This window comes from Wolffia australiana, chromosome 5 (assembly GCF_029677425.1).
Source record: "Wolffia australiana isolate 7733 chromosome 5, ASM2967742v1".
In the NCBI taxonomy this organism is placed as follows: domain Eukaryota; kingdom Viridiplantae; phylum Streptophyta; class Magnoliopsida; order Alismatales; family Araceae; genus Wolffia; species Wolffia australiana.
Genome location: NC_135839.1, coordinates 17,015,068 through 17,070,871, shown reverse-complemented (window position 1 = coordinate 17,070,871; position 55,804 = coordinate 17,015,068). Strand labels below are relative to the sequence as shown.

Here is a 55,804-nt window from a genome sequence, read left to right as displayed (position 1 = left end):
AGGTCGACTTCTTGACCCCGCCAATCGATCGCGCACCTGGATTCGCGACACTCGCCGTAGCGCACATCAATCGTCCCGCCAACGACGCCCCACACCCACGCACTCCGGCCACTGAAGCACAGGACATCTCATTGCCAGGGCTGCTCAACGCCCGGAACGTCCAGATCTTCTCGTCCAGTGGGCCGGTCAACACCCGGAATCGTCCAGTCTCGTCATGAATCAGAATTGCCCGCAGCCTCTTCACGCACTACGGTGCCGAAGTACGCCTGAACTCTTTGGTGTCGGCGTATTCTTCGTCCAGTATTCCGCGAGAATTCTCCACCGCCAACAGATTTGATTTGATTTGGAATTCCCAAAATCTCTCTCCTTCGTGAGTTTTCCTCGTGACATGAATTCGTGTATTGGATTTGGTGCTTCGGCATCGTCGCGGTGGTTGAAGACAGTACTCCCGCCCTCGACGAGGAACAGGGCTGCACCACCAGCATTTCATCGGTTTTAAGCTCCGAATTCGATCATGTGGATTTCTGTGGTCTGTTTTATCCATCCTACCAAACCCGTCAGCACCCTCCTTGCGTCGTTGTCCCATCCCTCCTCAGTCGCCCTTGTTCACCCTAGCTGTCCTGCATCAAGTAGATTCTTATCTCATTAGGATCACTGCAATTTATGAGTGCATGTAAGATTCTCCTCCTTTTTGTTTGCTCTCCTCAAACATCCAGCACACAAAGACCAATCTTGATGGATCTCAAAACACATTTTCTTTCAATCCTCCTCTTTTTGGTTGCCATTCTAGCAAATAAAATTGTAACACATGGTGGTGATTTAATTTAAGATCGAAAAACATTAAACAAATTCTACTAAATAAAATATATGTCATAAAATGAAATAAGACAGAGACACTGACTTCGAAAACTAACATATAAATGTATGGTGAAAAAAATGAATAGAAATGTATAGGGGTAAGTATTATGGTGCCACCTACCTGAATGACCTGAGTCAGAATCAAATGACAAATGAATGTATGAGGAATTGCTTGACAAGGCTTGGATATATCAGGATGTCCAAGTGACTATAAGGGAAGAATTTGCCATGGTCATTACTGATACAAGTTTTTCTTGCATACTCTTTTGAATATTCTTCTAAATATCACTACGATTTTCATCTACAAAGGAAATCCCCCTCCCTATTGAAATTTCTAAAACGAAACAACCAAAGGGGAAAACATAACATTACAAAAGAAGGAACATGTTAAAGCACTACTGGATATCAGATTGGCAAAAAAATAGGAATGTAAAGGACATATTTTTCATAGGATATGCATGATCATATGCAATATACATTGACCAGGTTTTAAGTAAAGGAGAAAGGTGATTAATGCATGTGACATATGGTTCAATGCACCCAAGTAACAGGTTCCATAAAATGGGGCGATGACATCAAAATGTTTAATTATATCTTATTTATTCATCTATTAATTTATGACCTGCTATCATATATTATTTATGATTAAAAAAGGTACGTGAATTATCTAGTGAGTGTTAATTTATTCAATTTATTGATTTATGAGACTAACCGCACATCATTCCCTTTGATCAATTGGATTAGTGTTATTATTTTCTTATATTTGTATTAATATTTTTGATCCAGGAAACAAGATATTAAATCATATATTTAAATGGGAAATAAGGAGAAGCCTAAGACACATCCTGGACTACAAGAAAAGGTTAATACTCAGGGAGCAGTGAAAATTCAAATTAAACTCATATCATAGGCCAAGTCAAAGAGAGTATGTTTTGTGGAGCAACAACATAAATCAACTTTGGAAGTTTCTTCCCTATGACAGGATGGATGATTTATGTGGATCACAGATGAATTCAACACATCCCCTCTAAATTCCTAACGTCAAACTTAAGAGTTGAGAATATTGTAGCTCTTCTATTTAAACTCCTCTCCCCCCTTTCTATCCTACTGTGAAATCTGTCTTAACACATTGTTAGTGGCCTGAGTGCATCAGTCTTATTGGCTGCACTATTTCTTAAGGGTGTCACTGATGTAACACGATGTTCGGGATCGAATGGTTCGTGTGACACCACAGGGGACGGATGACTATGCATGATGAAATGAGATAAAAAATGATAGAACGTGAAATAAATTCAAGAGAAGTATGACACACTCCAGTGATCTGGGCATAAGCACTATAGATGACACGAGGGGTACGGACTGTTGAGGACATCAGTCCCCATGACACCCAGCTTCTCAAAGCGTCACCATCTCGCCACTTGAAGACGTCATCACCTGCTCACGAGCAGCTAGTACAGGTGGCATCATTATCTGCCGCCAAGCACCACTGCCATCTCCCGCCATGATAACTAATGTCCTTTCACAAAAGGCGGACTTCATTTGAATTATTTTATCTCAATGTATAAACTGTTATACATACACCGCTATAAATAGCGCAGTGTATATCATATTCATTATGGAAGTCAAAAGATGATATGCTTGTGAGAAATCTTCTCATTCTGAATCTATATTCTTCTTCTTCAAGCAACACTTCTGTCTCAAGCACTCTCACGATATTGCATACATTTCTGCTTTCAACAGCTTCAAAATGGTATCAGAGCACACTCCGACGAGCCCTGAAGACGTGTCCTCTGATGAAGGAGTCATTCAATGTCAAAGGCGACGAAGAACTCGATCGCCCACTAAAGCCTCAGTGACCCACATTCCACAGATAGGAATCAAGCTAAACTGGACCAACTTCCCGGTGTGGTAGTGCTGTGTGCAAGCTGCCATCATGGCCCAAGGGCTGCGTAAGCACTTAACTCATGAAAGACCTTCGTCTGAACCTATGTTTTCAGATCCAGAAAGCAATTGGTGGAAGAAAGATATGACCGTCATGGCCATCTTAATGTCAACGATAAGCGACGATGTTCTCCTAGTTATTCAAGACTGCGTCACTGCTCTTGACGCATGGAAAACTCTCAAGGATGAACTCTCCTCCAGCTCAGAGGCACGAGTCATGGAGTTGACGAACAAGTTGCATAACATCTGAAGAGGTACGCATACAATTGATGAATTCGTTCAAGAAATACGCAATATTGCTACATCCCTAGGTGCCATAGGCTGCACAGTACACAAACGAACACTGAAATTTATTTTGCTTCGAGGTTTGGGACACAAGTATCAAGCTTTTAGAACTAGCATGAATACACACTCTAGCTTCCTTTCGTTTGATTCTATTGTTTCCATGCTTCGAGCTGAAGAGAACTTAACCACTGTTGGTGACGAAGAACAAACTGAAGAACAGTTTCCTCCCAAAGCAAATCAAACTCAAGCCGAGTAGTCATCAAGGCAAAATAGGGGCAGAGGAAATCGAGGATGGGGACGGCATGGTAGAAATCAGGCCACCAGAAATGGCCCCAAATGTCAAATATGTGGGAAGATTGGCCATCGTGTGGATATCTGCTACGACCGCTTCGGACCAAGAAACTCCCCAAAATTGCTCACCAAATCCGAACACAAAGTTCAACTATCCACTGGTGCAGGCTTATTTCATGGACCTTGGAGGACCTTCCTCTACCCCATCAGTGCCGACCGCCAACGTCACCCACTACGTCACTGCAGATCCACAGATCATGAATCCATCCACTCCTTATGCCAGCACAGAAAAACTCTACATAGGAGACGGAACAGGTTTGTCCATCAAAGCCACTGGTAAATCTAGTTTATTTACACATGCAATCTATACAACTTCACAATGTTTTATACATTCCGAAAATTCCAAAAAATCTGCTTTCTGTTTGACAACTTAATCTTGATAATAATGTTTATGTTGAGTTTCACCCTCACACCTGTTTTGTCAAGGATCGACAGACAAGGGAAACACTCCTCAAGGGTGACGTACGAGATGGACTATATCATCTGACTCCTCAAGGGTGACATACGAGATGGACTATATCATCTGACCGCAAGTTTTTGCTGTGCAGGCATCCTACGAGCTATGGCACCAGCGACTTGGTCATCCTGCTTTTAAGATTTTGAACAACATAGTTATGGGTTTTGGGGTTCCATTTACTGATTTGTCCAGACATAACATATGTGAATCATGTGCTATGTCCAAAGCAAAACAGTTACCTTTTTAACAATCTGATCATTTTTTATCCAAGCCTTTGGAGCTAATTTATTCGGATCTTTGGGGACCGGCTCCGGTTATTTCACATTTCAATTTCTCCTATTATGTCACTTTCATCGACGATTTCTGTTGCTACACCTGGTTATTTCCCCTAAAGAGGAAAAACAATTTGTTGGAAACATTCATTGTTTTTCAAAAGACAGTTGAATGACAATTCAACTACAAACTCAAAGCTCTCCAATCCGACGGGGGGGGGGGAATACCAGTCTCTGCATCTCCATCTACGTCTGGAGGGCATTCAGCATAGAGTATCCTGTCCACACACTCCTCTGCAGAACAGAGTCACAGAAAGGAAGCATCGGCATGTCATCGAGACAGCACTGTTGCTTATGCATCACGCGGCCATACCACAACGCTACTGGGATGAAGTTGCAGCCATCGTCGTCTATCTCATCAACCGACTACCCATGGCTCAACAACAGCTTCGATCACCATTTGGGTACTCCATTCTCAACCCCCCAATTATAATTTTCTCAAAAGTTTTGGGTATCTCTATTACCCAAATCTCAGGCCATAAACCAACTCAAAGTTAAGTTCTCATTCCGAAAGGTGCGTGTTCCTTGGGTACAGTTCTCGCCATCTTGGGTACAGATGTCTTAACTTAGGCACAAATAAAATAGTAATATCCGGGGATGTCATTTTTCATGAAAACATATTTCCATTCAAGTCTCACGATTCCTCTACATTACCATTATCAAATTTACCTACACTTGTACATGTTCCTCCGTCTTTAGAAAACCATCATCCACCAGATGGTCTCTGTACGTCAGAATCTACTGTGGATCCATAGACTCCAATCGTCCAATCACCCATCGACACTCCGGCAACGCTCACTCCTTCTAGACCTTCAACCAACTTACCTTCCTCGACCCCACCTATACGCTTCAAAAACATAGCCGAGTTATGCTCTCCGTCAACCAGATACCCCATTCACTCCTGTTACTTCTCCACAAATTGCCTCTAGAACCATCTAGTGTAGTTGCCGCACTTAATAATCCTCTATGGCATAAAGCCATGTCCGAAGAGTATGCAGTTCTCTTAAACAACTCTACATGGGACCTTGTACCCCCACCTCCAAACGTAAAGATTGTGGGGTGTAAGTGGATTTTTCGCACCAAACTCTGCTTGGATGGGTCACTTGATCGGTGTAAAGCCCGACTACTTGCCCATGGGTTCAGTCAAACCCCAGGATTGGACTATAACGAAACGTATTGTCCAGTTCTCAAAATGAGCTCATTAAGAACACTTTTGTTCTAGCTGCCAGTCATCACTAGCACATTCATCAACTAGATATCTCTAACGCTTTTCTTCATGGTGATTTGGCCAAGACCATCTACATGCGACAACCACCCGGCTTCACCTCTTCAAAGCTCCCCAACCACGTCTGCCAACTACGCAAGTCTCTCTATGGCCTCAAACAAGCTCCACAAGCCTGGTTCGCAAAGCTAAGTTCTTTCTTTATTAACCAAAAATTCACTGGTTCTCGCACAGATCCTTCTCTATTTTTCAAATTTTCTAATCAAACTCCCTTATACATACTCATTTATGTAGGCAATATGTTACTTCTCAGTCGAGATCAACAACTCATCTCTCAAACCATTCACAACCTCAGCACGCAATTTGCAGTTTGCGACCTCGGACCAGCCCAAAGCTTCATCGGGATCCACCTGAGTCGCGTCCGCATAGGTCTGTCTCTTTCTTAAGAACAATATGCCATAAAAATTTTACATTTGGCAAAAATGGCTGAGTGTAAACCAGTCAGCACTCCCTGTTCCACCACTGATCCTCTAAAAACAGGTGGATCATCATATCTAAATGAAGATGATGTATTATATTGGAAAATAGTGGGCAGCCTTCAATACTTAACTCTTACGCGCCCGGACATCGCCTTTCCAGTGAACAAATCATGCCAATACATGCACAACCCTAACCCTCGTAACTAGGTCTTTCTCAAACATCTTCTAAGATACCTTAAAGGTACATATGATTTCTCACTTCGATTTTACGCTAAAACGCCACAAACATTGCACGTTTTCAGTGATGCAGATTGGGCAGGCGATCCTAGAGATCGCAAGTCCACCAGTGGTTTTTTAATTTACTTAGGAAAAAATCTCATCAGTTGGGGGTCTAAGAAACAAACTACCATTGCTGGCTCCAGCACTGAAGCGAAATACAAAGCCGTCGCCAATGCCACTATCGAACGCATCTCGATAAGATCCCTTCTTCAAGAACTTCACATTCCAACTCAGCCATGTCCCGTACTCTGGTGTGACAATAGTGGGGCCACATATCTCAGTAAAAATCTGGTTTTTCATGCTCTGACTGAACACATTGAAATCAATTTTCACTTTCTTTGTGATTATGTCTCACAAGGCTTAATGCAGGTTTCGTTATTGTCCACACAAGATCAACTGGCTGACCTCCTAACCGAACCCCTCGCTAAGAAACATTTTTTACTTCTCAGGAACAAGCTCAATCTTCACTCCAGCTTGAGCTTGGGGGGGACTGTTGAGGACATCAGTCCCCACGACACCCTACTTCTCAAAGCGTCACCATCTTGCCACTTGAAGACATCATCACCTGCTTACGAGCAGCTAGTACAGGGGGCATCATTATCTGCCACCAAGCGCCACCGCCATCTCCCCCCATGATAACTAACGTCCTTTCACAAACGGCGGACTTCATTTGAATTATTTTATCTCAATGTATAAACTGTTATACATACACCGCTATGAATAGCGTAGTGTATACCGTATTCATTACGGAATTTAAAACAACTCTTCTCATTCTGTATCTATCTTCTTCTTTTTCAAGCAACACTTCTGTCTCAAGCGCTCTCACGAGATTTTACAGTTTCAACTGCTTCAACAGGGACAAGGTCAGGCTCCCAATGACCCGGGTGTTCGGTTCGAGGCAGATAGTTTAGAAGACATTCACCATTCGTGAGTGTCCACAACGTCACCGGGAGCGAATCTGATCCATCACCGACGAGGATAAATTCTATCACTCGAGGACAAGGCTATTCTTAAGCACGTATAAAATCACTCGAGGCAGCGGAACCGTCGAGACCAAGACTGATAAAGATAATAATATAGAAAAGAGGGAAGGAGCGGGATGTAACCTATGGATGGTTTTCTGAAGACAGTAGCGAATGATGGTCGTAGCAGTCGTGGCAAAGAGAATAGGCTTCGTGGACTCCAGGCGCGAGGCAGGAGGTGGATAGCAGCAATCAGCGATGCGGTGGACAACACTTGGATATGATGAGATAAACGACAACACGAGATAGTCGTTGCACTGACCAGCTAAGAATGGGGGAACCGGAGAACAATCTCAACCAATTTTGGCGATGTTTCGCTAACTCACGATCGTTGTGTCGCAATGGTCAACCCGATCCACCTGATGGAAGACGTGGGCACGAGTGGCAATCGAAATGAAGAACACTGTGGTTCAAGACGGGACGGGTGGTAGTGCAACCAGGAGGTTGCTTTAATCGATAGCCAAGGGATCACAATGGTTGATGGCAGCAATTTGCACTATCGGGGCTCGCCAAAAGTCAATAGGATGTGGTGCAATCCACGATAAGTCAGTTTCAGCGTTACAGTAGTATCGCTTTAGATGTAATCAGTAGTTCATTCGTTGGTGGTCGGACGTCAGTGAGTTGCAATGGGAAATCCGTTGGCACGCAAGAGTTCTAGGAGTAATAAGAGATGACGTGTTGGAGAGATACGAGGCCCGCGTTGGTGTTGAAAAGTCGGATCACGTTCCGTCGATGGTAGGATGATGGATTCATCCACGTCGTATTTCCCCACCACAAGTTAACGGCGTAAATCACGATCAACGTGGTAGATAAAGTGTTCCAGGTCTTGGTACGTCTCCGCACAAGCACCAGCCAGAACAGTTGGAGGAGGAAGTGGAGAAAACAGTAGTCGAACGCTGGAGGAACACCACTGACGAGATATCAACAATTCTGTGAACCTGGGATCTCCAACAGCGTGTTCCTCATGGCGGGCCGCGCGATGCTCCACAGGTGGACGTCAAAATACTCGACCGTAACGAGTGACGAGTGGCGCCTTCAGATATAATCCGTTCACTATGGATCTTCGAATGGCATGAGAATACTAGTCTTTGCTGACTAGGGTTTGGCGGGCGGGTGACCGGATCGGAATGGAAACGTGGTCGTAGTATCTCCCGAAAGTTGCAATCTCGTTTGGCGACAAGAGCCAACCGTAGGACGATGAGGGGAAGGGGCCCATGAAGGAACAACACGAACTTTTTTTTTCAATCAACAACTGCAAATTTTCAAATAAACAAAGCTTAACCCCACGTCCACCACCCCCACTCTTCTTGTACAAAGGAGGGGCAGTTATGGGGGCCTTAATGGGCCCCTTTTAAGGGGGAAGCTTATTGGGCTTCCCCTTAAAAGGGTTCTGGGGAGTCAAACATGGACTCCCCTTAAACCAAAACACCAAGCAAAACAAACACATATGGGGGAGGCCTGTACTCACACAAGACGGGCCTCCCTACAATCCAAAGATGACGAGAAAAGACTAAACAACACGAAGATGGGGCCCATATCCGAGGAGTGAGCCGCCATAACACCACAAAGATACACAACACGAAGCAAAATGACGCGAATATGGCTTCTCAAACCTGGTAGCGGAAATGCGGGTTCTTCATATCGGCTCGGGCTCCGCAATGTGGCTGGTGACGAGTTTGGACATGCTCGACTGGATAGTCCTCCATCAGTCACATTCAGAGAGTAGTGATATAAATTCATTGAAATTTAGAATCATAATAAGAAGAAACATCATCATCATCTCAGGCCCTGAGTGGCATGACAATGAGGTTAGTCAGTTCAATCGAAGATTTTACCTGGTTTCTCTCATCTTTCAGGCAAACTATTCCTTCTAAAATATACCCATAATGCATAGTTTTATAGTGTTATCAATCAGACCCATTAGTTCTTCCAATAGCAAAAATTATAGATGAAATTGTCCATTGCTCATCGCCAACCAGCTCGACTACTCACTGGCCACCACCGACCACATTTTCTACTGAAAATAGAGTCAGAACCCAGAACTGTCACCAGCTGATTACACAAGAAGGCAGAAAACTGTCACTAACAAGTCAAATCAATGAATTTATTTTTGCAAAGAGGCAAAAATATTTTTAACCAGTTTTGAATTTTTTCACTCTATATAAATAAACAAAAAAATAAATTTAGAGAACTCTCTTATTTTAAAATAAATACTTTTGACTTGTATTTAAATTATTTTGAAATATCATTTCTTATTTTAATTCTTTGATTATTGATGATATTCTTACAAAAATCTCTAAACATATAAAAAAATACCCAACATTTGAAAAACTAATTCAGATAATGACTCAAAAATTAATACATCAATGTATAGGTTGATGTGTTCATCATAATGTTTCTAATTTTCCATTTTCAGATTTTTTAGGATATTTGTGACAGGTTTCATGGGTAGTCAAGCTGTTAGTAACTTTCAGCAATATCCAATAAATAAAATATTTAAATTTCAAATACACATTTTGAAATTATAAAAGCCCATTGAATGCATCAGTCAATGACAAAAGGTCAGCATGGAACATGTTGAGTGATCCGACAGGTCCGCATGTCAGGATGAGCAAGGTTCTGTTGCTGCCCCCAGATAAATGAGTAATAACGGTATAGCTTGAAATACCAACTTCGAAGGTAGTTCAGATTGAAACTCAAAACAAGGACTCGCAACAGCATTTGTAAAAGATAAGATAAGAGGGAAGACTACGATCGCAACTAATCGGTCGATCGTTTCTTGAAGGATTGGGAGGATCTCCCAAGCCAGCCGTGGAGTGCCGCAGCTCCCACCAGGAAGTCCCTTCATATCCCTCTCCCGCCTCCTTCTCTTCTATTTATAAATTAAACTTGTATCTCTTCGTCTTCCCTCCGCTGCTCTGCACGTGCGAGACTGAGGCGTTTCTTCCTTCGCACGTAGGTGTGTGGGAGAGTTGTATCAGGTTCACCCAAGCAGACCCATGGGGGCTGACGTATCCAAATTCATGCTTGCAATTTAACATTTTTGAAGAGTATATGATGTCTATATAATGGAATTAACATACATATTTGATGATATAGGATAAATAAATTCCAATTTATGCATTTGTTCACAAATTATGTAACTTTCCTATTTTTAATGAATTTAGCATGAATATGACATAATAAGTAAATCGTTGATAAAGTTAAAAAAAAAAAAAAAAAGATTTTGGCCCCTAAGAAGCCGCCAAGGGGCTATGGCCGCAGCCACAGCCCGATCACCAAAGGCCCTCATTTGATACCCATGTGAGTCAAGTTAAGTGGCCCTCTCTTTCTTCTCTTCTTCTTCCTTGAGTGCTGCTTCTAGTAGATAATATATTATAATATAATATATAATGTTTAACTCTTTGATATTTACATCCTCTCTCCTTGTTTCTTCTCTACAACTCACTACCTCAATAGATTTGATCCTTGTAGATTTGACCATTGCTCAAATTGTGTGGAGGAATTTTTTTTTTTTGTATGAATTAGATACTCCTCCATGATTCTGTTAATTCCTAGAACTGATTCATCAAGTGTCGTCCTCATTGATTAGTCTCCTTAATTAAAGTTTAGGAGTTTCTCCCTTGAATATAAATGTTATCTTCTCCTCTACCAATACCTGCAAAATGGATAGGTGAAAGACTTTCCAACCTATCTTAGATTCAGCTTTGATGTCCCTATGGTGAATTCTATAATTTGATATAAAAATTCAAATAATTTTCAACTTTTAGATTGCAAATTTTTAACATTTTTTTTTCTTGTGTCCACAACCACTACACCCGAATTTGATGAAATTGAATTTTCTCTTTCTATATATGTATCTCCCTCTTTTTTCTTTAGGTGTTTTTTTGGCCATGTCTGATTGATGGGTATAAAAAAATGAGAAGATTAATAAGATATAAGGGAATATAAGGTAAGAGAGAAGAGAGGATATTTGAAAGAAGGAAGAAGATAAACAACATAAATAATCTGTGTTTGAAGTTGTACATTGTGGACTTATTGACATATATCTGGATGTTGCGATTATTGCCTTTGAAAATTTCCTATTGAATCATTGTTTCTATGTTAAGTAGAAGTTACATGTATTTGTTTTATATGTTATCTCATGTCTACTTACAATCTTTCCTACTCAGGTTACATGTTCTTCTATTCTTTGTTTCATAGTTCAGTTGTGATTGGTCTGCTTTATTTTAGTCCATTTATGTGTTATCTGGCTATTAGAGTCTTATTCGGTCAAAGCTGTCCATCCAAAACAGTTAAGTGCCTAGTTCAAGCCATGTAGTTGAAGCTTTAGGAATCATACCCAATCGTTTGGTGACAAACCCATTAGTTGAAGTCCTTGCTCTTCAAGGCCATCTCTACTGTTTCTTATTTAGGTCTTGCCATTATTAGTTCCTTAAATAAGTCAGTCATGATTAGTCCGCCTTATTCTAGTTTAGTTTGCTAGTTATTTGGCCTGGTTAGTGTCTGAATTCCATCTAGCACATGTAAAGTGATCTAATAAAAAGGCCATGATGGGGTCAGCCCCATCATGGATCAAAACTGGATTAGATTTTAACCCATTACTTGTCTTCATATCTCTAAGAAAGACGTTTCAATCTTGCTAGGGTTTAAGAATAGTAATAATAATAATAATAATAATAATAATAATAATAATAATAATAATAATAATAATAATAATAATAATAATAAGAAGAAGAAGGAAGAGGTTATTGTGGGCCCTACACTAACTTGCTCTGGTTACTGGGCAAGCCCGTCATGGATCAAAACTGGATTAGATTTCAGCCCATTAATGTAATAGTCTCCATCTATCTCTAAGAAAGACGTTGCAACCTTGCTACTAGCAAGTTGCTAGGGTTTAAGAAGAAGAAGAAGAAGAAGCATAAGAAGAAGAAGAAGAAGAGGAAGACGAAGAGGAAGAGGAAGAGGAGGAAGAAGAAGAAGAGGAAGAAGACGAAGAGGAAGACGAAGAGGAAGAGGAGGAAGAAGAAGAAGTATGAACTTTCGTTTCCAGAATCTGCTGGGGGCGCCCTACAGAGGGGGGAACGTGGTCGTCTCCGAAGACTGCCTCTTCTCGCCCATCGGCAACCGCGTCTCATCCACAGACCTTCTCAAATCCGAGACGGTAACGCTTCCCTTCGAGTCGTCATCCAACATCGCCAGAATCGCCGTCTCGCCCGACGGGAACTTCCTGCTGACCGTGGACGACGCGTCCCGAGCCCTCTTCGTCAACCTCCGCCGTCGCGTCGTCCTCCATCGCATCTCCTTCAAGAAGGCCGTGACCGCCGTAAAATTCAGCCAAGACGGTGCCCACATCGCCATTGGGGTCGGCAAGCTTCTGCAGATTTGGCGATCCCCCGGTTTCAAGAAGGAATTTTTCCCTTTCCAGTTGGAGCGCACTTTTCCTGATTTTGATGATTCCGTGACGGCTTTGGATTGGAGTCCGGATTCTTCGCATGTTCTTGCTGGGTCGAAGGATTTGACGGTGAGGCTGTTCTCTTTGGAGAGATCCAAGGGAGGTAGCAAGCCTGTGCTGTTTCTTGGGCATCGAGATAACGTTGTTGGTGTGTTTTTTAACGCTGAGAAGAAAAGTAATGCAATCTCCAGGATTTACACTGTTTCCAGGGATGGTGCTATATTCACTTGGAAATTTCAGAAGAACAGTGTTTCAGATGATTTTGAAGGAGAAATCTCGGATCCTCCCTCACCTGGGACGCCAGAACAGGAATCTTCCAAGGTTAATTCGACGCTTGATTCCGTGGATAAGAATGTTGAGAGTAATTCCGTGGAAAATTCTCAAGTTTCTAGATTGGTTGATGGGGAGTTGAGCGTTTCTCTAGCTGGGAAATGGGAGCTTTTGAAGAAGGATTTCTTCATGCAAGCACCTGCTAAACTTACGGCTTGTGATTATCAGAGGGAGTTGGATACGGTGGTTGTTGGGTTTTCGAATGGTGTTTTTGGGTTGTATCAGATGCCTGACTTTGTTTGCATCCACGCACTCTCCATTTCAAAGGAAAAGATAACGACGGCTGTTTTTAATAAGTCAGGGAATTGGCTGACATTTGGTTGTGCGAAGCTTGGGCAGTTACTTGTGTGGGAATGGAGATCAGAGACGTACATTTTAAAACAGCAAGGACATTACTTTGATGTGAATTGCATTGCTTTCTCTCATGATTCCCAGAAGCTTGCCACAGGTGCAGATGACAACAAAGTGAAGGTGAAAAAGATCCACTGTTATTTATGATCTATGGTTTTTGTGGAATTTCATTTTAGATTCTTCTCATTATTTGTGAGCTTTTATATTCATGCCTTTGTTGGTTTCTATTTATTCGGAGGAATCATCATTGTATGCCTGACTTTTCATTTTTTTGGCATCCAAATTTGTTTTTGTGTCTGCTATTAACTCATCAAGTGGAAATCTTAAGTGAATGGGAGCTAAGGCGAGGAAGATACCTGCGCAATGTGAAATTTGCATTATCACTCATCATTTTAGCGCAAGAGAAGCAATGTCTATCTTGTATTACGAGTTTTATTCGTTTGTAGTGCAAGTTGTATTTGATTCCCTTGTATTTCTTCGTCAGCGAAGTTCATTTGGCTGCTACCTTTCCTCTTTCCGTGACATCAAATCTGCCAGCCTCGCTTCTCCCTTGCCCTTGCTGAAGTTCTATTTTTCCTGCTGGCTGGCATCTAAATTCTCTCCCCTTCTTCCCTTGATAAGAACTTTCAAGTTCATAGATCTCAGGAGATGATTCTATCTTTCTATTCTGTTCCTGGGTTCAGCGATGGACCTTTGGAAGTTGGTAACATTTCACAATCCCATCGCCTTATCGGTACCTTTAAAATTTTCTCCCCATTTAGTGCCATTTTTAGGCCCATTCATCTTCCCATCTGATCTTGTTTTCAGTCTCCTATGTGTCAGTATTGTGCGTTTAGAATGACTTAACTGGGTGTAAAATTTGAACTGTTTTCATTTATCTTTTTATTATGATAGATTTAAGATCCATATCATTTTATTTGAGTGACATATGTTGTTAAAATTTCTCCTTACAGGTGTGGCTACCATCTTCTGGTTCTTGTTTTGTCACATTTTCGGAGCACACTAATGCTGTTACGGCTGTTCATTTTATTGCGGGAAAAGATAGTCTTCTGAGTGCTTCTCTGGACGGTACTATTCGTGCGTGGGACCTGATTCGCTATCGCAACTTTAGAACATTTACCACCCCATCATCCAGGCAATTCGTCTCCTTGGCCTCTGACCAAAGTGGAGAAGTAGTCTGTGCAGGAACCTTGGATTCATTCGAGGTGCAATTCTCTTAAGGTTTTACTTTTCTGTGCCAGATTGATAACAGTTTATACTCATATTTGTGCGAAATTCAGATTTTTGTTTGGTCGATGAAGACTGGCCGTTTACTGGATGTTCTCAGCGGTCATGAGGGACCTGTCCATGGATTAATGTTCTCTCCGACAAACGTGAGTTGCCTTGTATTTTTTCATGCTTTTTTCACATTTTTGCTTACTCTTCATGCTCTTATTATTTTTAATAACTAACCCCGTGTCTCTTGTTATTTCTTGATTCATCTTCCTCATTCCTGCCCCCGTCAGCTACCTGTTATGTTAGGGTTAGACACACCGTAGTAGAACGCACACATTCTGCCAGCTATGAACTGACTTTTGACACAGTGGACCTTGGCCCATCAAGTCACTCATTTTAGACGTGTGACATTAGTGACTCAGAAAGGGCTTATATAACCCATGGCCCGCTTACATTGTGTGAAGAATGCAGAGAATTCTGCCTTTGGGAACAGATAGGACAAATGAGGCCTTTTTGAGACAAATGAGAAATATGCAGAAGAAGTTTATTGAGATTTTTGATACAGAGAAAAGGGGAAAAAACTCACATATAAACAGGTTGGGAAAGACTTTCCTTTATAGGCTAAGTCCTTTCTCAAGATAGCCGTTGGGGGCAACGGTCATATAGCCGTTGCCCCAACGGCTATTTTAAGGGGCAAAAAGGTCATTCTTTGGGGAGCGATAGAAAAAGAAAGAAAAAGAAGGAAAAGAGAAAGGAAAAAGGAAGAGAAAGTAGGAGAGAGATAGGTGGGCCATTTATAACTCATGGCCCACCTTTTTACATGTGTGTCAAAATAGAAAAGGATGAAATTAGATGTTTAACACTCCCCCTCAAGTTGGGCATAGATGTTAATCATGCCCAACTTGGACGCCAAATCTTGAAACTGTCTTCCTGGTAGTCCTTTGGTCAGAATGTCAGCCACCTGTTGCGGTGATGGTATGTATTCTGGACTGATGAGTCCAGAATTAATCTTCTCTTTGATGTAGTGTCTGTCAATTCTTGCATGCTTGACGATCATGATGCACGGGTTCTTGGCCATAGCAATAGCTGATTGACTGTCAGAATATAAGATGATTGGCTTTGGAGGAATGATTTTTAAATCAGTTAGAATATCGTTAAGCCACATTCCTTCGCAAACACCTTTCTTTAAAGCCCTGAGTTCTGCTTCAGCACTCGATATTGAGACTTCCCGCTGCTTCTTGCTACGCCAGGTGATTAAATTTCTTCCCAAAAACTGCAGTATCCAGATGTAGATCGACTATCATCCAGAGAGCTTGCATAATCTGAATCGGTGAAGATTTTAACCGTAGGGTCTCCCCCTGCCTGAAATAGAAGACCCTTCCCAATTGTCCCTTTCAAATAGGAGAGAATACGGTCAGCTGCTGTCTGATGAGACTGTCGTGGATCTGACATGTACTGACTTAAAGAGGTCACAGCAAAGGATATATCTGGTCTTGTGTGGTTTAGATAGAGTAATCTGCCAATCAATTTCTGAAATGATGTCTTATCGATGGGGTCGCCCTGTCGCTCTGCTTGGCTTGAAGTTTGACATTTGTATCCACTGGAGTGCTTACTGGCTTACAATCCAATTTACCTGTATCCTTGAGTAGATCCAGGACGTACTTGTGTTGAGATAGGACAATGCCGATCCTGGAATAAGCTACTTCAATACCAAGAAAATAAGTGAGTTGACCTAAAGATTTAATATCAAAGTTGCTGGTCAGATGACGCGTTTTAGATTTCGAATTTCCTTGATATCGTTGCCAGTAACGATAAGATCATCAACATAGACGATTAAAATAGCCAGTTTGGAGTCTTGGCCATGTTTGAAGAATAGGGTATGATCACCCTCACTTTGTGAGTATCCAACTGATATGAGAGTAGATGAAAATTTCTCAAACCATGCTCTTGGGGATTGCTTTAATCCATACAGAGATTTCTTTAAGCGACACACATATGATGAGTTTTCATGCAATAGATAACCGGGGGGAGGAGCCATATATACCTCTTCTTGCAGTTCTCCATGTAGGAATGCATTTTTAACATCAAATTGAAAGATCCCACTGATGCATGGCTGCAAGTGCAATTACTAATCTTACTGTATTCAGCTTGGCGACTGGAGCGAATGTCTCATGATAGTCTATTCCATAAGACTGGGTATATCCTCTGGCCACCAGTCGAGCTTTATACCTTGCAATAGAGCCATCTGAATTATATTTAATCGTATATACCCATCTGCTACCAACCAATTTCTTTCCTTCTGGGAGTGGGCCCATATCCCATGTACCATTCTTCCTTAATGCCAACATTTCGTCATCCATAGCAGTTTTCCATTCGGCTTGAGACAGCTTCTTGAACATTTCTTGGAATGACAGTGGTCAGTAGTACCTGAACAATCTTTCTGTAACCTGAGGACAGACGATCATAAGACACATAATTGCATATGGGATATAATTTCTTACTGCGGCATTCCCGAGTACCCTTTCTGATGGCAATAGACCAACCTTGATTAGCTGGTGCGAAAGGTCTTCATGAGTATCTTCCTCGTTCTCCATCTGAGTAAACTCTTGTTCTCCATCTAACTCTGGATTGTCCTCAGCCGTTTCGCTCGATCCATAGCTGGAGAGGAATTTTCAGATGGATTAAATCCCAGATTTTCCGTATCTAAATCTGTTCCTGTTTCATTTACTTCCAAATAACAGTCAGATCGATGTCCTCATTGTAGAACATGCTGTATTCATCAAACTTCACGTCTCGGTAACAAATGTTTTCTTAGTAAGAGGATGGTAACACACATAACCTTTCTGAGTAGATGAATACCCCACAAAAATGCACTTGAAAGCTCTGGAGTCCAATTTTCCTGCAAAGTGGGAATAAACATATGCTACACACCCAAATACTTTAGCAACCAAATTTGTATGAAGAGATAATTCTGGGTGACTTGAGGCTAATAGATCAATCGGTGACAGTAATGACAGGGTTCTAGATGGCGTTCGGTTGATAAGATGTACAGCAGTAGCCACAGCATCACTCCAATAAGTCTTGGGGCAGTTTCCTTGAAATAATAGAGATCTGGCTGAAGACATAATGTGCCCAATCTTTCTTTCAGCAAGTCCATTTTGCTGAGGAGTGTTCACACATGAGGATTCATGGATAATTCCATGATCATTCATGTATTGATTAACTTCAGAACTGAAATACTCCCTTGCATTATCAGATCGAAGTATTCTAACCCTTTTCCCAAACTGGTTATTGATCAACTCGATGAATCGGATGATCACGGTTGGGACTTCTGATTTGTGTTTAAGCAGGTAGATCCAGGAATATCTTGAGTAATCATCCACAAAGATTATAAACCATCGGTGCTGCGATCTTCCTGTAGTAGAACAAGGACCCCAAACGTCACTATGAACCATATCGAATGGAAATTTCTTCCTATGATCAGTTCTTGAAAAATGAGATCTTCTATGCTTGGCAAATTGACAAGACTCACAAACCAATCTTTGGATATCAATGTTTTTAAACAAATCAGGGTACACTTGTTTCAGAAGATGAAAGGAAGGGTGTCCAAGTCTCCTGTGCAGTAAGAAAATACTGTTTCTTGACTGAGTGTTGAGAACCATCTTCAGAGTCCTCTGTCCTTCTAGTCCGTCCACTAGCAGGAGTCCCCTTGCCTTCTAGCAGATAAAGTCTTCTGGCCGGTTTCCTTTTCACACAAAAAACAGTTAGATGAGTCAAATATAAATCTCCAACCTGTGTCGTCCACTAGTCGTTGTAGTGACAACAAGTTGGCTTTAAGTCCTGGTACATGAAGAGCACTTTGTAGTAATACATCTTTAATCTTTATTTTCCCAATTCCTGCCACTTTTAGAATCCCACCATTGGCAGTAAAGACAACATGATTATCATCTATTACTTTATATTCCTCAAAGCATGATTTATCAGGTGACATGTGATCTGTGGCTCCAGAATCTACTATCCATCCATGAGATTGAAGATTTTCATATGTAGTAAATGCAATACTTTTATATTCACCTGATTGGGCGAGACGTGGAGCTGAATTTCTTGAATACTTTCTCGACTTCTTCAGCTATGAGCTTTTGAATATCTCCTTCTTCTTTCTTTGGTGCTTCTCCCACTTGACTGCTGGAGGATACAACATAGGCTTTATTCTTTGCTCCTGGGTTCCATACCCCTTTCTTTTGAGGTCTTCCTTCCATGCCAGCTTCCGGCACTCCTTAATATGATGTCCTGGCTTGGTGCAGTAGGCGCAGACTACGGGTTCTGTGCCGGTTGCTTCCTTAGACACGTGCTTAGACGATTTTTCTCTTGACTCTTCTTTTTTAGCGGCATGTGCTACTGAGACAGAGGGCTCAGTCGATAATTGTTGCTTTTGGCCTTCTGGCGGCTTGATCTTCTTTCTACAATCGGCACTTGTTGCCTCCGAGATCGCTTCTTCCAATGTAGGGAATTTCTCCCGATGGATTAGCTGGGATCGGAGACTTTCATATTCAGAATTTAAGCCCATGAGGAAGGTAAGTGTTCTTACTTTAATCTCCCTTTGCCAGTACTCGAGATTCTGAATTGAGACTGGCCATAGCTGATCAATTTCCCTCCATATTGCCTTGAGTTGGGACGCATATGAAGCTACTGATAATTCCTTCTGCCGGATGAACTTTACTTGAAGAAGGAGGTCATACACCCTCCAATCGTTTTGCATTTCTGCACAGGATTTACGGATTTCCCTCCATATATCTGCAACAACATCCATTAGATAATACTGATTTCTTTGTTCTACCTCCATATTTCTCACCATCCAGTTGGTGATGTATGCTTCTTCTGCGCGCCAAAGCTTCAATCTGAGCCTATCGGTAGGTGGTGAATCATCAGTAAGATGGTCACCCATGAAGGCGGCGACCAGTGACCTTTCGGTCAATTTCATCCAACTATATCCGTTTGTACCATCATACTTAAGATCCAGATCTGGTATGACCAGTCTGTTCTTAGTATAATCATATATATGAAGCACTTCGTCTGCAGAGGATTCTTCTTCCGAGCTGTATGCAGAAGCTTTGGCCTGCTTGGAAACTTTCCTGGAAGCAGCCTTTTTTCCCATATGATGATAGAACTTGCTTGCAGACTTGCAGACTTGCAGACTTGCAGACTATGGAGCTCCTTTCGTCAGGGAAGGTTGAATGAATCAACCTTGCTCTGATACCATGCGAAGAATGCAGAGAATTCTGCCTTTGGGAACAGATAGGACAAATGAGGCCTTTTTGAGACAAATGAGAAATATGCAGAAGAAGTTTATTGAGATTTTTGATACAGAGAAAAGGGGAAAAAACTCACATATAAACAGGTTGGGAAAGACTTTCCTTTATAGGCTAAGTCCTTTCTCAAGATAGCCGTTGGGGGCAACGGTCATATAGCCGTTGCCCCAACGGCTATTTTAAGGGGCAAAAAGGTCATTCTTTGGGGAGCGATAGAAAAAGAAAGAAAAAGAAGGAAAAGAGGAAGGAAAAAGGAAGAGAAAGTAGGAGAGAGATAGGTGGGCCATTTATAACTCATGGCCCACCTTTTTACATGTGTGTCAAAATAGAAAAGGATGAAATTAGATGTTTAACACATTGATATGCCACAAAAACGTAGGCATATCCCAAAAGGAATACAGACTAACGTCTTTTTTTTTTAAAGAAGATAAGAAGGGCGATCGACCAACAAAATGGTAAACACTCAACATCCACATATAGACCTCTAAAGATCTACCTGTACATGTTCATCCCCTCCCTCTTTATATACAGCTCGAGGACATAGGCTCTTGACCTTCTGGGCAAGCCCTTCCCTAGAAGCCTTCCTCGCCCTAAAGAGAAGCTCAGTCTGATGGAGCCATAATTCTCACAGCATAGTCATTGCTCTGCCCCCTCCTCCTAGAGCCGCTTCTCCGCATGGAATCCCAGAAAGCCTCCAATGTCACATCCACCGACGGTATCGCTTGGGTGGCCCAGATCATGCGGTCAAAGAGACACTCAAAAACAGATGCAGTCCTCTCCTCTTGCGCACAATGCTGTAGCGGTCAATATATCTGGGTACATCCTTTTGCAAAAAAAGACGCACATCACAAGTTGTTTTTGCAATAAAAGCCACCCAAAAAGAATCCGCCTCTATAGTCGCATGCTCCTCATGTCCCTCTTGGATCCTCACGTATGCCTGTCGGACTGATATAAGGAGCACTAGTCCATTAACATCCATCTGGTTCTCCGGGTTGCACGCATCTCTGAACTGATTTACACAAGTTATTGCTCTCTTTAAATTGACATTTGTTGAAGTATTTGAGGACTAGTCAAACTGGCCCATAGTATACCTTGACCGTGTTGTGGCGTGCTCTGTTTTTTGATTGTGTTCATTTCCATCAATCAAACTTAAATATATTAGTCCTTCTGCATTATCCTTTTGTTTGGATGAATGGCCTTTTTAGTTTTATCTTAATTATCGATTATGTAATATATACTACTATTCCTGAGGGACCCTTGTCAAGGTTATCCCAATTGTAATTCTTGAGAGAGATGAGGAAATGATGAGATGAAGAGGAGGATGGACAGAGCGGAACACCAGAAAATAGGGCACAAAAGGTTGGAATTTTCCATTACTAATCCTTTGCCCTTTTATACAAATATGCACTGAGGCGAGAGAGAAAAACAGTCCCTCCAATGGTCATATTTTTGAAAAATATGACCGTTGGGACCTATCACATCCAGCGGCCCTTTTTTGCAACTGGATGTCCAACGACTAGTTTTCTAGCCGTTGGAGTGTGGGCCTGATGTAAATCAGGCCCAGTAAATATTAGGTCCTTAATGGACCTAATATATGGCCCTAATGGGCCCCTCACTATTGGGCCCTTAATGGGCCCTTAGTGGGCTCTTAATGGGCCCTTAACAGGCCCTTATTTAGATTGATTAGTTAGGTTTTTTTATTCATTTTCCTAGGGTTATTCTATTACATGTACATGGCCTTTGGCCCATAAGTCAGTCCAATCTGCCCTAAATGAGCCTTGATGATCTAACACCCCTCCTCAAGTTGGGTATAGATGTTGATCATGCCCAACTTGGACACCAATGCCTGAAACTGTGGGCCTGGGATGCCCTTCGTGAAGATGTCCGCAGCTTGCTCCAAAGTGGGAACGTATTGCGGAATGATGAATCCTTCATCGATGCTCTGCTTGATGTAATGTCTCGCCACCCGTGCATGCTTTGTACGTTCATGTTGAACTGGATTCTTGGCCATTGCAATGGCCGACTTGCTGTCTGAATGCAAGATCATCCCTTTGCCGTTATATAGATGAAGATCCTTTAAAATACCTTTAAGCCACATGCCTTCACAGACTCCCTTCTTCAAGGCACGGAGCTCAGCTTCAACACTTGAGAGGGAGACTTCCTTCTGCTTCTTACTGCGCCAAGTGACGAGATTACCGCCAAGGAAGCTACAGTATCCAGACGTCGATCGACTGTCCTCAAAGGAACCTGCATAATCAGAGTCAGTGTAAAGAATTACACTAGGCTCACCTCCTGTCCTAAAAAAAAAAGACCTTGTCCGATGGAACCCTTCAGATATGCAAGAACTCGATCAGCTGCTCCTTGATGAGACTCTCATGGGTCGTTCATGAATTGGCTTAGAGAGTTCACAGCAAACGTTATGTCTGGTCTTGTATGGTTGAGATAGAGGAGCTTGCCTATGAGTCTCTGAAATGAGGTCTTGTCCACTGGGGCATCCTTTTCGTGTTGTTCTTCAATTTCACATTAGTGTCTACTGGAGTAGCGGCTGGACGGCAGTCCAGTTTCCCGGTTTCCTTCAATAAATCGAGAATGTACTTATGCTGAGAAAGTACAATTCCAGATCTTGAATATGCAACTTCAATCCCTAGAAAGTAGGTTAGAAGACCAAGAGCTTTGATATCAAATGATGAAGAAAGATGTCTTTCAAGATTCTGAATCTCTTCATTGTCGTTTCCAGTGATGATGATGTCATCTACATATACTATTAGGATTGCCACCGTACCTTCCTTACCATGCTTTATAAAAAGGGTTTGATCACCCTCACTTTGAAAGTATCCGGCTGCCAACATTACTTTAGAAAACTTGCCGAACTAGGCCCTGGGGGACTGTTTGAGTCCATACAAGGACTTTCTGAGGTGACATACATCACCCAAATTTTTACTCAAACAATATCCAGGGGGTGGTGCCATATATACCTCCTCTTCTAGCTCTCCATGTAGAAAAGCATTCTTCACATCATATTGGTACAACTTCCATTCAAATATCGCTGCAAGAGCAATCAGAATTCTGACTGTATTCAGCTTCTCTACTGGGGCAAATGTCTCATGGTAGTCAATTTCATATGACTGCGTATATCCTTCGGCCACCAATCTGGCTTTATGTCAGGCGATTGATCCATCTGAATGGTATTTGATGGTGAACACCCATCTGCTGCCGACTACCTTCTTTCCAACTGGGAGTGGGCCCACTTCCCAAGTACCATTTCTTTCTAGCGCTTCCATTTCTTCATCCATTGCTCTCTTCCACTCAGTAGATGACATAGCTTCTCTGACATTCTTTGGGACAGATACAGTCATCACAGCCTGGACAACTTGTTTATATTCTGGAGATATCCGGGTGTATGAGACGTAATTACTTACTGGGTAGAGCTTGGTCTTCGTACACTTCCGAGCTCCTTTACTGACAGCAATTGACCATCCATTGTTACTTGGATTACTTTCTCCTGCTGGTAGTAGTTCTTCATTTGGAGCGTCTTCTAGTGCGTGAGGCTCCTCCTCCTCAACAGGACTCGGAGCAGCACTAACCTCAGGTTCCTGTTCACTGTCTCTAAGTTCAGAAGGTCTGCTGAGTTCTCCACCATCGGCTTCCACCTCACTGGACTCCAAATAGATATCTGATCGATCTGTCTAGCCATGGAACATTCTGATTTCATCAAATTTCACGTCTGCAGCAACAAAGAACTTCCTTGATTCGGGATGATAACACCTGTATCCCTTCTGCGTGGTGGAATAACCTAGGAACACACACTTCACTGCCCTATGGTCCAATTTTCCTGCATTATGAACATGAACATATACTACACAGCCAAATACTTTGGCCGGCAGGTTAGTCCTTAACAATATATGTGGAAATTCAGAGGATAAAAGATCAATCGGGGCCTTAAGATCTAATGTTTTCGATGCTGTTCTATTAATAAGATGTGTGGCTGTTGCCACTGCTTCAGTCCAATAATGCTTGGGGCAGTTTCCTTGGAATAGGAGTGCCCTGGCAGATGACATAATATGGCCAATTTTCCTCTCAGCAAGACCATTTTGCTGGGGGGTATTGACACATGATGATTGATGGATTATCCCCTTTTCTTCCATATACTTGTTTACTTCTCCACAGTAATATTCTTTAGCATTATCAGTTCTGAAGCGTTTGATCCGTCTACTGAATTGGTTATGGATCATTTCACAGAACAATATGATAACAGATGGGATTTCTGTTTTTGATTTCAATAGATACACCCACGTATATCTAGAGAAGTCATCTACGAATAAGATGAACCATCTCTGATGTGCCAAGCCAGATATGGAGCAGGGGCCCCATACATCACTATGAACACATTCGAATGCCGAGGAGGCCCTATGATTCGATTTCTGATATGATGACCTCTTATGTTTAGCAAATTGGCAGCTTTCACAATTAAGATGTTCAAAAATAATCCCCTTAAATAACTGTGGGTGTAATTGTTTCAAAACATGAAATGAGGGGTGTCCTAGTCTCCTATGGAGAAGCGTGACCCGTTCTTCACTTTGGGCAGCGTAGATCACTTTCTGCTCCCCATCTTCCCTTAGTCCATCCAGCAAGAGAAGTCCCCCTCTCCTGCTAACAGACGAAATCTTCTGCCCGGTGTTCTTTATACAGAGAAAGCAGGAGTCAGAATCCAAGATAAATCGCCACCCAGTCTCATCTACCAGCTGAATTAAGGACAAAAGATTTGCCTTTAATTCAGGTACATGAAGTACCCCTTTCAACATATTCCTTTAATCATAATTGTCCCTCTTCCTTCTACTTTTAAGATCCCTCCATTAGCAGTGAAAACTCTGAGGTTGTTTGTTTCAAGCTCATAGGTTTGAAACAATGATCTGTGGGGTGACATATGGTTGCCCCTGAATCTAAGACCCAAGATACCGAAATCAATGTAATATTCTTAAAGGTGGTAAATGCAAAGTGCTTACCTGACTGTGCGAAAGATGTGGAGCTGATTTTCTGAAGGATCTTGTTCATCTCAGATTGTATAATCTTCTGAATGTCGCTTCCTGCATCGTCCTTCTCGGTGGAGGGTGGTTTTCCCCCTTCACTGGCCACGTAGGCCTTCTTCTGCTGACCTGGATTCCAGGTTCCCTTTCGGATTTGTTCTTCTTTCCATGCCAATCTCCTACAGTCCCTTTTAATGTGTCCGGGCTTCCTGCAATATCTACAGATTAGTTCTGAGGTACTACCTTCTTTTGGTGTGGCCTTGGAATGTTGAGGAACTGAAAATGGTGCCACTGAGGAGGTCTGATTGCTCTGAGGTTCCTTCTTGGCTAAGTGAGCTGCTGCAGTAGGAGTGAAGGCTTCGCCTCCTTTGGTGCCAATTTTCTTCCGGCTCTCTGCCCCCTGAAGTTCTGAAATCGCTTCTGCTAAGGTGGGAAAATTTTCCCTTTGCAGCAGCTGGCTTCGGAGGGTCTCATACTCAGAGTTGAGCCCCATCAAAAATTGAAGAGTTCTGAACTTGATCTCACGAATGTAAGAGGGAGAATTTTTGTCACCAGTGGGCCAAAGGAGATCCAGCTCTCTCCAAATTGCTTTGAGTCGTGCAGAGTAAGAGGATATTGACATACTTCCCTGCTTCAACGTTCGCTCTTGCTCTCGGAGATCAGAACTCGAAGTCACTGTGCATTTCTGCACTGGACTTGTTAATTTCTTGCCACAGATCTCGAACACAGCCGATCAGAATGTAGTCATCCTTCTGTTCTTCTTCCATGTTCTTGATCATCCAGTTCATGATGAGAGCTTCTTCAGACTTCCAGACTTCAATCCCAGCTCTGTCTTCTGACGGAGCTTCCTCAGTTAGATGCCTCCCAAGGTATGCCGCCTTGAGAGTCCTTTGAGCCATGGTGATCCACTTCTGGCCATTGAGGCCGTTGTACTTCATGTCCAGGTCAGGCAGGACAGGCCTGGTCTGGACTGATGCAGTGACGAGGGCAGTGGCTGGGGCAGCTGGAGTGGCTGGAGCAGCAACTGGTGTTGCAGCAGCCAGAGAAGACAATTCCTCAGATTCTTTTTCTGCCTTTGCAGCCATCCTGGTTCTGGATTTACCCATAATCTTATGGAATAAATCCTTACCAGAAACTGACACTTTGCTGCAGCTGATGCACACACCCCAGGGATGCAGAGAACTCTGAGGTAGCCACCAACAAATAGGACTTCACAGAGTTTGAGGAGAGCCCCCAAATTCAGGACTTCAAATATCCTGCTTCTTGACAGAAGACAGGAAACTAATCAATGCTGCAGAAGGAGGATTCAACTCAGAGAGATACAGAATCTTGTGAGGAGAAAACTCCAAAAAATCAATGCTTCAAATGGGTACTGGTCGAGCCTGCTCTGACACCATGTAATTCTTGAGAGAGATGAGGAAATGATGAGATGAAGAGGAGGATGGACAGAGCGGAACACCAGAAAATAGGGCACAAAAGGTTGGAATTTTCCATTACTAATCCTTTGCCCTTTTATACAAATATGCACTGAGGCGAGAGAGAAAAACAGTCCCTCCAATGGTCATATTTTTGAAAAATATGACCGTTGGGACCTATCACATCCAGCGGCCCTTTTTTGCAACTGGATGTCCAACGACTAGTTTTCTAGCCGTTGGAGTGTGGGCCTGATGTAAATCAGGCCCAGTAAATATTAGGTCCTTAATGGACCTAATATATGGCCCTAATGGGCCCCTCACTATTGGGCCCTTAATGGGCCCTTAGTGGGCTCTTAATGGGCCCTTAACAGGCCCTTATTTAGATTGATTAGTTAGGTTTTTTTATTCATTTTCCTAGGGTTATTCTTGTAAACAAGAAAAGAACTATTCTTGATAGCAAATGAAAGAGATTACAAGGTTTTATAGGAAGCCCTAATGGGCTGACTAGAGAGGGCCCTTAATGGGCTAACAAGAGAGAGAAAATAAAGACATGTAATACTCAGATCAACACTCCCCCTCAAGCTGGAGCGTGGATGTTATCCACACCCAGCTTGGAACAGAGCTCCTCAAACCTAGGGGCATGAAGCCCTTTGGTGAAGATATCTGCAAGCTGTTCAGCGGACGGAACATAAGGCGTGCAAAAATCTCCCGATTCAAGCTTCTCTTTGATGAAATGGCGATCGATCTCGATGTGCTTTGTACGGTCATGCTGAACGGGGTCATGAGCAATGCTGATCGCGGATTTGTTGTCGCAGAACAGCTGGACAGGAGAGGGAACTGGACACCGTAGCTCACGAAGAAGCTGGGTAATCCAAAGTGCTTCACACAGACCATGCGCAAGGGCACGGAACTCCGCTTCAGCACTCGATCGAGAGACCACTTTCTGCTTCTTGCTCCTCCAAGTAATCAGATTGCCGCCCAAGAAGGTGCAATACCCAGATGTGGACCGACGATCAACCACAGAGCCGGCATAATCTGCATCGGTGTAGACTTCAAGACGCAGGCCGGTATGGCGACGAAACAATAATCCACGGCCAATGGTGCCCTTCAGGAAACGGAGGAGACGATGAGCAGCATGAAAATGGCTCATGCGAGGAGTCTGCATGAACTGACTCAGAACACCCACTGAATATGCAATGTCCGGGCGAGTGTGGGTGAGATAAAGCAGTTTTCCCACAAGTCTTCTATATGGGCCAGGCTCAGCAAGCTCCTCATCCGCATCGGCACCAAGTCGATGGTTCGCATCAATCGGTGTCAAAGCAGGCTTGGCGTCCTCCTTTCCAAGCTCACAGAGAAGGTCCACCGTATACTTTCTCTGACAAATAAAGATCCCGCTAGAAGAATAGGCCACCTCTATGCCAAGAAAGTACCTCAACGGGCCAAGATGGCGAATAGCAAATTCCGACGAGAGATACATAGCCAGCTTAGTAATGGTCGTCGTATCATCACCCGTAATAATGATGTCATCCACGTACACAAGAAGAATAGCGACTCCCCCTGACGTGGAATGGCGGTAGAAAAGGGTGTGATCACCTTTACACTGACGGTATCCACGACGCTGCATGGCCTTCGTGAAACGACCAAACTAGGTACGAGGAGATTGCTTCAAGCCATATAATGCTTTCTTCAGGCGACAGACAACAGACTGCGGAGACGATGGCACTAAGGAAGTATAGCCAGGAGGTAATGCCATGTAGATCTCCTCAGTCAACTCTCCATGCAGAAAAGCATTCTTCACATCATATTGTTGCAAAATCCAGCCCCGATCCGCAGCAAGGGCCAATAAGATCCGCACAGTATTCAGCTTGGCGACGGGAGCAAAGGTCTCCTGATAATCAATGCCATGTTTCTGAGTGAACCCTTGTGCCACAACCCGGGCTTTGTGGCGCTCAATAGAACCGTCAGAATTATGCTTCACAGCATACACCCAACGGCTACCCACGAGATGCTTCCCGGCCGGCAGAGGAACCAGATCCCATGTTTCATTGTGAGCAAGAGCCTGAAGTTCTTCCGCCATGGCCTGACGCCAATGCGGAAATGAAAGGGCAATGTCCACCGTCTTGGGAAGGGAAGTGGCATCAAGGGAGGTGAGAAGGGCATGATAAGAGGGTGAGAGGCGATGAGAGGAGATAGATTCCGCCAACGGATAGAGGGGAGAGGAATGGGAAGAGGGCAGCACGGCTAATGAGGAGGTGGCAGGAGGGGTGGAGGTTGAGGGAGACGGGGCAGCAGGAGACGAAGAAGGAAGCCGAGGCTTGCGACGAGCAAGGGTAATACCATAGCATTTTTCAGGCGGGCAGCGACGGATAGGGAGCGGAGGAAACGAAGAAGGTGCAGCAGAAGGGTCGAGCGCAGGAGCAGATACTAGAGGAGGCTCCACAGGAGGGACTGAGACGGCGGCCGGAGGCGGGTCGGGAGGCACAATTGCTGGAGGAGCAACAGGCGGAGACACGTCGGGCGGGGCCGGTGAAGAGGGACGAGGGACGAGGATGAGGAATTCGAGTGGATCGGAGGGAGATGGGGATGATGAGGGTTCAGGAGAGGAGGAATAGTAGGGAAGCAATTCATCAAACGTGGCATCTTTGGTGACGACGAACCGACGAGAGGGTGGATGATAGCATAAATAGCCTTTTTGGGTGGAAGAATAGCCAACAAACACACACTTGATAGCACGGGGATCCAGTTTATCACGACCAAGTTGGTGGTTGGGCGCATAGCATACACATCCAAATACACGAGGAGTAAGATGAGTTCGGAGAGAGAGAGTTGGAAAGGAATGCTGAAGACGGTCAATGGGAGTGGAGTAGTCAAGCACTCGAGATGGAAGGCGATTAAGAAGATGGATGGCGGTGGAGACGGCTTCCCCCCAAAAATACTTGGGCACATGCATATGGAAGAGAAGGCTCCGAGTCATTTCAAAGATGTGACGGAATTTTCTTTCGGCAACGCCATTTTGCTGTGGTGTATAGGGGCACATCGGTGTGAATAAGGGAGAATGGGGTCGAAGAATGAGAAGACGAGATAGGATACGTGGTACGATGATGTTTGGCAATTCGACAAGCAGTACAAACAAAACGGTCCACAGAATGGCCTTGAAAGAGTTTAGGAAAGAGACGATAAAGAGTAGCAAAAGAAGGATGGCCGAGACGTCGATGAAGAAGCCCCAAACGCTCGTGGGAAGCCGAAAGGGAAACTGCCGCAGCAGCAAAAGCAAGAGAACTCGAACAAGGACGAACAAGATAGAGCCCCTCATGCTCCTCAGCAATGGAAATCGTCCTCCCCGACACCTTATCACGATAAAAACATGAATTAGGAGAGAAGGTAAGGTCTTGTTTCAAGTCGCGAACAAGGCTAGATAGGGAGAGAAGATGAGTAAGGCGAGGAACATGAAGAACTTTAGATAGATGCATAGAAGAGGAAAGGGCCACACGACCAATACCCGCCACGGTGAGAAGATCGCCGGAGGCTGTTTTAACTTTGGAGGAGCCAGAAACGGGTGCATAAGTTTGAAAGGCTCGAGGATTTGGGGTCATGTGGGCGGTGGCACCGGAATCAAGAAGCCAAGTGGAAGAGGAAAAAGAATGGCCAGGAGGGGATGTAGGTGTGGGAAGACTGGTGGACATACCTGCGTGGGCCAAGGAGCATGAGCCCACGACTGGAGGATCAAGCAAGCGGCGTAGACGCTCCATCTCTTCCGGAGTGAAGCTAGCGGGCGAGGCACTAGTCGGGAGAAGACCGTACAGCATAGGCACTTGACCCGGGGGGGGCACGGACGAGGCGGCTGCAGCAAGGTTGCTCGGTTGTGCGCGTTTCCGTTGAAGCTTGTAGCACGTCTCCTTAGAGTGACCTCGCTTCTTGCAGTAATTGCAAAACAGCGAAGGATCACCCTTTGGAGAATCCTCCGTCCGAGCCGTCGGACCACGTGGCAAAGAGCCGGGTGGTGGAGTCGACGATGGGCGTGCAGACGAAGAGGAATGAGCTACAAGTGCCGAAGCCGAGTTCTGGGCCTGCTGAAAGCGGGATTCTTCAACCCGCACACTGTGGAGCGCATCCTTGAAGGTAGGACCAGTCTCCCGATGAATAAGCTGAGCCCGTACCGCTTCATATTCCGGGTTCAGTCCCATAAGAAACTGGAAAACCCGAAGTTGAAGAGTATATTTGCGGTCCACCGAATGAGGGTCGGGCGGCATGTAGTGGTCAATCTCATTCCACAACGAAATGAGCTCCGTACTGTACTCCATGATAGACCGGTCTCCTTGACGCAGGTTGGCGGCCCGATGCACCAATTCGTACAGAGTCGCAATATTGTGCTTCTTGGAGTGGCTCTCGAGTGCCGCTTCCCAGACCGCCCGAGCCGACTCTAGAGACAGGAATTTACCTTTAACACTGGGTGAAATACTGTCCAAGAGCCAGCGATGAACTACCCCCTCAACGTCCAGCCAGTCATAATACTTGGGATCGGTCCGAGAAGGTCCATCTTCTAGAAGATGGCGCATGAGACGCCGTTTTAAAGTTATCTGGACGTACTGGCGCCATTGCAGGAGATTGAATCCAGTAAACATACCATCCGGAGGCATCCGAGGCAAAGAGGATGGTCCAGAGGAGGACGACCAATTCCTGGGCTCGAGAGGCACCGCAGATGCATGTGGCGTAGATACCGGCGTCGAGTCTGGCGTAACAGTAGAGGTCTGGGCTTCAACCGGGTTCGTCATGATGAAAGCAGAGTAGACCACAGTTAGAAGGCGCCGGAACGACGAGAAGCCGGGACTGCAGGCGCCGAGACGTCGGGCGCTGGGACGGCGGGAGCCGGGACGGTGGGAGCCGGAACGGCGGGTGCCGGGACGTCGGGCGCTGGGCGCCGGGACGCCGGGCGCTGGACGCCGGGCGCTGGACGGCGGGCGCTGGACGGCGGGCGCTGGACGGCGGTCGCTGACGCCGAGCGCTGGACGCTGGTCGCCGGGCGGCGCGAGCCGGGCGGCGCGAGCCGGGAGGGCGCGAGCCGGGGCGCGAGCCGGGAGGGCACGAGCCGAGGTGGCGCGGGCCGGGACGGTGGGCGCCGGAGCGGAAGATGCTGGGACGGCGGACGTCAGAATGGCGAGCGCCTGGGAGGCCCGGAGCGAGACGGCGAGAGACCGGAGCGCGAGATCAGGCGGTCATGAGAACCGCCGAAGATCGGAGCGCAAGGTCGAGCCCAGGAAACCCAGATTAGGGTTAGGGTTAGGGCTCTGATACCATGTAAACAAGAAAAGAACTATTCTTGATAGCAAGTGAAAGAGATTACAGGGTTTTATAGGATGCCCTAATGGGCTGACTAGAGAGGGACCTTAATGGGCTAACAAGAGAGAGAAAATAAAGACATGTAATACTCAGATCAACAATTCTATTACATGTACATGGCCTTTGGCCCATAAGTCAGTCCAATCTGCCCTAAATGAGCCTTGATGATCTAACACCAATAATTACCCATCTATGGAACTTCTACAAAATAGTTTATTATTGTCTTGGAACAGGAACCTTTTTTTTTTTTTGAAAATGACCTATACCTAGTGTTGGGATATGCGCTGAATTTCTTGCTTGTCGTAAATGATTCTATTTGTAGGTCGTATCTTAATGATACTTAGAGAATTTTGTTAGAGGTAGCGGGCAGAACCAATCCAGGATTCTCTTTAGAAAAAAAAAACCATCAGGGCAGAAATTAGGAGCTCAACGAATTAAGAACATTGGACCAAAACACTGGCCCAGGTCCTGAATCTGAGATATGAAGTTGGGATGGAGAAGCCCCATCGCCAGGAACTAGAAGAGATTTGGGGAGGATTTATAACGTATACATGTGTTAATTGTGGAAAGGAGGAGAAAAAGGGATAGGTAGAATAGGTATTGGAGGCGGTTGTTCTGTGTGATGTTCTTCCAATTTCTGATACAATCCTATACCCAAGGGTATTTTTGGCGCTCTAAGCCCATCAGGAGCATTTTTGTCACTTACCTATTAAACATTTTCCCTTCAAATTAGTTAAGACAGTCAAGTAATCATTTGGATTAGTGTTGGTATCCCTGTATCTCACTCTCCAGTGCGTATTACCCCACTCTAGATTGACTCTTCTATCCCCATCTCACTATTTTTTTTTATCTTCGTCAATATTTGGAAATGATCCCTCAATATAACTTCAGGGTTCTATCACTTTCAAGGATTTTATTCTATTTTATGCTACATTGATCGATTACCTAGCTTGGTAGATTCTATCAGAAGGATTGAAATATTTATCGATATCAACTTCACCTCTGGACTGTTATTTCTTCGCACTGTCGGTTCACTTGTGACACAAAATCATAAGAAAAGAATTTGTTCGGACAATTGCAATTTTCAAAGATAAAATTTCCATCAGTCATTGCACATTGCACGGAGTTCTGTTTAAAATGATGAAAAATGGTTTTAGGAGATTTTGGAATTTATTCACATTTTTTCACGTTTCCTTTTCAGCTCATAGCGAGCAATATTCCATATCCTTTTCATTCTCAAAATATTTTTCATTTCGAGGTCTCATAAGTCATTTCTTTTAACATTTCGATCCTTTTGCAGAATATTTTAGCCTCATCTTCTTGGGACAAAACCGTGAGACTCTGGGACATCTACGGAAAGGGTGCCGTGGAGACTTTCACTCACAACCATGATGTCCTTGCCGTGGTATATCGCCCAGATGGAAAACAGATTGCGTGCAGCACATTAGATGGTCAAATTCATTTCTGGGATCCAGTAGATGGCCAATTGATGAGCACGATAGAAGGTCGCCGGGATATCGCTGGCGGCCGTCTCATGACTGACCGCAGAACGGCAGCTAATTCAAGCTCTGGTAAGTTCTTCACCACGCTCTGCTATTCTGCTGATGGGAGCTGCATCTTGGCTGGAGGGAGTAGCAAGTACATTTGTATGTATGATGTATTAGAGCAGGTGAGACCACATCTTATTTATCCAAATTTTGTTCTTCTTTCTTCATCAGAAAATATTACGGGTGAGGTTTGCCATCCATGATGAAATGATGATGATGATGAGGTCATCTTCTTTATCATCACTCCTCTGCTACTAGGATGAAATGACAAACTCATCATTGTCATTACAATCCTAATCATCATGCTCATACAATTTCTCTTTGACTCTCTCTGTCTCCACTTATTTTTCTGTCCAGACTCTTTCTTGGTGTCCCAACACACATATACAGTCTCTCATGTCTCTCAACCCTCTCTCGAGTTTTTTGTCCACTAGTCTGTCAAATTCATATTCTCATTATCTGTCATCCAGTTTCATTTATAAATCAATCTCATTGTATCACATGATTGTGACAACGAGGATGATGATGACAATTTCTGGATGAAGATGACAATTTCGTCCTGGGGTGAGGAGCCCTAAATTTTACTAGTGGTAACTCGAGTCATCTTTTACTACTGCTAGGAGTAACTCGGTGTATCTTTTGTAGGCAGTTTTGAATTTTCTATTTGTGAAGTGTGTACGATAAATGTTTTTCCATGGAATAGGTACTGTTGCGGAGGTTCCAAATTACGCACAATCTTTCATTGGATGGCGTTCTTGATTTTCTCAACTCGAAGAAGATGACTGATGCTGGGCCGCTTGATTTGATTGATGATGATGATAGCGATGTAGATGAAGGTGTTGATAGGCAAACAAGGAGGAAAATGGGATATGATTTACCAGGATCGTTGCCTAATCGTGGGCGGCCCATTGTCCGAACAAAATCTTTGCAAATTGCACCCACTGGCAGATGCTGGGCTGCAGCGACAACCGAGGGTATTTTAATATATTCTGTGGATGATTCTTTTATTTTTGACCCCACAGATTTGGACATAGACGTCACCCCTGAGGTAAACTTCATGTTCAACTTTTTGAATGTCATTGTGATCTTAGTTTTTTGTGGTTTGATTGTCTTTGTTTTATTGTAATTCAGGCAATAGATGAAGCACTCATCGCGTGCCAACCCCAGAGGGCGTTGTTACTCAGTCTACGCCTGAATGAAGATTCATTAATTAAGAAATGTATTTTATCAGTGAATCCATCTGATATTCCAGCAGTTGCTTCGGCTATTCCTCACAAATATCTTCAGAGACTAGTGAAGGCATTTGCTGATCTTTTGGAGAGCTGCCCTCATTTGGAACTTGTTCTCATTTGGTGCCAGGTACGAAAGGCTGTCGATTCTTGATTTTTACTGCAACTTAATAAATATTTTGAATGGATTTCAGGAACTTTGTAAGATTCACGGCGACTTCATCCAGAGAAATTCTCATGACCTTTTTACGGCTCTAAGATACTTACATAAATCGATTACAAGGTTGCATCAGGATCTGTCAGACATGTGCTCATCCAATGAGTATTTGCTTAAGTATCTCTGCTCTACCCCTTTGTAAATTAATTGGTACTGGCCCAGCATCTCTTCTAGAGAAATTTTGATCTAGCTTCAATAGAAACATTTCCAAATTATTTTTTAAAAATGTTTATTCGAACTAACTGCAACATTTTCATCACAAATGTATATTATATCTAACGGTATTTTTAAAAATTTCCTCTGTTGTAAGATTAGATAAATAATTTGTGTTACTAGAACAGCAGATTTTCTTTTGCAGGACACCTAAAGATTATGCGATTACCTTTATTAATTCAGCTGGGAGGTAACAATTATGATGATAGATGGCCAAGATTGCGCCGAAGTTTCTTCTGGGGAAACATCACGTCCATTGTTTATGTGACAACTGGAAAACGAGCTTCATTTCATCTGTTTGTCAACAGTGGAAAATGAAAAGAAGAGTAACAGGCGACCTTCTGACACTCAGCATTTTCCTGCTTCCTGTCTTCCTTGCTAAGCCAGTGAAGAAGGCAAGGCTTTATCTGCATGGACTTCTGATAGTTGGATCTGGCCTGATAATTAGGGGCGACCCAGCTCCGATAAACAAACGAATTCATGGGTTGATGAATTATGCGTAGAAGAAATATGTTGAGGTAGTGCATTCCTCAATTTAGAAGATTGCATTGGCAATAGATGGAGCTCTTGACTCTTTGTTCAGGACGCAGGAAACGATTGCAGGACCGGCAACTTGATCTTTGATAATCCTGTGTTGATCATTTCTTCCAGACTATTCTTTCTTTATCATGTATATTTTCTTATCTTAAAATAAGTTAGTTATTGTCATATCTCGAGAGTTAAGGGAAATACGATATTTTATCTAATCCATGCATCCACTCATCTACCTGCCCATCCACCCCTTCACAACCCCCCTCCATCCATACATCCCCTCTTGTTTTTTAAAATCCTTTAAATCGGATTATACACTGCATGTCCCAATATAACCAGAAAATTGTCTGATCAAATACACACCTAAGACAGTAAAGTGTAGATTGAGTGTCTTCCAACTCAATGTCAAGGTAGAAAATGGACAACATTAATTTTGGTTATCAAGAAAGAACCATACTGATGAAGGCCCCCTTATATCTGGCACAACTTTTCATAGCATTGAAATTTTCATTTTAGAATCTGAGACTGAGTCATTTCATATGCTAGACAACTTCTTGAATTTTGATGTCTTTCCAATTATCACAAAGTTCATTTTTATATTTTAGGTATCAGAAGTATGACACTCTTAGAGTTCACATTGGGCCTACACTATCTCCTTTTGGGATTAACTAGTATATTGTTTTCTAAGTTTACTTTAGAAATGCCACCTTCTTGTTTCCGCTTCAACATGAAAGTGATTTTGAAGATGCATTCAAATCCCTACAAATCATTGCAGAACAAAAATTCTCATTTTAAATCCAAACTTTTCTGTCCAATTCTTGAGTTTAATTTTAATACGTTTATTTTCACCGAAAATGTAATGCTATAATTCATCGAATCTCTATCCCAAAATCCACAGCAAAATACTGATCTGGTTGACATTGCTTAAATTCAAGAAGTTAATAAAATGATTCAAATTATTAATAAAATTTTCCCATTATGTTTATTGATTGATGCAAGAGAAAGTTGAAAATAATTTTGGAAAGGAGAAATATATTACCTAATTTTTAAGCTTTTTTATAGAAATTTCCGAAGTAATTGGAGAAAGAGAAGCAAAAATTAAAAAAAACAACTTTTAGGTAACTTAATTTTTATTTAATTTTAAATGCTTAGAAATATGGAATTTATCTTCGCAGCGGTTGGTGGTAACGTCCGACATAGTGGGGCAAAGGTATTGAGCACGGCTGTAGTCATGCAAGCATGGGATTCAAGAGGATCTGTAGAAATCCCCTAATCGATCCCAAACTTAGCAAAAATCCAAGGTTCAAGTCTAAGTTCACGAGGCAGATGCGGACGCCCACAATGCTCTACGGTGCGGCTTTATGGATATATATGCAGCCGGCAAACAAATCATACACTTTATATCTCATTGAATGTTTATTGATATACATTCATTGTAATGCACACATGATGCAAATAATGAAGTCCCACAAATGCATTATCCAACTAAGTGAATTATGATCAGATCATAATATAGATATTACTAATGTTTAAACATGTATTCTATATTCATATTAAAATGTTTCTTGAGAAATAAAATCAAAATATACAGATAGCATGTCACTATAGCATTCATAAGATGAGCCTGACCTCGTAGCCATTAGTGTGCAGACGCTATAGACAGATTAATGACAGGTCTTTACGAGATGAGTTCATTGAACAGGTATGCATGAACCCCTCAATCATATTACATGAACTTTGAATCAGATTAATTTGAGTCACAGCTGTGTAGGTGGCCCTTGAGATCCCAAACACATTATTGATTGACAATTGTGCTTTGACATTGACCTATGAGCTCCTAGTCATGGAATTCCAAATGGGTGTAGAATAAAGATGGCTAAGATGGGATTGTTGGTGTTGGTATAAACAGAGACCACTCAAGGAAGACGATGCAATGATGTAATTCGCCAAACACAATGTAGATTGACATCCTTGTGATAAAAAATCAACCTATTGATTTCGTTAAATCGATCATTGATTGATATATGTACATTGATGTAGGTAATTAATTGGGTTGGCTAATAAAGTTTGATTAGGCCATGGGAATTGTTAACTAGAATGATCCATGGCCCCAAAGAATCACAAGAAAATAGTGTTTTATACTTTAGAAGATATACTTAGTTTTTAAGGGTTTTAATAAAAAATCCTATAATTATAAATATGGGGGAGACCTAAATAAAATTTACCCAGGAAAGAATTCTTGAGGCGCCTAACCTTTATTATCTCTTCACTCCTTAGGTGCCTTCCCCTCCAAATAAGATCAAAACATCAAAATGACGAAAGTGGATCAATCATTGAGAATAAGTGAGAGATTCAACAAATTTAGGATCATGCGGATATGTCTAGAGGTTGCATGAATGAGAAACTTTACAACTCTTTCTTGAGGAATTGATAAATTCAGATTGTGTCTATACAAAAGTCATTCAATCCTTGAGCTATAAAGTCCATAATGATTCTGTTATGTCTTATGCAATCTCAATCATCAAAGTTTCATATCAGTTGCAGCCATAAAATCAACATGGTACACATTTCTACAGTGATCATAAAATTAGATTTTGGAAGGGGAGAATATGTAAAGTTTTTTATTAAATGCAGATAGAAATAAAAGACACCTTTTTTGGTTTGAGAGACGAAAATACATACTTTAAGTTGATAATGGGAAGATATTGAGAAACTGATGTACAATGAAAGGTAATTATATAGAATGCCAGAATATGATAGGAATATATATATATATTCCTAATGTGCAGAGGCCAGTAGCTCGAGCCCCTAGTGCCTCCTCCTACATGTGGATTCTAATATTTCACCATGAGCAAGGATTTCACTCTGTACGAAAAGGATGATCAACGTATAAACACTTCAAAACACTTGCATCAACCATGATCCTAAAAATACTTGTCCTGTTGGCTAGCCACTTTTATAGCATTGCGATAAACAGAGAGCGACACAATATGTACATGTGCACTAACACTGCCCAAATATTGTTTTCACTCTTTCATTACATGCTATTTCTACCTCTTTTCTGATAGGTTGAGGGCACAATTACTTGAATTTTGTGTTCCTCTTATGTAGAAAAAGTTAGAGAGATTATTGGAGGGATTAAAGACTTAGTCCCCACTCCTCAAAATACTCCATAGAAGCTGAAAAGAAAAAATGCTACAATCTGGCGTAATAACCCAGATAAATATTTTTCAAAATCACATGAAATTCTCTCATCCATTGATAACCATCCGATTTAATTTCTGGAATTTTCTTCACAAATGGGACTTCAAAATATTTTCCAGTAATACAAATGCTTAGAATATGTCAAGAAAGATTAGTTAAGCAAACCTAGATACACGTAAAATTAAATTTCTTGATACAGAAGTCAAGTTTAAAAACACCCAAATGTGCACAAAATCATATTCATGTGAAATTCAGAAATATTCATATTATTCAATTAACAACATGATAAATTCAGTATAGATGTGATTAAATTAGTGTACGCCCATCCAATTTCTGTCCAAACTATGATATCAGACAACCAAAATCTGATATCTAGATAAAATTGGGGCGGTTTTACACACACTTGATATTGTTTATCAAATGGATATGGAATATCCATCCGATATTCAATATCAGGATGGGTATAGTAGGCCTCTGTATGTGACGGATGAATTGGATATTGAATTTGATTTCCAATATAAAATTTGATATTCTGATATCAAATATGGAAATCCGTACATAAAATCAGTATCTGGATAGGGCTATCCAATAAATGGATACTGTTCTAAAGTATGAGCTAGTATTGTCCCATATGGAAAAACTGAAGTTTATAATTGTATAACTATTTCTGAATAGATCTGAGTTAAAAAAAACTCTTGCCTAGCAATTATGACTTATAGATGAATAGTAAATTTATATTAGGCTGTGTGGTCCTTGCTGTTGGGCCCCTTTCATATAGGGCCAGAATAAGTGTGGAATATTAAAAAAACAAATAATTAATGCTCTAACATAATAGCTTAATTACACATTATACATTATTAAAAATAAAATTTTATTAATTTGTCAGATATTAAAAAAACCAATATCCAACACTGACCGCTGATACCGTCATCCAACCCTTGAGATGAATACGGATGAATATATTGGGACAGATACCCTATTGGAGATTAGCACTGTAGCAACTGACATCTGTTATCGCCATCTGGTAAGTGGATATCGGTATAGATGAATACCATTTCCTAGATCTGGTTCAGCATTTGTCCCTATATCAAAATCTGATTTCAGGCTTGCGATGAGAAAATACTAGCTTAGACTTGTATAAAATGTATGGAATTTTTGGAACATTTATGATGCTATGACCACTATTTCTTAATGAACATGATTCCTACACATTTACTCAAGAGAAATACCACATGCATGTTTATTTAAATTACATCTCAGATATCCTTTGTAAATAAATTACGTCTTTAACTATTATTATTTTCAAAAGACTATTCTTATGATAAAAATTACCACAATTCAAATTTAAGCTTCAATCCTATTCTATTAAAATGGTTTGCTCAAATTTATATTTTAATGACAATTTTTGCATGAAGATCATGGATTTACTTGCTCTGCTTTTTGCCTATTATCTTCGTCTCTTGAATAAATTCCTGTAAAGATTAAAAAGGAAAGGAGTAAATCAAACACCCATCCCATGTAAAATATATCTCTTTAATTGGTTCATCTATTTTTATTTTTATGTTGGTTTCCAGTTTAATTCTTCATCCACATTATCTTTTCATTTAGCCAATTATTCTTCTCAATTAATTTAGCGTTTGTGATTTTCAGTAAAAGCCATGTGAAAATTTTTCGTGTATAAATAAACACTATTCTAATTACCTACTCTCTCAATCCAAACATAAATCATCTACTCTAACAAAAGATAAACACTGATACTTGAAAACCTTTTACTACACAGTGCCATCCAAGATAGTAAGAAATGTGCCTATCATAGAACAATCCAAGCCCATTCAAAACTCCTACTGAAGTGTCATAGGGGCATTCCAATATTTTTATAATTGTTTGTCCCAACGTCAGTAAATAAATCATGTCCAAGCTATGCACATACCCACAAATATTGTCCAGACATGGCTCATGCTTCGACTTCTTTACCCTTGATATAGAAAGAAATTGACTCAAGGAAGATGATGTAGTAAAATCCTTTGCTAGGAAGATCATGTTGGAGAAGGCATTCTCCAATGATCTTCGTAATCAAATGACGATCAGGGTTTGATGACTAACTGTACCCTAAATCATATGAGAATCCCTCGCTGATTAATGATTATACATGTATGTTAACTGATGATAGACAAGGTTCCATAATATTGTTCAAAGACTATATCTTTTAGAGCATGAGATAGAAACTTAACTTATCTATAGGGACAAATCAGTCCTTGATTAATTGGTGGCGTGGACGCCAATGCTTCGACACCGGACGCGCCACCGCCATCAACCAAAGTCAACATCTCCACCACGGACACAACGACGCAGTCAACCGAAGTCAACACCTCCGCCATGAACACGCCGCAACCGTCGTCATGCACATCTCCACCCGCGCACACGCGTCATAACCGTCGCCAAAGGCAGATCAACAACTGTCCTTTGGTGTGACACGAAGTACGTCCTTCGTCCTTTAATTTCTCGTCCTTTTCTTTTCCTCCAAGGCCTATATATAGGCCATTGTTTTCAAGAAACAATTAGGCAGTCATAATTCAAGAATCGAGTTTTTGTTTAACTCTTCTTGGAGGACTGCCCAAGCCTCCCTATCCCTTCTTCAACCCTACCCCCGCCGCCTCCGTCGCCGCCGCCACCACCACCGCCTCACGTCATCGGTCATCGTCCTTCTCCTCCTTTCCATTCCTCCCCTTCCCTCTTCTCTCTCTTTCTCTCCCCTTCTTGTCCTTCACCCTTGGCAGCCCTAGGCCACCGCCCAGGCCGCCCTAGACTACCGCCCAAGGCAAAACAAGGCCGCCGCCCCAAGCCGCCCCAGGCAGCCCTAGGCCGCTGCCTCAGGCCGCCCCACGCTGTCGCCCAAGGCAGCCCTAGGCCGCCGGCCCAGGCCGCCCCAGGCTGCCGCCCAAGGCAGTCCAAGGCCGCTGCCCTAGGCCGCCCCACGCTGCCGCCCAAGGCAGCCCTAGGCAGCCCTAGACCGCCGCCCAGAGCGCCCAGGCTGCCAGTCAATGCCGCGCACGCTTGTGCCACCGACGCCAGTCGTCATCGACGCCGTCCGATGCTTCGAGCCGCGTGTACTACGTGCGCTCTGGGTGCGCTGCACGCCCTCCGTACACTCCGCGCGCACGCTAGCGCTCCGCGCGATCAGCGCCCGCGCGCGCTGCTCTGCGTGCTACGTGCGCTCCGCGCACCCTATGCACGCTTCGCGCGCACGGGTATTCGCCTATGCCTGACTCTGCGACAACGACATCTACTCTCTACCAGGGCCGTTTAACGCCCGGAATGCCCAGAATCTTCCTCGTCCAGTGGGCCGCTCAACGCCCGGATTCACCCAGCCTTGTCACGATCGGAATTTCCCGCATCCTCTTCATGCACTACGGTCCTGAGGTACGCCTGAACTCTTTGGTGTTGAAAGTGTTCTCCGTCTAGTGTTTTCTCGAGAAGTTTCCACTGCCGTCAGAATTAGATTTAGTTTGGATTTCCACTTCTCTCTCTTTCTCGAGTGTTTCTTCGCGACGCGAATTTGGATATTGATTTCGGTGCTTAGGCATCGTCGCGGTGGGGGAAGACAGTGCTCCCGCCCTCGATAAGGGTCGGAGCTGCACCACCAGATTTTCATCAGTTTTAAAATCCGAATTCGACCGTGTGATTCCTGTGGCTGTTTTATCCCTCCAGTATCCGATCCATCTTTAGTCGTCCATCTACCCGTAGTCTGTCCCGTCAACCCAGTCGTCCATTCCTTAGTCGTCCATTCCGTAGCCGTCCTACGTCACTAATTAATGTACATGTTGATATAATTAATTAATAAGTTGGTCAATAAATATTATCGGGTAAAATTTATTTACTAGTATGATATGTGACCCTAGGGGGTCACATAGATTAGATTAAAAGAATATCGTAAGATATACTTTATTTGTTAGGATTTATACAAAAAATTCTTAATAAGTATAAATGAGAGGGCACCCATTTTAGCTGCCCATGCCAGCCAGATGTGATCGCCCCATTTATTCCATCCCTGCTTTATGTACTCACTCCACATGCTCTCCTTGATAGTGAGAAGAAACACAAGGTCTTCAAGAAGTGGTGAAGAAGGAGAGGAGATCCAAAAACCTTCTAATTGAGTGGATACTTTTAGAGGCCAAAACATTAAACAACTTGAAGAAGCCTTCCCAGGAAGCAAGTCAAGGGTAGAGAAAGGTTCCCCACAAGATACTTCATATGTGATGTGTTATAAAGTGTAAGCTAACTATGAGGGTTCTTTGACTATTCACCCCTCACACTCAAGTGCCACTCCCTCTTCTTCTATTTGCCTTTTAGGGCTTGTTTGTTGGGTCACTCTCTTTTAACGGAGTAGGAGCGCTCAAGCACGTGGCGGCCGCAAAAGATTAATGCACATCTTCTTCTGTTTCCTTGTGTTGTTAGTTGGTAGAAGGGAGGCTCAATCTTCTCTCATCTCTAACAGACTTGTGGCCATTTTTCTTATTCAACTTGTGTTCAATATTTGAGCATCATTTTGGGCCATATTTTCCGTCTCTTATTCTCTCTTGCAAGAGAGGTTCCTGTGCTCCGGGAAAAGGTTAGTTCCTTCTATTATTAGACTTGTCACTTGACATTGCATTGATGCTGTAGAGTGGTGAAAGTATTGGTGTCTAAAAGAGAACTGTATTTGGGTTTTTATTGGATTTACACATTCCGCTGTCAATGGTGCTGAGAAGAAAGGCAATAAATTGCATTTTCATTTTCTCACACTTTCTGCAAGTGGTATCAGAGTATCATGACATCCTCAAGGGTTGAACATCTTTTCGATCGAAAGACCAAATTCACCATGTGGCAAGTTAAGGCTGTTTTGGCCCAAATGGACTTAGAAGATGCTTTATGTCCCACGATGTCATTGTCATGGTCAGAGGATGAGAAACATCGGTGTAATTACAAGGCTTTGATACAAATTCATCTTCACCCATCCTCTCGTACTTTGCAGGAGGTGCATAAAGAGACCTCTGCTGATGTTCTGTGGCAGAAATTGGAGGAACTTTGCCTCTTCAACATACATAAATGGAAGAATTAGTCAAAAACATTTGTAAGACTTTGGATATATCCCCAGAAGGGGGAGTTTTCCTTAATATGAAACATCTTACATAAATTTTCTGGAAGAGAATCCAGTATTGCATGGAAGCATGAAACATATAAAGATAGAATTCCATTTTTTCCCAGATCAGGTTAAAGCCAAGCAAAGAACAACTAGACTTGTTATGATTTATTATTTATAAAAACCAAAATGTATGATGATGACTATCAGAATACAATCGTAGCAACAAACTTTGCTTGGTTTTACTCCTCCGTTCCCTTTCTTCTCCCTTCGTCGTCATCTTGAATTCTTCTCAAAATCTTTCAGGCTCGATACAGATCCAACTGTGAATATAGTTGTTGGGGGGTCACGGAGGAACTTGGTCCCTGGCAGATTGCAGAGAAAACTAGGGCCCAAATTATGTCAGTCTTTTCGCACGTTGGCACGTCTTCTGTCATGTTTTCAATGCACTGTGTAACATAGTTTGATCATGACTTAGTATGGAACTTCTTAATTTAGCTAATCTAATTTCTATTTAAGATATATAATAGTTTAAATACTTCATAAAATTAAAATTTAGAAAAATATTAATATTCTCCAGTCGGGTCTGGTCCATTCACAAGGCCCAGACGGAGTCCAGATTAAAACGGTCCATCCGAAAAAATTGGGACCGCGGTCCCAGTCAGGTTCGGTCCTACTGAATTTAGTTGATTGTGTATTATTCCCTGCATCAGTCCATCAATCCGTCCATCCAACCAACCATCCAATATAACAATGTATTTATCGACCTACGTATCTATCTATATATACGTCTGCTCTTACCCTCGTTGTAATTACAAAACCTCCTGCTGACTCGGATCTCCATCCCACGAGAACTGTTTTGCAAGTGGATCTCATGGAAATAAATTAACGCCTGTTTTGTTCTCCAAGTTGACTTTAAACAATCGCCAGATTCCGACAGACTCGTGAAGCGGACTAATCAATTTGCTGTCTTATTTTCTGCGTCGTCGACGGATACCAGGCCGATGCAAAGGATGATCTCAGCCACCTCACCAACTCAATCCCAAGAAAGATGTTGAACTGCCAAATGAGGTTAGGTTCACGTCTTGATAGGAACCATTGCATAATCCTGTTTTTTAATGAATCCAACTAAAACAAAAGTCCAGAGTTTCACGCGTAGGAAACAAAATGTTCATGTAGCTGCGAGATAATTAATGCACTGAGCGTCTAGGATCATGTGGCTATGGCACACGACTTCAATGGAATCAATCAGGCATTAACTCACAATCGCATATTTTATTGCTCGAATCTGCGGCCTCCATTATGAGATCGGCAGTAAACTAGACACCTCTTGGAAGCTCTGAACACTGTTCGACACGTGCAATTGCGAAGCTGTCCTACCAACACAGGTGGACATTTTGTTCTGCTAAACAACAGCCTTGATTCAAGCTAATCGCTTCATGATGCTCGTGCTCGTCTCGATCATATTCCGACATACGGTTTCTTTACCTCATACAATCAAGCAAATATTCTCCATATTATCGTGTTCGTGTTAAGTTTTATTTCCATGGAAGACGAGAGGAAGCTCAATTTTAGCTTCATCCATCTGTGGAAAATAAATGAGAAACAATAAAAATAATAAAATAACATAATACTACATAGTTAATAAACATGAAATAAAAAATTACCTGGATGATAAAAATAAAAAGAAGAAGTAATTTTTTAAAAAGAACTGAAACTGATACTAGATGATAAATAAGATTTAAATAAGAAACTGAAAATTTGAAAAGTAGTACAGATGGAAAAGAAAATACTAAATAAAATTAAAAACGGAATAAAATAAAACGGCAAAATAAAAAAATAATAATTATTCCATTGTTTCAGAAATAAAAATGGAAAAATTAAATAATAACAATAATTGAAAATTAAAGTTAAAAGTAGAAATAAAATGGAGAAATGGAAAAAATAAAAAGGAATATTAATAAAATTTTCATTACAAAATTCATATTCGCATGTATCTTAGCGGACGACCTGGGTCTACAGCTTGAGGTCGTGGCAGCAAACGACGTTGCCGACAGTCGCTTTCCTATGCCACCGTTCTCTACAAGGAAACCATGCGCTGTTGCCTCCTTCCAAGGGTATGGATTCATATCGCTATCATTCATTGAACAACGTGGTGGGCGGTTGTTTTTATTGTTGATTTCATTAATGAGGAGGTAGCGAGACGGCCGCAGCGTCTTACCCCTCCCCATATCGTTAACTTGGCCATTAGTTTTTACTGAGTGTCTTAACCTTCAATAGTCTATTGATTATTCCACGGAGAAAACCAACTTGATGATCACGAAGTAAAAGGCATGGCGTTATCCTATTTATGTTATCGCTCAAAATCTGGGTGCGCTGTTGACTGCGTTTCATTTTTCATAGAAGGATATGCCGGGTCTGAAATCTCTTTACTAGAATATACATGAATGAACATAGTATGTGCGACATTCCTTTGGGAAAAGCTTAACACCTGTAATCCATACCGCTTATCGAGCGTCTACTGATTCTTTCTAGGATCAAAAGATGTTTAATCAGTTCATTTAATCAACTTTTATCGATCGAAGTGGAAAGCTTATAAAGTAGGATTTCGTGGTGCAAATTTGTTTGAGCAACTAATACCAGAATCGAGGATAGGTTTCACTTAATATTTTAAAATCTTGTCTCCAGTTGTCAACCCCGATCGGAAAGGTTCCCATCTTTCACGAAAGACGTACCCGAAATCGTCGTTGCCGTCTCACGTTTGCGCTTTGAAATTTTTTTCTGACATCGAAAAACAACTGAGACCGTAATTCTCTCCAGACCTTATAAAATAGAAACCAACAAAAAAAAATTCTGTTCACGTTTGCGGCGGGGTGGGGGAGATCGACTCCTCTTTTTATATTTTAATTTGGAAACGCAAAAAATCCCAACAGTGTTATTCGGCGGGCAGATGAGACTTGTGATGACCATAAAGGAAAAAACTCCTCATCAACGAGGACACTTCTGTTCCCTCACTGTAGGGCTAGAAAACGCGAAGTTATGAGCAATGTTAGAGATCTGCAGTATATTGATGAGTTTTCGCATTAAAAAAAAAGTCGACGCCTCCGTTGCCAGCCAAAACCTGTAATATTTCCACACGTGGCAGACTATTATATGGTCACTGCCTCAACATGCCCAACCGATTAAGTTCCATCAGACCTTCGGATCTTGCATGTTGTAAGCATTTCCTCTCCCGTATTCTCTCTCTCTCTCTCAATCTATCTATCTATCTATCTATCTATCTATCTATCTATCTATCTATCTATCTATCTATCTATCTATCTATCTATCTATCTATCTATCTATCTATCTATCTATCTATCTATCTATCTATCTATCTTTCTGTCTCTGTCTTTCTGTCTGTCTATCTATCTATCTATCTATCTATCTATCTATCTATCTATCTATCTATCTATCTTTCTGTCTCTGTCTTTCTGTCTGTCTATCTATCTATCTATGTATGTATGTATCTATCTATCTATCTATCTTTCTATCTATCTTTCTATCTTTTTATCTATCTACCTATCTCTCTCTCTCTCTCTCTCTCTCTCTCTTCCCTGCTCGAAGGCACGTGTCCTTAGTCGAGAACGAGAGGGGTTCCAGCTAGGGTTATGGGCTATTCAAGATTATGGCTTTCCAACCCAAAAATAAGATTAAATATAAATGTTTTTTACCAATCGACGCAGAGAATGACGCCGTTATTATGTGCCGAAACAATTATCTACCAAAGGTTTCGAGGTAAGTTTTATAATCACCAACGGATCAAGTAGGAAACCTCATCACATTCGCAGGATATAACCATAGAAATGGGATTATAATTTTGCCATGTGAGGGAATAACTGTTGATTAAGATCCAGTCATGAGACAGCAGATGGAGCTGCCGGAGGATAATTGGATATAGACATAAATGAATAATTCACCACGTATTAAATCGCACTATCGTTGATCAAATCTGATTAACGTTTGGAGATGTCGTACCCCGGCAGCTTATCGGGCACTGTCAGGCTGACCAGCAAGGAGAACGCGTATGGACACTGTAGCAGTGGGCCATCCGCTGTTTGATTTTAAAACAAGACTCATTTTTTGATGACTTATATAATAATAAATTACTTCGCAGAGGTAAGAAAGAGAATTGACCTGGATGAAATGGCCCCCCACGGGCCGTGGAAAATATCGAAATTTAGGGTTCGTAGATGAATAATCGGTGGGATTATGAAGATGGTGCGGGGCCAAACGGGCACGTGATCTAAGAGCTGGAGGGGAGAATGGCGACGTAATTTTGAGCATGTGCGGGGGCCCCCATCAATGGACTCGGCCATGGCCGTACAATCATGCAAGACGCGGATAGCGCGAGAGAAACGAGCAAGAGAATGAACCACAAGGGCGCAAAACGCCGCAGAGAATGTAGCTGTATCGGCCAGTATCTTCCAAATTAAGGGGATGAGAACAATGGGCGACGTGAATTTTATCCAAAAAAATATGAAACCAAATCTAATGTCTGACCGCCCTCTTCTCTCTACATGGCAGGGAAAAAACAAAGTGCGGAGAAAACTAAAGCATGGCGTCCATTTCATCCCCCTTCATATCTGGCTTTCTTCTCCTGCCTTAACCATGGAGCCCATGAGAATGAGAGTATTGTTTGACCCAAGTGCTCGAGAAAGACGCAAAACGTTACAAGCTAAAAAAATCCGTTTGAAGCTACGATGACGTGGTCCTGTCGACTGTCCTCTAACTCTTCTTATTTGTTCTCATTGCCTTCAGAGATTCACTATTCCACCCTAAGAAGCGACGACTTCCTGGCTCGTGATATCAGTCTAATCAGTTATCCTGACCCTTCAGATGTTCACAAACAATTCTTGTAATTTTCTCCTGCAATGGAAACCTAAATCTGGAAGAGAAAAAGGGAGTTTTTTCTTTCAATCACTTCCATGATTACATTCATTATTTGTTTTCGGTGGGCCTAAAATAAGGAGTAATCTCTCCTTTTTTACGCATGTTTATTTACAAGTAAAATTCACAGATGGGCATTAAATGTTAACTTTTGTGGAATAGTGGGTGGAATTTCTCGTAACGGGGTGCAACGTGAGATGCTAAAGAAATCACGTTAGAAAAATTGGTAATATACCAGCTGAGAGTAATATATTTTAACCATTTTGTAAATCGCTCGGGCTACGATGACGCACCGATAGTTATCTTTCATGCATTGAGGCTGTCGCAAACAAGCTCATTTAAATTATAGATCTGGCCACGTCTTTCAAGCGAAGCTATGAGTAGTTTTTGTTTCAACAGCAATACAATACTAGACACCAAGAACCCTATCGAAATCTCATAGTAAAATATAAGACCACCTGGAAAAAGATAACATAAAAAAACCCCCCGCCAGAGGGTTAGCACGTCCGAGAACGGTCCGGAGAGGCCCACGCGGAGAAGATTTCACCTGCTTGAGCTGGCCTATCCGTGGGCAACGGACAGGTAAAGAAATATCTGAAAGAGAGCCGATTTACCCGCGATAACACTGGTTCCTGCAACAGTGCTGCAGCGAAACGAGTAATGTAACATCTGTAGGATGACGAAGTCATAGGAACGGAACTTGGCCTCCAGTGGTAAGGTTATCTTCTCATCTCCTTCCTCTCTTGCGCTATTGTCGCAATCTAGTTGCCTGAACCATCGTACTCTGTGATTTTCACACGGAATTAATGGCGGAAACCAGAAGATCGGGAAATTTAAGGTCACTTAGAGAGTTGTGGTAGACTGCGAAAGTTTCCCATCCAGACTGCGATAAACAAAAGGGAAGAAGAGACAAGAAAAGAAGGAAAATGAAAGGAAAAAGGCTAGTAATCCCATGGCGGTGTATCGGAGACCGGAGTCAACCAGACTTCTTCTGACAAGGGCTGGTAGTCGTCGACGGTCTGCATCCATCTCGGCGAGTAGGACGACCACGAGTCGGCCGATTCCTGGAACATGAACTCCTTCCCCGGCTCGGATGGCTCGATGAGAGTAGCTCCCAGCCGGGGAAGCTCCACGATCTCTTCCAGCTCGTCCGGCGTCGTCGTCGTCGTCGCCGTCGTCGAAGAAGAGCAGACGGCGGAGCTCGGCTCCATGGCCGCAGCCTTAGCGGCGGCCGCTTGCACATCGCGCGGGGACGGGGTCAACGGACGAGGCAGACAGTGGGCGAGCTCGGGGAAGTTGAGAACGGCGGCGGCGCCTTTAATGCTAAGCGCCGCTACGTCATGCGCCCGCGCTGCCATTTCCGGCGTTGGAAACGTACCGAGCCAGATCCGCGACTTCTTGCGGGGCTCTCGGATCTCAGAGACCCATTTGCCCCAATTGCGCATCCGAACGCCGCGGTAGACGGGATGCTTGCTGCTATCCCTAGCTCTCTTCGTTGCCTTCTTCTCACAAGAATCTCCCTTTGCCGAAGGAGTGCTTAGACTCGGCCAAAAAGAGGTTGACGTTGGGGACGACGAAGACATCGAGCATGAGCTGCTATCTGGATCGGAGGAGTTGGGCTGATCTGTCGCCGAAGCTGTCATCCCTTCTCCAACCTGATCTTTCGTTGAAGCGAATTGGAGAAATGAAGCTTCAAGCGCTAATCAAAAGAAATACCCAGCAGAAAAGTCGAGGTAGGCTAAATGGTAGAACGAGGGGAATCCTCACAGAACTGGAAGGTCAGGAGTAAGAGACGTTACGGGAAATCCTCTCTCTCGCTCTACCTCTTCCTGTTCTCTTTAGATGGACGCTTTCTGGTTGGGGAAAGAAGGGGGATGAGAAAGCTTCTCTCAGAAGAACGAGGAAGGGCGATACCAAGGAGAGTGGAGACGAGTGATAAGGGAAACCCGATAAAGAAAAAGGGAGGAGGGAAATTATGTGGGCGGGGAGGTGGTGGGGAGGAGTGGAAGGGGTGTTTATTGCGAGAAGGCCAAGTAGATAGTGCAGGATTGAAGGCGACCTCCAACCCCTCCTATTATCGTCGGTTTCGATGCGAGAGACAGAGATAGAGAGATAAAGTTAGGGCAAGAGCCAAAGGACGGGTGAGTGGACCTCGAGCTAGAGTTAGAGAGAAAAACGGTAAGAGAAAATGATGGGGTGGGCAAAAGAGAGACCTCACCAAATGGGTTTCTTGCTGGTAGACCCCTGTAGCCAAGGAGGTCGCTATCTAGCTCTAATATCGTTTATCGCACTGAATCTTTAATCGCTGATTCTCATAGCTGTTCGGTGGTTGGGGAGGAAGGGGCATGTCCTTCGCAGCGCCTCAAGCTTAATTCCGGCCGGATAGGAAATTGGAAAAGCCTCTCTTTTAAAGCCGTTCTACTTTCTTTCGAGAGCTCAAGGTGCTGATAATTGATGTTATACCAGTGTAAATTAAATATTATCTTATTGTTTCTAGAAGGTTGTTCTCGCCTCCAAAGATGAAGGCTTAAGACTGGCCCATCCGACAGGATGGAAGTGACCCCCCCTCCCCTAGGGCCATCGTTTGAGGATCAGTTTCTCAGCTCGTAAACCACGTCCATTTCACAGTTCTCTCTCTCCTCCCTTACATTAAATATCTCTCTCTAACCCATGTCGATTGGAATCAGCTTGGGGTGCAGTAAATTCAATGGGAGATGCTGTATTGACACAGCTCATTCCCTGAATCTCTCTGTCTTTGAAACCAGTGGAGTTAAGTCACCTCGTTCAGTTCAGAAGAGCAACGAATGAAGAACCTTGTTTCCGAAAATTATTACGAGTTACTCCAGTATCTTTCTTTTTTCATCCAATGGTGTCCGAAATGACATGTGTCGCAAAAAGGATGATTTACGAAGAAGAAAAAGGATATATATTCAACAACATTGGCGTTTAGGGTTAGAGTGACAGTCTCCTTCGCAGCTCTCACAACTCCAGGTTTATACTGTCAACCCCTAGACACAGAAAATAGACCGGTGTGTATGACTCATGAGACCCATCTGGCTGGGCCTAGCCAAGATTGAGTTTCCAAGTTTCAAGCGAGATCCTTCACAAAGACAGCTGCAGTCTGTCTCCCGACGAAACAAGTCCCCATCAAAAAAAAGAATAAAAAGAATTTACCTTCAGTCCCGCCGGGATCTGGTAAAATCTGAGAAAGGGAGGCTGATTGGAGATCTGTCGTCGCAATCGTACATCTGATATTGTCGAAAATAAGAATCCGAAAAGGCCATATCGAAGTATCTTCTTTACTCATTTCGAAATTTCTACAATACCAGATCTTAATCTTACCCCTGGCCCGACGCAACTGCTGCGTTAGTCTACATCTTCCGTACGGCTCTAAAATACTTGAGATTACGAAAACCCTACGGAAATGTAGTGACGATGGTAAAAGGTAAATAAAGTGCGGAACAACAAGTTTTAAACTCGCACAAACATTTAGAGAAACAAAGTAACCACACCATCAATAAAACATTTAATATACGGTAAAACAGCATCAATACAAACAACGGTACTTACCACTAAATTACCGGCTGTAAATACAACACAACCTTCTCCACGTCTCCTTGTTTTTATCGGAAAACTGGGACTTGTGTACGAGTTTCGTTCTACTTTGTCTCACGGTCGCTGTCCAGCGGGGGCGCCTATCAGGATTTGTTCTGTGATGAATTTTAAATTGATCGCGTGGTTCTTGCTCTGAAGAAGAATCCCGCAGCGATCGCAACTTTCCGTCTTTTTGGACCAGGCTTAAAATTTCTCACTCCCAAGGGCCTACAGACAAAAAGACCAGCAAAGGGCCCTCGTTTTCATCGGTGACGAGGAAAAGCATGGCGCAGACTCCTAGTTCCACCTCGTAGAAAACGACCCTTGAAGAAGACTCGCGGGCCGGATGACGATCCGTTATACTTTCCGTCCCGGAACCTTACTCATGAATACAGAGAACTGTTGACGATGGCATGCGCACAGACTATACGTACGAGGGCGAATCAATAAAGATGAAAAGCAGAGGAACCGTCCCAGAAAAGCTTGCTAATTAAGTAAAAGATCTATGGACCAGTTGTTTTCTATCCCTGTTCGACTTCATCCCAGAAAGGAAGACAAGAACAACACAAGCTTCATAGATAGATCTTTTTGAGGGAAACTGCAGAACAACAGGAGCCGACTACAGCTCTGTCCAGTGACTCTGAATCTCTGCCCTTTTGTGTACATTCCCGCATGTTGTGAAGCTAGCGGAAGGAAACTTCAGCTTGTCGTCCATCTGGGGAAGAGCTCTGCACGCAAACTTTGCAAAGACACCGCCGTGTTAAATAAAGTATGCAAAAGGTTGACGGCTGGGTCGACCTCAACTCATTATTATAAGCATGGAAAATACTATGTTTTACCAATAATCGTGAGTCTGTCAATCCTATCGGGTGAAAGAAAAAAGTCATCTTTCACCCTCCAAATCCAGAGATTTTTTTATCAGATTTCTATATTAAAGGAGAACTAAAAAATTGGTTTCCTTTCCCCAAGCTGCTTTTCTTCCCAGAGTAAGAGTTCAAGGAACCATATCTTGGTTGCCGATGATCATTTTTTTCACAGTTGCTGAAGTGGTTAATGTTTGGCTCTCCTTTTATCCTTTTGATTGACGGTTTTTCGAACATTAAGGAATTTTTTGCTGGAAACTAGTCCCAGGAGTTTTTGACATGACTTTCAATCTATGAAGGGAAGATTCAACCCGTACATTTAGCCTTTCGGTCCTTTACAGAGCTAATACTGTTTTCCAATTGACTTTAAAATCATTCAGATTGAGGATAAAATATCTTCCGAATGCGGGTCTGTGGGAGCGAAGTTATGTTAGAGTTTTGGCTTTTTGCAAATGTGCTAATGGGGGGAGAAATGAAATCCCTCGCGTAAGTTCTGTCAGTTCCACTTGGCGTGTTGGCCTGTAAATAAAGTTGACCCTGCTGTAAGGAGGCCAAAATTTGAACGGTATTTATTTACAAATCATCGAGAAACTCTTTCCGGATTCTAGTACGGGTTAAAATGCCAATGAGTGATGGCAAAATAATTTCGTATCGTGCCGTCTCCCACCATGTGTTATTATTTTATGCATACGATTGATTGAAATAATGGATGTCTTAAATCATTTGCCTTTTCGATATTCCAAAAGGCTATGATTATTACACTCAGGAATATTCGGGCTTTTTATATTGGAAGAGCAGGCTGGTGAGTTGGGTTATTAGGTGGCGGCTTGTGAGGGCGAGCTCGTGGAACGTTTTAGTAGGCTCGGTCACAGAGTGAACCACGGGTCATGGCTCGCAGAGTAAGTCCACCGTAGCCTACATCTTAAACTTATGAGATGGGGATACATAGCATGCTTGGAGAGGACCACTTCGACCATTGTTCCTCAAAAGCAAGAAAGCTATGCACCGTCTACAATGTAACCCTCAATCAAAATGTATCCCCTTTTATTCGCCCAGTAATTGACTCCAAAAGACCTGGCCCATATGAAGATTTAACGCAGTGTGAGATTGCTGTTTCACTTTTCGAAAGCTGAGATCTAGATCAATTTAATGGTTCTACGAGCATACAAATCTGTCAATAATTTAGACATATATTTCATCCAGAACCAAGTGCTGTGCCACTCACACTGGAAACCAGGTAACCAAATGATTGACATCATTCTACGATTAAATTTTCACTACAAACATAGATGAAAAAATCTAATATTTCCAACTTTCTCGCAAACTTCTCAATTTTTTTCTTATTAAAATTGAGAAAAAAGAACAGACAGAATATTTAAAATGGATCAATATCCCTACATTTGACCTCGAACTTCCAGAAAACACGTATATTCCAGTTTGACTTTACGCTTCAAAATTATCATGATGGCTCAATTTGGTTCGTATAATCCTTAGTCAAATGGTGTTACACCATAAGCTCAGCTACCAGGAAAAAATCTGCTAAAATTATGTTATGCAAGACATTTTTTTCACTACGACTCATTTTCCCTCTTTTTTGGCAAAAGACTGGTCTTCAACCTGTTTCTCTGAAAACACGTTGATTTTAGTTGAAATATTGTCTATATATAATCTCCTAAACACCTAATTTAATTTAATTCGAAATATTTCTAAAACATAATTTGAGTGGAACATAAATGAAACAATTTCAACCTGTAATGATATTTGGCATTTTGGTTGTAAAACATTTGAATCGATCAATATTTATTCTTAAGACTAAATCTTAAGCAATCGAGTTTGCGCTGAATTTCATAATATTATTTTTTCTTTGGTATCTACTTGAAAAATGTCAACAAATCACAAAAAAATCAGTGTTTTGTCTAAATAACTTTATCATATTGGATAAGAACAAATCAGCTCACAAAATGTTCACTAATTGTACTTTCCCTTTATAATTTCCTTTTCAATTATTTGCGGGCAGTCTATGAGTGAAATTTTAGAAGATCGATTATTTCAAAGTCTAGGTGAAATCATCGTCCATCTGAATGAATAATTCATGATTTCTAGGTTTAAATTCCGTGAATTATTCTCACAATGGGAAGATGTATATCTCAATCACGAGCTTTATTTCTGTCAAAATTTAGTATATTTTATTATTTTAGCAAATTCTACTCTCAATATTACCCTGAAGTCACATTAAAATAACAATGAATTGACATTCAAAATTAAATGCATTGTATATCTTTTTAACTATATCTATCTTTATAGTTATCATCTATTTAATATTAATCTCTGTTATAGGTGATAATATATCTAACCTAATGAAAATGACATATTAATAGTTTCTCTAAAGATATAAAATTCAATATATCTCACTTTATCTACTCTTCTATGAAAAAATATGAATAGATGTAAAATTATAAATAATATATCCATATTAAAAACATATATCTCACTTTATCTACTCTTATAGGAAAAAATATGAATAGATGTAAAATTATAAATAATATATCCATATTAAAAACATTAAGAATATTCCAATCTGATTTCTTAAATAATAGTCATCTGCATTTGTACTTTATAAAACAAACAAATACCCCTTAATCGTATCTTTAAGTATAATGATATGGAGATTAAATACTAATTAATGACCTCTTATA

The 55,804-nt window shown here is 42.2% G+C and overlaps 3 protein-coding genes and 2 long non-coding RNA genes across 6 annotated transcripts; 2 read left to right on the top strand and 3 right to left on the bottom strand.

Annotated features, from left to right (window-relative positions):
- The first annotated feature begins 12,106 nt into the window (after positions 1-12,106).
- Positions 12,107-35,576, top strand: PWP2 (periodic tryptophan protein 2). Of its 2 annotated transcripts, XM_078575758.1 has the most exons (8): positions 12,107-13,482; positions 14,316-14,567; positions 14,643-14,735; positions 32,963-33,331; positions 33,913-34,257; positions 34,341-34,568; positions 34,633-34,805; positions 35,014-35,576. In XM_078575758.1, exons 1-7 carry the CDS (start codon positions 12,262-12,264, stop codon positions 34,795-34,797), a joined length of 2,673 nt encoding a protein of 890 aa, XP_078431884.1. In that variant the 5' UTR covers positions 12,107-12,261; the 3' UTR covers positions 34,798-34,805; positions 35,014-35,576. The 2 variants fall into 2 exon arrangements, with proteins under 2 accessions (XP_078431884.1, XP_078431883.1); XM_078575757.1 differs by lacking the exon at positions 35,014-35,576 and having other exon boundaries at positions 34,633-34,881.
- LOC144703564 (uncharacterized) lies at positions 28,935-31,112 on the bottom strand. The gene is made up of 2 exons (XM_078575756.1): positions 30,011-31,112; positions 28,935-29,672 (listed from the first exon to the last, which is right to left on the bottom strand). Exons 1-2 carry the CDS (start codon positions 31,095-31,097, stop codon positions 29,644-29,646), a joined length of 1,116 nt encoding a protein of 371 aa, XP_078431882.1. The 5' UTR covers positions 31,098-31,112; the 3' UTR covers positions 28,935-29,643.
- A 6,346-nt stretch (positions 35,577-41,922) lies between the features above and the next one.
- Positions 41,923-43,790, top strand: LOC144703510 (uncharacterized). Its single transcript, XR_013581543.1, has 3 exons — positions 41,923-42,023; positions 42,690-43,212; positions 43,615-43,790. It is a non-coding gene; the product is annotated as an uncharacterized LOC144703510 (long non-coding RNA).
- A 5,718-nt stretch (positions 43,791-49,508) lies between these two features.
- Positions 49,509-50,988, bottom strand: LOC144703563 (dehydration-responsive element-binding protein 3-like). The gene has a single exon (XM_078575755.1). The coding sequence runs from the start codon at positions 50,292-50,294 to the stop codon at positions 49,593-49,595; it is 702 nt and encodes a 233-aa protein (XP_078431881.1). The 5' UTR covers positions 50,295-50,988; the 3' UTR covers positions 49,509-49,592.
- A 609-nt stretch (positions 50,989-51,597) lies between these two features.
- LOC144703341 (uncharacterized) lies at positions 51,598-52,968 on the bottom strand. The gene is made up of 3 exons (XR_013581521.1): positions 52,222-52,968; positions 51,994-52,067; positions 51,598-51,899 (listed from the first exon to the last, which is right to left on the bottom strand). It is a non-coding gene; the product is annotated as an uncharacterized LOC144703341 (long non-coding RNA).
- Positions 52,969-55,804: the final 2,836 nt, after the last annotated feature.

Excerpts from the sequence above, each read along its gene's own strand:
- PWP2 (XM_078575758.1), top strand. The coding sequence starts at position 12,262 with ATGAACTTTCGTTTCCAGAATCTGCTGGGGGCGCCCTACAGAGGGGGG. Across the intron at positions 14,736-32,962 it reads TAATGTTCTCTCCGACAAAC|AATATTTTAGCCTCATCTTC; the intron begins GTGAGTTGCCTT and ends ATCCTTTTGCAG. Across the intron at positions 34,569-34,632 it reads TTGTTCTCATTTGGTGCCAG|GAACTTTGTAAGATTCACGG; the intron begins GTACGAAAGGCT and ends AATGGATTTCAG.
- LOC144703564 (XM_078575756.1), bottom strand. The coding sequence starts at position 31,097 with ATGACGAACCCGGTTGAAGCCCAGACCTCTACTGTTACGCCAGACTCG. Across the intron at positions 29,673-30,010 it reads ATGCTCCTTGGCCCACGCAG|GTGTCGGGGAGGACGATTTC; the intron begins GTATGTCCACCA and ends TATCGTGATAAG.
- LOC144703563 (XM_078575755.1), bottom strand. The coding sequence starts at position 50,294 with ATGACAGCTTCGGCGACAGATCAGCCCAACTCCTCCGATCCAGATAGC.